The sequence below is a fragment of the Stegodyphus dumicola genome, chromosome 12 (genome assembly GCF_044657685.1).
Source record: "Stegodyphus dumicola isolate Sdum_Otavi_A_Nest chromosome 12, ASM4465768v1".
In the NCBI taxonomy this organism is placed as follows: domain Eukaryota; kingdom Metazoa; phylum Arthropoda; class Arachnida; order Araneae; family Eresidae; genus Stegodyphus; species Stegodyphus dumicola.
In genome coordinates, this window is record NC_140779.1 from 7112857 (window position 1) to 7184945 (window position 72089).

Consider the following 72089-nt stretch of genomic DNA (forward strand, 5'->3'; position numbering starts at 1 on the left):
TTTGGATAATTTTGGCTTCAGAAAATAGGAAAGTGTGATGTTCGAACCAACAATGCTGGACGACAGATATTCACCTTTTCCTGTTTGGACTGCTCAGATATTAATTCGCATTGTAAGGAATTTGATTTTCAGAATGTGAATGAAGTAAGAAGCATGTGAAGGGTAAGAAAGTAAATAAGATTCTTCCACATTTGTTACCTGAGGAAATTACTTACAATGATTTCTGAAAATAGCAAGCCATTAAAGCATTAAACATTAACTCAGATACTCTGCCATGCTTATAAATATCTTGAAAATATATACTACCGCTGAAAACTAAATAAAAATGAAATTATGTTCTTGAAAGTATGCTGATGCATACTATTTTTACTTTTATTATCAAATCTGTATTTAGGATGACATGATGAAATAAAAACATTATGAAATATATTTTAACATAATAATTGATGAAATAAAAACATTATGAAAAAATATTTTAACAAAATAATTTTGAAAATGAAATAAAAAGAAAATTAGTAACTCTGTTTTCGTAAGACTTCAGATTTCATTATACATAATGAATAATTTAATAAAGATAATAAATATAGATGATATAATATAGATAATAAATTCTTGTTTGATGTAATTGAGAAATAAAAAAAATTCCCGCCAAAAGAATTCCCTCTTTCAAACTACGATAGAACATATAGCTTAAATGTATCAGAGACGAAGAAAACATTTAATCGATGTGTATATCAGAATGGAAAAGGTGACTGAAAATCGACAGAAAGGAAACATTTCTCAACTTAAATGTAAGTGGGATATTTGAAGGAAGGGTACCACACTTGAGAGGTTCAGATTGAATTGCATTCATGAAACTAATAATCGGTGACTAGGTCTCCGAAATCTGTAAAGAAAAAATTCACCCGTCAGTAAAAAAACGAAAGCTGATAATTGAGTTCTTCCAAGGTCAACTGGAATAAGTACACTGCCGAAAAAAAAAAATCTGATGTGTACACCACATGACTTCCTTGTAAGGAATATTCAATTATACGCATATTGTCTTGCATTTAATTTAAACTTAATGGATTGAATTAAATCTACTTCGCCAACAGCGCATAAACCACAATAAAATAAATACATTGTTTAAAATTCACTCGATTTGTTTACCATAGCGACACTCTGGCGCTAGGTTCACTTAACATAATTATATTTCGTTCATATTAGTATAACTCATAATGCACAAAATTTATATCATTTAAAGAATTATCGAATCGTTGCCACATGTTCTATTCAAATACTATAATAAAGATAGAACGATGTATAAAAGAAATTAAGCAAACAAACAAACAAAAAAAAAAAAAAAAACCCTTTGAAGGGCACCGGTATATAATATATACCGGTTGTTTGCCAATTTTTTAACCTCCGAAAAAATGCTAATTTTTCTACACCAAAAGCTATAATTGTAAGTGTCTAGTGTTTTCTTTCAATTCTAAATGGCAACATCACCCTATGAATGCTCAATATTTTACAGTTATGACATTAATATACCTCGTTCCAAGGTATCATGTTGGAAGATTGATAAATTCTATTGGAGGGAAAGAAAAAATTCAAAATCTGCAAATATATGACGTACACATGCTGAATCTTATATATTTACTTCATTTCAGTCAGAAGTGATAATTAACAGACGATTATTTATACGATTTTAAAACCGGTATATAATATATACCGGCGCCCACACTGAGGGTACTAGGCCAATAGATGGCAGCACCAGTCTTCTCCTTTTCTACTCTGTGACATGACAGAATTTCTTTATTATTGTAACAGTTTGTGATGTAATAATTTTTCATGATTAATTTATAAGTCATTTAGGATTAAATATTATGTTCATGGAGGAATGGGGAGTTTACTGACGCTGCGCTAGGACAGAATACAAGTATATTAGTTTCATTTATTCTTTTTGTGTACTCAGCTCAAGTTTCATTCGTCTGTGTTTAGCTAAAATTTTTATTTCAGCACTTAATCCCTTTTCCAAGAGAAAGACTCATCGATTTCAAAATTGCCGTCTGGGGTCAAAACTTTACACAATTGTCGGGGTTAAACGTAGCATGCTAGCCCCCAAAAGACACCTGTTGCTTCCTGTTTTCCAAAATCCTAGAATGCAAGAAAATGAAAAGATGTGATTGACAACCAATTTGTCATTCGGGAGTCACGCCTTCTTCCCTTTGTGAAGTGTGATAAGATCACACAAAGGGAAAGCTCACTTAAAATGGAAATGTACTTAAGGTTCATCTCATAGAGTAATCACAGAAACTGCTAGTTTGAAAGCATGCTTTTATTCTTTAGAGAAATTCTTTTTAATTCTTTGTTAATTTCAGATGAAAAACTAGAGAACGCAAGAGAAATTTGCGCTCTGGTTGATACAAATAGATTGTTTCGGAAATAAATTTTCACAGTTCGTGAAAGGATGAAAAATATTTCTAAGGCCCGTTTTAGATGCAAACTAAAATTTATCCAAAAGTTGAAAAAGAGCCCCTATGAAGCCAAAGGGGTTGAAAATCAGAATAAGAGCTTTGAGGTGTATCAGATAATAAAATTGTTTAATGGCGTTTCTTCCTGAACAAAAGGATATATTACAACCTATATTTACAAAAAATAAAAAAAAGCACCCTTATGGTCCTCGATGATCTAAAGTGTGTGTGAGTGGAGGGGGAACCGATTCTTCGTATCATAGTATGAAGCATGGTGTTTTTCACATATTATCTAAAGCATAAAATACAACTTCAAACATGCAACATACATTCTCAATTGAGTCGGTCGTAGTGCTTCATTTTCCAATTTTTTTAAATTTTCGGCTAAGTTACATCTGCTTGTAATATTATACTAGTTCAGTTACAGCATGATACGATTTACACATGCAGTGTTATATTTGCTAAATTTTTTTATAAAATAATATTGAATTTAAATCAAGTTGAAAAGCTATTTACCCATATTTTACATAAGTATGTTCAGCTGGGTTGAATCATCAAAGTGCATAAAAACATAAATTTTATATTTAAAATTTTAAATTTCGGCCGAAATTTAAAAAAAAAAATTGTCTTTAGACTTACATAATTATATTCAAGCACTCATCACTACAGACGCACATCAAAAGTACCCAAAATTAATTTTAAAAACAAAGATTACCAGTTGGCAGCTACCTGGAAAAAAATTGTCCTAGAGGGGCGCCGGTATAAAATATATAACGGCTCTCAAAATTCAGGATTTCGCTCTAGATTTTTTTTAAGTCTCAATTTTGTGTCCTTAGGGTCCATAAGTTATAGTTTATGCAAAATTTTACTCCAGTTTAAATTATTTTATATACCGCCCCTCAAAGGGTTAAAGAATTATCGAATCGTTGCCACATGTTCTATTCAAATACTATAATAAAGATAGAACGATGTATAAAAGAAATTAAGCAAACAAAAAAAAAAAAAAAAAAAAAGAAACAGTTTTCACAGACGATTGAGTAATTCTCATTCAATTAATTCAATTCTCACTTCGCGACAGAGCAATATTACATAAAAACTCAAAATATTTGTATTAAAAATTAAGAAGTAAATTTTAAACACTTATTTCCTCGAAAAAATTCTAGAAAGAAATAAGCATGCTTTAATTCGCAATAATAAACGAAGGCGTTATCTTTGTTGTTGCGAAGCTAAGTTTCTCTAGATTGGCAACGAATCCATTATTCTGCTGATTCAAATGTAAATAAGCAATGACTGCCATCAAAAAAAATATTACGCTTAGCGGCACTTAAACAACTTTAAAATTGTTGATAATTCTAAAAATATTGCATACAGATTTACTAAAGGCATAAAAGCCTTACCCGGAAGATAAGAACAACATAATACAATCATTTTTAAAGCAAAAAATGTACAATTTACAAACATATAAGAGTAAAGAAACTGAGATCACTGAGCCAGGTAACAAGAACGGATATATATATAAATATATTTAAATATATATTATAATAAATCTAAAACGATGTATAAAAAGAATTAAACACACAAAACAAAAAAGAAACAGTTTTTCACAGACGATTCAGTATTTTACATTCAATTAATTAAGTTCTCCCTTCTCGACAAGGCAAAAGTACATAAAAACTCAAAATATCTATATTAAAAATTACGAAGTAAATCTGAAACACTTATTTCCTCGAATAAATTCCAGAATAGATTAAGCATAATGTAATTCGCAATAATAAAAGAAGGCGTTATCCCTGTTGTTGCAAAGCTTAGTTTTTCTACATTGGCAACAAATCCGCTATTTTGCCAAGTTTGAAATGTAAACAAACATGTCCGCCATCGCAAAATTTATTAGGCTTAGCTGCAATTAAACAACTTTTAAATTGTTGATAATTCTAAAACTATTGCAGACACATTTACTAAAGTCATAAAACCCTTAACCGGAAGATAAAAACAACATAATACAATCATTTTTAAAGCAAAAAATGTACAATTTACAAACATATAAGAGTAAAGAAACTGAGATCACTGAGCCGGGTAACAGAGTGGATATTTATATATATATAAATATATTTATATACGTTTGGTGCGGCCGATTGCAACCAAAATACGAGGTGCACATCTACATGCTATAGCAGTCCTGTATACAAAATTTCAACTTTCTGAGGCCACTCGTTTTTGAGTTATGCGAGATACGTACGTACGTACGTATATACGTTCGTACAGACGCCACGAAAATTTCTCTTCAGAATTCATTTTAAAGCAGTTTTTTAGTTTTTTTGGAGGAAAATAAGCCTTTTATTCTGTCCTTACGTACAGATATCATGCAAAAACATCGTTAAATTGCATTCGAAAGCGGTCAAAGTGGATATTTTCTTTGAAATATGCTGCCTGAAGCTTTTCGCGATTACAATACTTCCTTTTTACTTCGTACAAGGAAGTAAAAAAAGATAGTTCTGTACTTCCCGTTCTACTGGGCCGATTGACGAAATTCATCATGCGTCTTTTATGTGACGAAAGCGCGACTTAGGGTATGTATTAGATTTATACATAGCATTGTTTTAAAGTAGGTATTTTGACCCAAAATCCAACCGGACATTTTATGAATGACATGCGATTTTTTTTCCATATTTCGATTCTATGAATTAAATTATGCAAAACTGTGAAGTTTTATAAAAAATCGCCCGAGCAGTTTTTAAAAAATTAGCTCGTATAATTTTAGCTCAGGGATATCAGCTGAGTTTGGTAGATATTTATTAACCTCTGTTTTTCTTAAATTAACTTACTTAATTCCTACTTCCAGAAATTGAAATTTAGGCTATATCCAAATATATTTCGCACATTTTTATGATTTCTTTTTAAAATTTGTATTTTGATATATCTTTTATAAATTTTCCGAAAAAAAAATTAAAAATTTTGAACATAATCTTAAAGTAGATGTATTTCTAGGCACACCTGTAAAAAATTTGAAATTTTAATTTAAAATTTTCCAAGATATAAGTGAATTTACATATTGGCGCGTTTTGAAATTTGACATTGACTTTTTTTTTTTTTTTTTTTTTTTTGAGCGCGATGATAATGCCAAATGGGGTTTACGTACTTTGTCAAAATTATTTGAAAGTATGAACGATGACTTTTTTCCTTGTCGTCTACAATGAATAAGGGAGAGGGAAACAAGTTGCTATAAATTAAAACGTTGGCCAAGTAAGTTATTCTTGGCGCAAACTGAAAAAAATGCGCCAAGACAAATTTTTGAATTTCACTGTAAATTTTCCACCAAATTTTAAGAAAATTAATATTACGGCATAATTAGAGTGATAGAATCGAAATATGGAATTCCACTTCTGTTACTTCGTACAAGTAGGTAAAAATATAAATACTGGGAAAGAGTATATTTAAAAAAAAAATCAGTATAGCAATCACAAGTTATCGATTTATTTAGTTATGTTTGAAATTTTGGTAAATCGATATTGACTTCATTTATGTATTATTCAGAATGATGCAAAACTATGTGTAATAAAATTCGATAAATTAGTATATATTCATCTCACAGCGAGCATTTCTCTAAATAATGTAAAACTGTGTGTAATAAAAGTTCATAAATGAGTATATATTCATCTCGCAGCGATCATTTCCTTAAATAATGTTGAACTATGCGTAATAAAAGTCCTTAAAAGCGACCATTTCTCTCAATATTGTACAATTTCTCTAAATAATGTTCTAACAATAATGTACAATGTTTCTCTAAATAATGACTTGCGTAATAAAAGTCCATAAATGAGTATATATATTTATCTCATAGCGACCAGTTCCCTATATAATGTAAAACTGTGTGTAATAAAGGTCTATAAATGAGTATATATTCGTCTCACAGCGACCATTTCCTTAAATAATGTAAAACTGTGTGTCATAAAAGTCCATAAATGAGTATATATTCATTTCACAGCGATCATTTCCCTAAATAATGTAAAACGTTGCTTAGTAAAAAGTATGTATGTGAGTATATGTTCATCTACAACGATCATTTCCCTAAATAATGTAAAACTGTACGTCATAAAAGTCCATAAATGAGTATAAATCCATCTCACCAGTGGTCATTTCCCTAAATAATGTAAAACTGGCTGGGAATTTCCTTAAATAATGCACTAGCTGGGATTGGAACTCCAGACCTTCGGATACGCATGCTTCAAATTACATCACAATGGCATGCATAGAACAAAAGAAAATGCCTCATATATACTCCTCCTTTTAAAGGGCGCGAAATCAATAAAAATGAAGAAATCCTCAATGCCGTTGTCAGGACTCAAACCCTGGACTTCTAGAATACGTTCGAGCGTGTCTACAATTACACCAAGAAGGCATGCGGAAAACAGGGAGAAAATACGTTACAAAGTGAACAGAAAACTATCAGAATATCAGAAAAGGTGGCCAACCAGCGAACGAACTGAACACTGATAGTTCGGTCCAAGGGTCGAATCCCGCAAAACAGCTGGCTGCCTGGCGCTTTTGTGGTTTTCCCCATGTGCAATGTGTTCATACCAGCAATTTTCCCTTAGAAAGTCCTCCACGAAGGCATCCCTTCCTTCCGTGTAGTACGTTAGGGTGAAACACGTAAATAATAATAATATTAGAAAATTATGTATGACCGTTTGAGCAAAATTTAAAAAGCAGTATGAGAAGGAAGCTTGCAATACATACATTCCGACAGCATTTAATCGTTACCTTTTAAATTTAATTTTAGGTGCAGACGCTAGTCTCCAATAGAATTGGACTAAAAGAATTTCAAGACAAATAGAAACTTTTACCAAGAAAATTGCTGTCATTTACAATATACACTCGATTAGGTCTTGCCTGTTGTTTTACTGCAACCTCTTTTATTAATATACTCAATAATTTGTAAACAATAAGCTAAATAATTTAAATTATAATAATCGGCCGAATAATGATTATTGGAGAAGTCAAGCAACAAGAATCAACTTAATATTTGTAAATTTTGCAGAACGGTTTCATTGGTTAACGATAGAACCATATTCTTCAGCTGTCTAATTGCAAATGGGCGAGATAAGATTGGTGAATTAGATTTTCTAGAAGCGTTTCACATTCAAAAAAATCTTGTGTTCTAGTTAAAGACCCTTATTCCAGTGCATTTTTATCTACAGCCTTTAAAGAAATTATGTTTTTTCTTGTTTCATCAGCAGATGGCGCCAGTAGCTTAACTTCCATCCAGCCATTCTTATCTTATCACTGCACCTTATCTGGTTCATTTTCACTTTGGCAGCTGAAGCACTTAGGATGAGGAAGATGGTTCTGTAGTTAAACCGTCGAAATGTGTCTTGTAAAATTTACAAATATGCTGAAATGAAAGTTTAAATAGGTTAGTAATAACTACAAAGGCTATAGTACAAAAAAGCAAAAATTTATAAGACATAACTTTATATTAAAATCATGAGTACAGATTTATGAATAAAACGCATAGACAAAAGGAACGTCTTGAGAAATCAGTTTGGAGAAATATGATAGCATTTTTAAATTAAAATTTGTATCGATATTGTCTGAAATTTACGATCGCGATTACAAATCGAAATAATTAACATTAATATATTTGTTACTGCAATAAAAATCTGAACTTCATTTTCGAGCCGAATTATGTGAGGATGTTCCTGAATTTCCGAAACGATTTCTGATCATAACGTATGAATGGTGTTAATAATACAGGGTGTTTATAAAGTCCCGGACCCATTTTGATGTTTAATAACTCATAAAATAATAAAGATAGATTAAAATAAATAACGTAAATGGTTAGATAGACAACAAAAGATTCATGACCCTTGTGAATAAACTTCCACGTGTGCCCCCTTCGTCGCACGAAGAATATCAAATCGATATTCAATTTCACGCCAGATACCGGAAAGCGTATCGGTATCCACAGAGGCTATTGCGGTTTTAATTCTGGCTTTTAGATCATCAATGTTCGACACTCTCCTCCTGTAAACGTTGTCCTTTACAAATACCCAAAGGGAAAAGCCCAGCGGCGTTATATCAGGTGATCTGGGTGGCCAAGGAATTGGACCTCCTCGCCCAATCCATCTTCCTATAAAATGGTCATTCAAAGAACTACGAACGATGGTACCCCAATGAGGTGGTGCACCATCTTGTTGCAAAAAGACATGAGGCTGAAGCTCTTCTAGTTGTGGAAATACGAAGTTTTCCAACATGTCTAAGTATACGACAGATGAGACCGTCTTTTTTGTAAAAAAAAAAAAAAAAAAAATTTGATGTGTACACCACATGACTTCCTTGTACGGAATATTAAATTACACGCATTTTTTCTTGCATTTTATTTAAACTTATTAGATTGAATTAAACCTACTTCGCCGACAGCGCATAAACCACAATAGAATAAATGCATTCTTTAAAATTCACTTTGTTTACCATAGCGAAACTCTGGCGCTGGGTTTACTTAACAGTATTATGTTTCGTTCATATTATAACTCTGAATGCACAAAATTTATATCATTTAAAGAATTATCTATCGGTGCCACGTGTTCTATTCAAATACTATAATAAAGCTAGAACTATGTATAAAAGAAATTAAGCAAACAAAACAAAAAAGAAACAGTTTTTCACAGACGATTGAGTATTTCTCATTCAATTAATTCAGTTCTCACTTCGCGACAAGGCAAAAATACATAAAATCTCAAAATATCTGTATTAAAAATTACGAAGTAAATCTTAAACGCTTATTTCCTCGAAAAAATTCAAGAAAGGATTAAGCATTATTTAATTGGCAATAATAAATGAATGCGTTATCTTTGTTGTTGCGAAGCTAAGTTTCTCTAGATTGGCAACAAATCCACTAGTCTCCTGTTTCAAATGTAAACATCAATGGCCGCCATCAAATTAGGCTTAGCGGCACTTAAACAATTTTAAAATTGTTGATAATTCTAAAAATATTGCATACAGGTTTACTAAAGGCATAAAACCCTTAACTGGAAGATAAAAACAACATAATTCAATCATTTTTAAAGCAAAAAATGTACAATTTACAAACATATAAGAGTAAAGAAACTGACATGACTAAGCCGGGTAACAGAGTGATATATTTATAAATATATTTGTATACGTTTGGCGCGGCCGATTGAAACCAAAATACGAGGTGCACATCTACATGTTATAGTAGTTTTATATACAAAATTTCAACGTTCTGAGGCTACTTGTTTTTGAGTTATGCGAGATACGTTCGTACGCACGTACGTACATGCGTTCGTACAGACGCCACGAAAAATTCTCTTCAGAATTCATTTTAAAGCAGTTTTTTTTAGTTTTTTTGAGGAAAAGAATCTTTTATTCTGTCCTTACGTACAGATATCACGCAAAAACATCGTTAAATTGCATTCGAAAGCGGTCAAAGTGGATATTTTCGTTGAAATATGCTGCCTGAAACTTTTCGCGATTACAATACTTCCTTTTCACTTCGTACAAGGAAGTAAAAAGGCCCAATGACTCGGTCGTGCATTAGTCCGCACCACACATTAACCTTTGGGGAATCCCTTTGTGCCTTACGATATTTATGGGGAGGTTCAGATTCCCATATGCGCACATTATGGCGATTAACAATGTCAGAAAGATGAAAGGCAACTTCGTGGGAGAACATTATGCGCTTCAGAAATTCAGCATCATATTCTATCCTCCTTAGCATATCTGGCCATCCTCCTAGGCCTATCGTCTGGTTCTAAAACTTGAATAATTTGAACTTTGTATGCATGCAGTCTTAATAATGTTTTCTTAATAACCTTGTACACCGTCGAAATTGGCATATCCAATTCTCTTGCCGCGGATCTCACAAATCTTCTAGGATTGTATAAAAATGTCTCTCTGACACGCTCAACATCAAAATCACTTGTGCAGGGACGTCCGGAACGTTTCTTATCTGCGATACTTCCAATTTCTAGAAAATTCTTATCTGCGATACTTCCAATTTCTAGAAAATTCGTTTTCCACCCCTAGATGCTGCTTTTGGATGGAGGATCGTTTTGGTAAATCCTTCTGCAATTTCAGTATGTTTGCATTATGGATTTCGTTTCTAAGGACCACCAGAATATCTGTGCCTTCTCTTGTGGTGTATACAATCTCCTTAATATCCGGTCGAATAAAACATCACATACAAAAGTACTAGAACAAACACATCAAAAGTAAACATAACGTTGCAATAGTTGCCAAAAAGAAAAGAGAGAATAATGCAATTAATAAGCAGACGATATTTAGAAAAGTACAGATATTTAGACTGGAAAATGAAATTATCTGAAATTAACCGCACGCGCAGACGCTGTTTAGAAAAGTAAAGATATTCAAACCTGAAAAGGAAAATATATAAGTTATTTTATCAATAAATGCCATACGTTTGTTTATATCTTCATTATTTTATGAGTTATTAAACATCAAAATGGGTCCGGGACTTTATAAACACCTTGTATTTCAAATAAGAACACATTTATTGGGTTTTAACGAACTTTTCCCGCCATCGCAAATATCGTCTGCGCAAACAGTTCGTGTTGTCTTTTTCTAAACACATTTTGGCATTTTAAAGAAATCGACTTGCTTTAGCGTTGGCGTTTTTAGTCATATTTTGTCAAATGGTTTTTAGAATTTGAAAGAAAAGGACTTGCTTTAGAACATTGTGTTGTGAAATTTGTAGAAAAACATCGTTATCATTAAGTACAAAGTGTCTGAAATGGAACTATCACGCGACCAGATTCGAACAATCATTTACTTCCTGTTCTGTTGGTAAAAATCAGCTACAGAATGCCACCAAATCATATGTATAGCTTTAGGTACTAATGTTGTATTCTATGATACTGTGAAGGTTTGGTATCGAAAGTTCGAAAAGAATTACTAAGAGATTCAAGAAGCAGAGCTCAGTGACCGGCCCACCCATGTCGATGAGGTTCGTCTTCCAGAACTTGTGGAAGAAGATCAGTATGCAGCCACTCGAAATATTGCTAGAGTTCGATGTTAGTGCCATGTCCATTAGCAACGCATTAGCGTGACGTACAAGTTCAATCGCTGGGTGTCGCATGAGCTGACTCAAGCAGATGATGTTATCGACTTGAGACGTGTTCAGGCCTGCACCTATATTCTCGAATATCGACGCAAGAACAAAATTCTGGACCGAAACGTCACTTGTGATGAAAAGTGGATTTACTCGAATAACACAGGCGCAAAGGGGGTTCGTCCGCGCCCGGTGAGACCGGCAGCAGCGTCGTAAAGCGTAATTTGACTAACAAAAATGGTCATGTTTTTATCTGGTGGGATTGCTGTGGTATTATCAACAAAATATATTTGGAAAAAGGAAAACCCTCGACAGTAAGGTGTACAGTGTGATGCTATTCCGTATTGACTCTGCGTCAAGGAAAAACGTGGAAATTAGTTCTGGCGCCAAAATGTAATGTTCCATCAAGATAATGAAAGACCATTTGTGTCTGTATTCACAGGCTGGACTTTGTACAGACTCGAATGGCACACCTAAAGGTACTGTTTCCATTTTTTTTTACTTTATTAAGTTTATTACTTTTATTATTGTTACTTTTTTCGTATGTACGGGTTCGTGAATTTGGAATAAATAACGAAGATGCTTGATGAAGTAACGAAACACAATATATTAGCTAGTATTATTCAAGACAGCTCCAAAAGCACGTTTAGAGTCGTCAAAGAAGTACTATAAACATGCTGAAACAATCAGCGACGTAGCCTTCAGGTTATCAGGCTGTAACGGTGAAGACAGCTTCACGGCAAAGCACCAGAATACAGCTCTCGACGCTGCTCAGTCGTTCTCGGAACTCTACGTACTCTCGAGACTCTCCACCAACAATTCGCGATGCACTCGACGATACACTAGAGTACAGCTCCCGACTCGGTTCGGTCGTTCTTGGAGCTCTGCACAATCTAAGATAAAACTCGACGATGTACGAACTCGCGACACACTAAGAGACTCAATGTACTCGACGACCAACTGACTCTGACTAGACACTCCCTCTCCGCGTACCAGCAGGGTTTACACAGCTTTTGGCTTGCGTTCGAGAACATTCTGGTCCAAACCGGTAGGAATTCGTTCCAGAAGGTTCTCCGACCATCTATGGCATATCGCCAATTTTGGCGCCAAATGGGCAATTTCTTGCCAAATGTGGCACCCTGCATCTCCTTGCCATTTTCTTGCAAACCTAAATCTGCCTTGCGAAGAAGCTATCTTACCGCAGCTGGACATTTCGTAACATTATTAGTCCAAATTGGCTTTGTACCTGAAGGACTATTGTTTTCATTTAGCGATTTTGCGTTGAATCACTATAAATGTCCGTTTCACTTTTCAAACTGTTGCCACCCAATGTTAGAGTCCTGCGTTATATTTGAAGAAATTAAATAATGAAAAATCTGCATAAATGTATGTATATTTCTCGTATTGTGATAAAACAACGGTACCTTGAGCCATCGAATTTTGAATGACGTCATCCTCCTACGAGTATGGGCATGTCGAAGACCAGATCGGAAATTTGGAATTTGTTTTAACCAGATCGGAAATCTGGAATTTGGTTTCATATTTTGTAAAGCTTTAACGAATTTTTGATTAAAAAATTCAAGGATTTCAAAGCCAGTAATGGCAACACTCTACGGGGGGGGGAACCTTCTTATCTCCAGCGCGCGGAATCGTGTATTGGAAATTCTGAAGATACGCTCATTTTAAAATTATTTTACGATCTTGCTATTAAACTGAATTTTATGGTTAATGTACAAAGAACATTATATTTAATAAATAAAGGTGACACACAAAACGTTGAAAAAAAGTCCCTTTGGAAGTTATTTAAAACCTGAATCCTTTCAGATTTCTTTATATTATTTATTATTTTTTTTATTTTATTCTGAAAGTATAGTTATAGCACATTAATTATTGTTACATCATTACGTATATTATTAGTCGAACAGGGCTTTAGACCCAAAGGACTATTAGTGTCAAAACGATATTTTGCGTAGTTTCACTGAGTTTATTCCCTTTTCAAACTGTTGCCACCAAATATTATCACCATGTATTATATTTAAAGAAACTAAATAATTAAGAATATGCATGGATTCATGAATGTTTCTAGCATTGTGATCAAACAACGATACCTAAAGCTATCGAATTTTGAATAACGTATACTTTTCCACACGAATATGGGCATCTGGAAGCCCACATTTGGAGTTTGTTTTATTACCTACTAGCAGCTTCGCTGCCAGCCTTCGTCTGGCTTTTAAATGTACCGGAAAAATGGCTGAAGGGAACACCAAACGTTAAATTTAAAAACTGCGTAGAATTTTACTCTGCAGAACAACTTCATAAAAAAAGTTATTACGTATAACAAAATTACAATGAAGTAAGCAACATCCCTTAATACAAATATTAATTATCCTAATAAATAAATTAACTAACTTCCCTTTGCAAAATTTTAAGAACTCAAATGGTATAAAAGAGGTTAAGAATTTTGTTTCCTAAAAAAATCACTCAAACTTTTCAATATTTTAAAGACAGTGAAATGAGCAATAAATAACATAAAAGAATACAAAAAACAAAAAATTCTGAAAAGCAAAGTATAATTAATGATATTTTATCTTACATTTTCAAGTCAAAAAAATCACAATGAAATAAGCTATATCCCTTAATACAAATATTAATTATACTAATAAAAAATTAACCAACTTTCCTTTGAAGAAAAAAAAAATCATGCAAAACTTTTCAATATCTTACAAATATTGAAATAAGCAAAAAATAACATGAAAGAAACTCAAAAAGCAAAAACTTCCGCGCAGAATTTTACTCTGTGGAACAAGTTTATCAAAAAAAAAATCAATAAAAATGTATTATATATATAAAAAAAATGGTAATGAAACATGCCAATCTCTTAAAAACAGTGACATAAGAAATACGATGAAAATTTGTTGCCAAACCCATATTTCTTAAAGAACGAAACTATTCAAAATAATGCGATTTCATCAAAAATCTGTCAATAACAATAAGAAAGGAAAATTGTTGTCAAAATCACATTTTGAAAGATGTGAGATGTGAGAAGTGTACTCGGAAGCTTCATTTAAAAGAAATTTAAAAATACAAAATATTATCATTTTTCCAAAATTCGTTTTGTGAAAGCGGCAGTCGCAAGGGTGAAAGTTTAACGTGTCCAAAAATCAAAGAAAAATAAACTGTACCATTTTAAAAATAAACTTTTTTAGAAAAAATCCTGTTGAAAAGGTGTTAAGCTCCCTTTGTTAAATAAATTCGTACTGAATCGACTTATTGAAACACTAAATTTATTTTAAGTTCGTAAAATAGCTAAGTGCCTACGTTTCATGATGATGTAAAAATGCAGTGCGTAGAGTAAAATCTCGATTTCCTATAACCCATTATGTATCAAACTGACGCGATTTCGTCACAAAACATAAAATAAAAAAAATTCTAATTCGAATTTAAAAAAAAAATCATTTCGAGGTGCACTGGATCTTGTCTAGATTCACCTACGTACCAAATTTCATAGCCGTGGATCTATTAGCTTACGCGCAGCGCGAACGAAAGACACACAGACAGACTCTTTCTTTTATTATACGTAGAGATTTCGTGTTTTTTAAAACTTCAACGAATTGATTAACGAACTGAACGATTTCATAGCGAGGAATTGGCAACATAGTACAGGAAACACACTTTTATCTCCAGCGCGCTGGATGTGTTCTAAAAATATGTTGTTTTCAAATATTTTGTGATATTGCTGTTGAACAAAATTTCATGTGGTTTATATGCGAAGAGCAGGATATTTAATAAATAAAGGTTAACACACGAAACGTGAAAAAGTGCCCTTTGGGGCTAATATGAAATCTGAAAGCTTTTACCTTTTTTTTAATTTAAATTTTGATTTGTTACACATTTTAATGCACTTACATAAAACAATACGACTTACGTAAAAGAATAAAAATTACATTTCCATAAGGGTTTATTTTAATTTGTTTTCCCAGGGGTTTTAAGTCTCGAAATGAATTCTCCTTGAAAAGTTAAAAATAAGTTCTCAACTTATAACAGAAGAAATGCAGGTAACTTTTATTTGGATTAAAATAGAAATTAGAAAGAAGTTTTCTACCACCGAGTTTAAGAAGGGACCTTTTGTTACGATTTTGTAAGCTATTATGCTTAAAATTTATTTTTCTTGAAACGCACAAAGAATATATCTCAGAGAAGAGGAAAAAAAAATAAAATTGATTTTCCTCCGATACTAAAGTCAATGTATTTCCATGCAGTAGTTTTCAAACTGACATACTTTTTTCCTATAATATGAATGCGCTTCTCTCGGAATTTTTTTTTCATTTAATTTTTAAGAAAACCAATGTGCAAAAAATTCAATTTTCTTTTTTTTTTTTTTTTTTTTTTTTTTTTTTTTTTTTTGGCATGGAGCTTGACTTTCTTTGGAGAAAAGTACAGCATAGGCTAGTGGTAACGATTTCTTATAAGGAAATTAAAATCTGAAACTTTTCCTTGGTGTCATACAAGATGCAACAACAATATTGTATTATGTTATATAGTATTTTCTCTCTCCTTTCTGCATGCCCTTCACGGTGTAATGGTAGCACGCTCGGCGCCCTTTAAAAGGGGTATATATTTTTACATACTGCTCTCTGACGTACAGCTTGATTAACAGTTGTCTGAATCTCATTGGCTACTGAGCAGGAGTATATAGGATATTCTTTCCCTCCTTTCTGCATGCCTTCGTGGTGTAACAATTAGGTTTAGGTTTAGGAACGGGGAAGACGGGCACCAAATAGTGGGAAGTTGGTGTGGTTTACCGCCGACTCCCCACTACGTGTTCCCAGCCGCTTATTGATACTAACAAAATGGATACAATTTGTAATGAATACATAGTTTGGAATGATACATAGTTCGGAATGTAATGCAAAAATGTGGAGTATAATGTATAAAATATCATAATAATAAATATACAGAATTTTGAATATAATACAAAAATTTTAAACATAATATATGATATAATTCCTTAATATATGTATGGAATTTTGAACATAATATGCGACGAAAAGAAATAGTATTAATGAAGAGTAGTTTACGAAACATATCGATATGATATGATGTTCATATGTAATACAGTACAAAATATATGTACGAAATCTATAGTTCAGAGTTCATAGATCAAAGTCTATATTCAAAATCACCATTTCAAAGCCTATAGTCCGTAATCTATTAATATAATGCAAAATTTATAAATCAAATTCTGTAAATAAAATAATACGTTTATGTAATTCATATGTATAGTTCAAATTTGCAGATTTTGCAAATATACAGTTCAAATAGTTCATGTGTAAATACAGTTCATATTTTAAAATTTTCATGTATATAGTTCAAATAGTTCATATACTTAGTTCAGGTAGTTAGTTCTAATAAAGAGTTCAGATATATATAAAAAATTAAGTTTCGAAAATATAAATAGATGTAAAGTTTAAATAAATTGTAGTTTATCATACTGCTCAACATTTATGGTAACTATGGTAGATTCCATGAAATCACTTGGAATATTTGTAAAATTTTAAAACCGGGGTGATGTAGTAATGCTGTGTTATGCCTAAACATCCAGCACTTGATTATTGGCACTTTGTTAACGGCACTTGGTGTGACGGTTAGTACACTCGACGCGTATTCGAGAGATCCAGGTTCGAGTCCCGGCGAGAGGTCCCCTGCTTCAAAAAACGTAATGTCTCTACATTGGCGCCCGAACTAAAAAAAGGTGGTGGATGATCATTTTTCACCACCAGGATTTGGCGATTGGGTCCCCTAATCCCAGGTCACCCTTTAGAAGGGGGGGGGCGTACGGAAGGTAAAAATGAGAGGAATACGGCTCGTTCCAACCTGGTCCAAAAATAGACTTTATGATCTTAATTGGGTGCCCTTTAAGTTCACCACTCATTAAGGTATATAAGGTATCTTCTCCCTCCTCCTAAGGAGTATATAAGGTATTTTCTCCCTCCTAAGGAGTATATAAGGTATTTTCTCCCTCCTCCTAAGGAGTATATAAGGTATTTTGTCCCTCCTCCTAAGGAGTATATAAGGTATTTTGTCCCTCCTCCTAAGTGAGTATATAAGGTATTTTCTGCCTCCTCCTAAGGAGTATATAAGGTATTTTGTCCCTCCTCCTAAGGAGTATATAAGGTATTTTCTCCCTCCTCCTAAGGAGTATATAAGGTATTTTCTCCCTCCTCCTAAGGAGTATATAAGGTATTTTTTCCCTCCTCCTAAGGAGTATATAAGGTATTTTCTCCCTCCTCTTAAGTGAGTATATAAGGTATTTTCTCCCTCCTCCTAAGGAGTATATAAGGTATTTTTTCCCTCCTCCTAAGGAGTATATAAGGTATTTTCTCCCTCCTCTTAAGTGAGTATATAAGGTATTTTCTCCCTCCTCCTAAGTGAGTATATAAGGTATTTTCTCCCTCCTCCTAAGGAGTATATAAGGTATTTTCTCCCTCCTCCTAAGGAGTATATAAGGTATTTTCTCCCTCCTCCTATGGAGTATATAAGATACTTCCTCCCTCCTTTTTGCATGCCTTCGTCGCGTAACGGTTAGCAAACTCGGCGGGTATTTGAGAGGTCTAAGTTAGAGTCCTGGCGACGGCACTGCTCATTTTTCATGTCTCCTGCTTCAAAATTAACCTAATAAATCTACAATGTAAAGTAAAATTTTATACTAGAAGTTTGTTCGATTTGCGACATTTAAATGAGTTATTTCGCTGTTAAACATATCAAGTTCTAAGAATGCATATATTATCTTGACCGCATCTCTTATATCAAGAAATCTATTCGTGTTATCTCAGAATTAGCTTTGTGTCATATAACTGCGACTAGAACATGTCATAAATTTACTTTTGATTATTATTTCGCAAACGCTTCTCTTTATCAATAAATAGACATTAGTTGCAACTATGGAGTCTACGTGTTATGCTGCATTCTGATATCGTGACAAAAATTTTCTTTCGTGCAGCTAATGTAAATCCAAGGGTAATGCAATAGTAAAATGCTAAAAATGAAAAACAAAATCTTCATTCATTTCAATAATCCCTTCTAGCGTGGAGATTTTATTCGTATGAAGTTTGCAGTGCAACTATTTTAGGAGAAACGCTAAATATAGAATTTGAGTAATGAATCATTCTATTGCGGGAATGCGATTAATATTGTTATGAATGTATAAAAACTGCAGGAATAAACTTGCATTAGAAATGTTTTACCAAACGTGTTATCCACATGTATAATTTTTCATCAAGTATGGAAAAAATAATATAATAAATAATAATATAATAAATAATAATTCAAACGTCGTATATTTATCAAAAGTATAAGTAAAAAAGAATAACTTTCATTTGGTAGTACACATTTTTAACCCGCGGGAAGGTGCGTGGGGTGTATCATACCCCAACCCTACATAAAATTGGAATATTCCTAACTTGTGAAACTGAAATTCTGTGCTGCTTTCAGTAGCTGAGTTTCTAGTTGTGGTTGACTTTCAGAACCGCTTTTTCTTTGCCTGCGTGTTTCAGAAAAAGATTTATCGGTATTTTGTTGGAACTGGGGTATGACACACCCCACGCGCCTGTCCGTGTAAGTGTTTTTCTGAGTGAATATTTAGTTCAGAAATTTATTTCTAGAGTGTAACAGTAAATATTTCTACTCGCGAGTGATTTCAAAGTACTCGATATTAAATTCTTAAAATTTTCTAACTGCATTATGGTAAAACGAATGAGTCCCTATGAACTAGAGATGCAACGCATGTGAGATTTATTAGAAATATTTGAAAGCGATGAAGATTGCATTTCAGAAACTGAAGATGACACTAAGAATATTTTCTACAATGTTTTGGTTTCGAAAAAGATGAAACATTAATTCCCGATGTTCCTAAAAAAGAAAAAACTGTTCTTATGCTTTATATAACGATCATTATAACATTATAACATCATATAATGATCATACTATAGATGATACTATTGGAGAAAATAAAACGTTAGGAATTATATGTTTTAATATTATGAGTAAAGGAGCAGTGGATATGGGGGATGAAATGTCAGCCAATTATTCAATTGCCAGAATAACGAGAAGGTGGCCAATGGTAATTTTCCTTCCTGCACTGAATGTTGCTGTAATAAATGCTTGAATTATATTACATTCAACTGCTAATCCACCAACAAGAAACAGAAGTCTGTTTTTGAAGGACTTAGAATTAAAATTAATGAAAAAAAGTATTGAACAAAGATCAGAGATTAATACGTTTCCAAGCAATTGACGTTCTGCATGCAAAACAAAAGCAGAAGTTTCGATGAAGAATTAAAACGAATACATGAAATTAGAAACAACTAAGTATGAAAGACGTGTTAAATTTTTTGCCCTCGCGCCAAGGACAGAAGAACGTGAATGCAATGTTTAAAATGTAAAAACATTCTGTGCCAAGAACACATGAATGTATTTCGTTCAAAGTGTGAAGAAATAAAAAAAGCATGGTGCATTAGAGATGCAATGAAACTTAGAGGCATGATGTTTATTATTTTCATTTATCTTAATTTTAACTCTAAGATTATTTCGAAAATTAATTTTTTGAAACCCAATTATTATTCACTTATTTATAATACACGAAAACAAAACAAAAAAAAAACAGTTTTTAAACTAAATAATACTATTTTTATTGTATTTTAAATATTGGGGTATGTGATACCCCCGCGCCCGTTCTAGTAACTTTTCTTGGTGCGCCTTCCGCCGGGTTAATGCTGAGTGATAAGCCCTCCAAATAGGTCAAATGTTTTCAAGTAGTTTGTAGTGGAATGAAATCTAGTTTGCTAAATGACTTTTAGTTTTTCCTAAATTTCATACAGCCACCACTACCTTCAAAGCCATCTCCACAAACTCGGCATCGCGGCAAAAACATCACGGACGAAAACGTTGCGGAGAAAACAACACAAGGCGGAAAAACATCGTCATCGAAACCATTGTGGTAAAAAAATAAAGTACCTTACAAATCATTACAGGACGATAATGTCTCACGCATGCGTTTCTGAAATCCCATACTGACATATTATGTAACTGACTTTCGTCATAACTAACAAATCGACATACAAAAATTTGATTGCACCCTCTACATGAGAAGGTTAACGACACGTTAAGAATAAACGGAGAGGTAACCTCATGCAGTTATTTATCTTCTTTTTTTCTAAGCATTTTTAAACTGCATTTTTCATAAAAAATTGTGAGTAAATTTGAATTGATTTACATGACTAAATATGAGTATGTTTACCAAATGGTAAATACACAAATTTAAGGGCTAAAAGGTTTTATCATCGACTCTTGAACAAAAGAGAGATTATTTTTTTAATCTTCTTTTCCATATTTCCCCTCACTGACCCTCAAGCTAGAAATATAGGTGAGGTAAAACATTTTACTATCTTGATTGGTCAGACTAGGTACCTACAACTTAACGTAGTGTTCCTCTAAATATTGTGGGAAGGCATGTGTGGAATTAAAACAAATCCTCTCACTTGTCCATGCTATACAGTTAATCCTTATCGTTGGAGTAGAAAATATAATCTTAAATTAATTAAGCTTCTGTTTTTGCATCCCATAATATTCGTGAATTTTTATTCGTATTAACTCCTTACGTATACAATCGTAAAAGTGTAATGCTGTTTTATGCTATTTAAAAGATACGAAAATTTAATTAGACTCAATTGTTTTAAGTGCATTAAAATTGAAATTATTATTAAATTATAAAAAATATCTACTTGCTTACAGAACTTTTTAAAAGAACCACAAATTTCCACCTTTTTCTAAGAAAGTTACACTATTTTTGCAAAACTTCATGAAGGATTTCATGTAAGGACAAAACTAGAACAGCAAAATAGAAAGAAATAAAGCACACGTCCAGATTTTATTTCGAAGGATAGTTAGTTATGCACACTGTGTTCACCTTCCGAAATCCTGCTTTAAAATAAAACGTCCATAAACAGCGGAGAAGAAAATTAATTTTCACTTTTGTCGCCATAAAAGCATCTCGCCAAACACTGGCATAGGTTGGTACTGTTAAGAATTAAAGCGCAATAAATATAGAGAAAGTCAGCTGCGTTTAAACTTTTTAAAACAAGAGTTTTAATAAAATTTCCAACTAGAAGACAACGAAAAATAAAAGCCTTCTTATAAACAAAGCCTTTTTTTCCCCTCGAGCATCTACATGTAGTAGTGTGCGTGTGTGCGCTGGATATAAACTGGCCAGCTCATTTCAGCCGTCACGAAGCCGTGAATGTATTGCTCGCTATGTTAAAAAAGATAAGAGCTGGAAAAAATACACCTTATTATACACACATACACGTATATATGTATACACTTTTGGATATATATATATACATGATGCCAGAGAAAAAATGTCGGAACGCCCTAGAGAGAAAGAAAACAGATTTTCTATTTCCTTTTTTCATATTTAATATTTCATACAAAATTCAAAGCCTAAATACTAAACAGTCTTAAGCTGACACGCGATATTTGGATCCATAAAAGAACAGGACTAAATTAAATTAACATAAAATCCATTTTGTGTGTAGGGGAGAAATGAAATTGATTAGCCATTGTTAATTTAAAAATAAACAAGTGCTCTTAGGTCGAAACATAAACATATAAAAAATAAAACAGACGTGCGTGTTGCAGTCCAAGCAAAATTTATAAGTTCTATGTATTCTTGGAAAGAAAATGTGTAGAAAAATTTCACTGTGAATGAAATCAGTTTACTTTCAGTTTAAAAAAGTAAGTTAAGTAACTTTTTTACTGCCAAACAAAGAAACAAAAACTTTAGACACGTCATATTAAACGTCATAATTGAAATTTAATGTAATAAAACAACAGTTTTCCAATATGAATAAAAGAAATGCTGAATTTAAAATGCTGACATGAAATGCTGAATTTATAATCCTAACATTAATGAAAACGTTTCCACACCATGGACCTTATAAGAAATAGACTAACCCAGTGGGCGGGGCGTGCGTCACCGACATGTAGGCAAGAAAGAGTAGGGACGATCTTGTTTACTTTAACATTGAAACCTATGGCGTTTGTATCACATAACTCTTTTTAATTATTAAATCTGATACGTTGTATAGTGATGAGATTATGAAAGCTACATTTTTTCCAAATAGGATTTAATATATCTCATTAAAGCACTTTTTACTCATTTCGTGCATTTTTTTCACGCGTAATTCTTGTACAGATATCTTTACTTAACTCTAAGCACAAAATTTATGAACTAAATTTTGCGTAAAAATAAAGTAAAATTAAATAAATTAAATAAGATTGATAGTACGTGATACTTTAAAATAAATAAGGTAAAATTAAACAAGATCTGACAAATTTTTTTTTAAAATTTAATGAACATTTTCAGGCAGTGATTTTCCAAACTATAATAACATTCAAAACGATCATATTTATTTGATTATATGATCATTAAATTATTAACATTAAAGTGGATTAGTTATTTTAATAATTCTTAAAATTAGGAACATAAAATTTTCTGAGCGTAATGAAGGGGAAAAAAAAGATAAAATAAAATCTACTCAGATTTTATAATACGTCTGAAGGGAACCTTTTTTTAAAATTTTGTGTGTTACCTATATTTATTTAATATCATGTTCTTTTTTCCCGTAAACCACATACATTTGAAAACAGCATATCTTTAGAATATCCGTACTGGAGATAAAACTGTTATTTTCTGTACAGTGCTCTCTCTGAACTGGCTGAGTTTGTTAATCAAAAATTCGTTAAAGTTTTACAAAATATGAAATACTAGATTAAAACAAATTCGAAATTCGGCCGTCCAGATGCCCATGTTCAGGTGGAGGATTACATTATTCAAAATTTGATGGCTCTATATACCGTCGTTTTTTGTCACAGTGCGAGAAATATACATGTATTCATGCAGATTCTTCATTATTTAATTTCTTTAAATGTAATACAGGGCGATGATATTTGGTAACAACAATTTGCAAGGAGACACGGCCATTTATAGTAAAACAGCGCAAAATGCCGCTTCGAAACTAACAGCCTTTCTAGGCTACCGCCCCTTTGAGCTAATAAATTAAATTAACAGTAAATAAAAAAAATCTTATGCAGCACTAAAAATAAATTAAAAAAGTAATCACTATAAAATACAAGCAAAATTAATTATTACGGTTAAATACAATTTTAATATTAGAATTAAATGTGTAAAAATTTTTAAGGAGACAAAAGTGTTTATTACTATGATGTATTATGAAATATAGTTGAAATAAAATTCCTTTATAGAAACTGGGCTATAATACTCATCTACAATTTTAAAAAAGCAGCACAATTTAGAATTTTAAACAAAACTTTCAAAAATTCGTTTTTAAATATTTTAGTATTTTTTACTTATTTACACCAATAAAAAGTAAAAAAATTGCAAGAGAAAATTGCTTGTTTGAAATTTTCTGTTGGTTGAGATTTAAAATATTATTTTCTAAAAGAAATAGTTACAAATTTCCTTTCAGCATAGGAAAAGCTAAAAAAATATCCAGCCCTGAAAGCATGAAATAGCTTTATAATTATTTGGAACATTAATTATACTTGATAAATATGCTAAATTTTTAAAAATCAATCTCATTTTCAAAAATAAAAATATAGAGAAATTCTAATTTGTGAAATGAGACGCTACAACAAGCTTTTTCTTGACAATTATACACGTTGCAATAAGCAACCACTGTTAAATTTCTGCAAGTCGTCCCTACTCCTTCGGATGTGATCAAGGTGACAGCCGGGAACGCCTCAGACGAGGGAGAAAACCCATTTGGGTTATTCTATTTTTTATAAGATTGGATTAATACGTTTGACGTCGTAATTGAAATTTAGAGTAATAAAACAACATTTTTCCAATATCAATAAAAGAAAAGCTTAATTTAAAATGCTGACATGAAATGCGGAATTTATAATCCTGACATTAATGAAAATGTTTCGACACACAATGACGTCACATGCAATCACGTGTTTTCTTCAATGTCAGAATACATTTGAGGAAGAACGTGACACTAATAGAAAATGCATCTTTGATTTCAATCTATATTTCTTCGTTGATTACTTTGGTTCTTCAATTTTCCTTGACCAAAGGAAACAATTTCAAGTGGCCAAATAATGGCATTTCTGATTTAAGATTCAAGATCCACAGTAATGCAATGAATCCACGAAAGTTAGTTTTACTTTTCGGTAGATTATTTTTATATTTCTGGATGTGGACCCCCGTGCTGTAACAGCTAAATCAGTATTCAATCCTTCATTCACGCATTCGTAAAACATGGAAGCAGGTGAATAATGAACCATCTAACTGGAAATTTTCTCCCTGTTTTCCCTTGCCTTCTAAACCTTGTTTTTCAGTTTTTTACTAAACATTTTTTATGCTCAAGCTGAATATATGACAATTAAGGGGGAAAAAAGATGAAACTTTAACTTTACAAACAATCAGACTAAAAATGAGCATAATATTTTTAACAAACTGTCAGTCATTTTTAGCTTAAAACCTTTTAACGAGAATTTGTGACGTCTATGTTTACTTCCTTGTACGAAGTAAAGCAGGTGTTGTAACAGCAACAAATTTTGGCTCTCATATATCAACTAAAATATCTATTTTGTTCGACGATTTGGACGACTTTTTTACATGGCATACATATGTACGTTTCAATTTTGAAAATGGATTTTAAATGGATTCAGAAAAACTTTTTTTGTTACGTATGTATCAGGCATAACTCAAAAAGGATTATACGTAGAACGTTGAAATTTCGTGTTTGCCACTGCTGTAACATCTAGTTGTGCACCTCCCTTTTTTATCGCAATAAATTACCAAACACACATATATATAAGAAAATATAAAAATAAGCTAAAAATTAGAATTAAAAAAGTATGTAAGCCCGTCTTGCGCTAGAGCTGCAGGATTTAAGTAGAATGAACTTAAAGCATCTACATTTATTATAAAATTGGAATAAAAGCAAGGTAATTCCTCTGTAATATAATAATTGCAACCGTTTATAACAAGTGGAAGGTAAACTAAAAATAAAATAATTGCTCAATATTAAAGGGAAAAAACCTTGCAGATTTACTAATCGTAAAATGACGAATATATATATAAATAGCCAATATATATATATATATATATATAAATAGCCATCCTCATATATCTCGATGATCTCTGTTTTTTTATATTACAAATTATTTCTGATATATTAGCAAATTGTGCATGTTTTGCTTAAAATGTGATTGAATTCTGTTTTTCTTATGTTCCGATTAAGAGTTAGTTAGTAATTTAGTTAATGTGCGAGCAATAGTTGTATAATTATCAACAGTTTAAAACTCTAAGTTTCGTTAGGCCTAACGTGGCGACTATTTGTTAACACTTGCAACTCTTATTAGTATTGTGAATTACGTCAGTTGGTGCATGAAATTTCGTGTCTTTCAGCCCAATGCGAGTAGAATTTAACTTTGAAATTTTGTGAATCAAAAACTTTGACTCCCTGCACGTTGGTCGAACTGCTTGTTTTTGCGTAGAAATTCTAATTTTAACTGTTTTAAAAATTGTTCTTTTAACTGTTTTTAACCGCATTTGGTGTTTTCGGTTTTCTGTAGTTTATTATTTTTAACGAAAATTTTTTGTGTTTTTATTTATTTTTGCCTTGCCGCGAGAGGAGAACTGAATTCATTGAATGAGATGTAGTACATCTCTATTTCGAGGAAATATATTTAACTCCTTCGCATCCAATCCGCCCGACACGGCCCTAAATTGAAACAACCAGAACCGCCCGAGATTGTAATCTTCTTTTCTTCCCTCCCCCTAAGGTATGCAATAGCAGGTGCACTTTCCCCAAATGCATTGTATCAGTTTACTGCAGACAGCTTGTCCTAAGAGATTTTTTTTTTTATCTTTTGCTTGATCGTGACATTTCGTTGTTGATTCTTTTGTGGTACAGTGTGCTTTTAAGCTTTAAACAGCAATAAAATAGAAGTTTAAAAATTTAAGGATTATATTTATATTTAAACAATTTATTCCTTCCTATAAAAATAACGGAAATAAACAAAATTTCAGTCGTGATCATAACAAAGCCGGAAAGGCTTGTTGATCTGACCTTCAGAATAGTTTTATAAAGAACGGGGTCAAAGGCTAAGGGAATCTTTTTTAGAAAGTACAAAGGATGTCATTGGAAATCTTCACACCTATTTTCTGCGTTAATGGACGGGGAGGGGAGGAAATTGCTGTGAAACTGGAAAAGTATTTCGGGCGGTTCGGGTATTTTGAGAGAAGGGTCTGGATTTCAAAGAGTTAAACGAACTGCGGGTAATTGAATAGGTCGTACGAGGAAGTCACGTGATGTCCATATCAGATTTTTTATTTTAAACTCAGTTTGATTTTATCTCTATCAAAAAATTTATTTACCAATTAAATGCTTGATTAGATCAAATACGGCGTCTTAGATTATGTGGCTTGTAGTCAGTAATACACCTCATATCATTAAATTAACGGAATCAGTGGCGTGATCGATATCGATCAATCCGTTATTGGTACATTCGAGTTGAACACCTGGGATTAGAGCTTTTCCTCATCTACAAGAAACACTTTCCTCTTCTAAACTGCCAATAATCCAGTATTCCGTGATCGCGGATCCTGACTTCTCCAGCTTCGTTTCCCGATTCCGGTCCCGGGGCGCGAGTTAATTAAGGATAATGTGTGTATCGTCGTGGCTCGGAACACTTGATGGAAGGGAGGGCGCTGGGTGCTGAGGGGCAGCGGGCCATTATTGATTAAATCGACCACCAACTAACTACATCAAAGACTGACACAATCGGTAAATATTTTATCACAGAACTTCGAGAACTCAAGCTCCACTAAGCGGATAAACTCACCTTAGAACAATACACGCGTTCCGTTTAGTCCAAAAATTAGCTTTGAAATTTACATTGATGGGGAGGGGGAGTTCAGGATCCGTGAAGGTTTAAGTATATGTACTTAACCTTCGTTTCGGTAGAATGGTAAGAATAAAGTGAGTTGTAATCGGTTTATGTTTCCATATTACTGTAGTTATGGCCGATGCAATTTCCGAAGAATGGGGTAAAAATGTAAATTTTAATGTTCTAAATAATTTTAAATTAATGTATAAACGTGCATTTTATTTGCGCTTGTAAAATGGTTTTATTAGTGCATACAGTAATTAATGCACAGATAAATGGAAAGCAAGAAACTAAGCTCGATACTGTTAGGAATTTAGCAAGGAAAACATTCATAAGTTCTGATCACAAATGAAATTTGGAACTTAAGATTTTTTAGAATTTATGAATGTTTCCTAAATTTTTAACAATGTCAAGCTTATTTTTTGCTTTCCATTTATCTGTACATTGATGTATACGTTACCGGAAAAGTATGAAACGCCGACATTCCATAGAATGCCTAGGCATTGTATGAATGGCATGCCAGACGATTTTAGGCAAAATATTGTAAGGATTATGATAAATTTATTAACAGTTAAGGGGACTCATACACCTTAAACCCCTCATGATCTTCGAATATGTGACTATTGTAAGAATTGGGATATTTTAAAAGCAATTACTTCCAACTTTTTACAGCTGACTTCATGATATAGCTGCTTTGGAAACTAGTAACCAGAAAGTTTGTGTTGCCACAAATATTTTTGTAAATTAATCCTCTTTTGTTACAAAATATTTCGCCATATTTCCACCTTGCGCGCATGATATTTTAAAAATGGCTCATGGTACATACTTGAAATTCGATGGAAGTTTTTTATATGGGCATTATTTTCTAACTGAACCAACAATCTGATGAATATTTTACTATTGAAAAATTTTATGCACGAAAACATTACAAATTTTTTTAATAAAATACATTTTATAAACTCAACTCAAAATAAAATAAATATTTAACATGAAATTTTTAGAATATTAGGTTCGCAGTAGTTTCCAGACGTTATAAAAGCTACATATTAAATATGGAATTATATTATGAAACAGAATGTTTTAAACTGTGCGCGCAAGTTGGAAACATGACAAAAGATTTTTGTCACAAAGCGAATTAAATTATAAAAATATTTTTGGCAACACAAACTTTCTGATAACTATTTCAGAAAGCAGCTATATTATGTAGTCATCTGTAAAGCGTTGGTAGTAATTGCTTTTAAAATAAATATGTTATCCCGATTCTTGCAACAGTCACATATTCGAACATCTTATGGGTTTTAAGGTGTATGAGTCCCCTTAAATTTTGAGTTAAAGTTCCTTTCTTATCGATTCTTAACTTCAACTTACTACTTCCGTCCAGGACGTAGGTTTAGAATCATGTCTGAATACATCATGAGGAAGACGGGTATTTAACCGCGAAGTTCTTCGGTCTTAGGGAATGAGTGAGTGAGTGACGGAGGGCGCGGGCACCATTCCTCTACCGTTACGGTTAACTGGTATGAGCACCACGTCCACCCTTATCTAGAATGATATGATTAGGTACTTAGGTTATCGCTACCCATTCCGACTTGAATGGTACATATTGCCATACTCTGACTTGCATGACTATTATACATGCCGTACCATATTCGGACTTACTTATTCATACTTGCATGGTGCATTTACATTCATATTGCATGGTACATATTTCACACATTACATATTACACATTACATTTACTGGGAAATTGATTATGACTTATGTTTAAGGTTCTTTGCATTCGTGATATTTACGTTAATTATACATGCTTAGATACTTGGGTTAACTCTATGCATTCATTATTATTTATTATTTACAGACTTGCATGGTACATATTACACACAGAGAGATTGATGAATACTTATGTTAAAGATACTTTACACCTTAGGTACTTAGGTTAACACATAGTTTAACACTACGCATTCATTATTGTTTACAGGTTTGCATGGTGCATATTATACACATTACATAGTACAGATTATATTACATGAGAAGACTTGCATGGTATATAGTACACGCATTACATAATACAGATTATATTTCTAAGAATTTCATTATTAATTAATAATATTAATTAATACTTCAATTCTTACTTTAAGTATGTATAGTTGGTAGCTTAGGTTAACACATAGGTTAGCTTTACGCATTAATTATTATTTGCAGTTTGCATAGTACATATTACACACATTGGTACATATTACACACATTAAATAGTGCATACTAATTAATTAGCATGGTACATTTATGTGTTTGTATTTATTTCAACTAGGTACTGAAATCTTCATAACTGCCTATAACTTGAACTAACTTCGCAATGAAAAAAAAAGTTTGAGAAGCAATCGACGATCCTTCAATTATTTTTTACAGAAAATTACGTGGCAGAATATTTTCAACCATCTTGCTTAAATCTCAAAGCACGCGAAACGTCATGTGACATGACAGAAATATTACTGGATGCTCATTGGTCCATCCTAGAAGCCACTCCCTCGGTGGCTACACAGATGTGCACTTGTGAAATATGCTTGTGAATATGTCAATTGCATATTCTACGAGTATATCAGGAAATTAACATATTGCGCCGAATATATGAGAATGTTTGTTTTTAATAACATTCTCTCCTTAAAAACACCCCCCTCGACCGAACGGTAAAGCCACTGAACACTGGTAGTTACGACCTGCATTCGATCGCAGGCGACTGGGAAGGCTGCATGGGCGTTTTTTTTTTTTTTTTTTTTTTTTTTGGTTTACCGCATATGTAACGTGTATACGAGTCAATTTTACTCAGAAAGCCCTTCACGAAAGCATCCCTTCTCTCAGGTAGATAGCCTTGCGTGCTTTGCCATAACGAAATAAACCAAACCAATCCTTAAATAACAATGTTTTTCTTCTCCACACCCGTTTCCAATCTGTAGTCAAACACTTAAATACAAATTATTACTTATCTCTTTAAGTTAAAAGGAAACAATTTTACTTAATTGTACCTCATCATGTGGTATTCACACTAGTTAATTATATTTTATGCAGAATACTTTTTATATATCTACCTCATACATACGTGTATATACATACTGTTCCGAAGTTTGAATATTTGTAATTAATTTTAGTGAAATTATACGTAAAATTGTTCTATATCTTGTGTAATGGAACATGAAATGTCTCAAAAATTCAATGCTCCGGAAAAATAAATTTAGAGGGTCATACCCATTTCGAATTGAAGTGAATGGCTATCTCACCAAATTTGCGATAGAGCGCCAAGCTGGCGATGTATGAGGACAGCTAATTTTTGTGTTTGACAGCTAATTTTTGTGTTTGGACAGCTAATTTTTGTGTCCCAACTGTCGCCAGACTTGAAAGCCATTTGGCAAAATTTTGGTCCGATCTCCGGACAAATGTTACTGTAATTAAGTAACTTTAAGTGATCCCAGTATGTAACTGCATATGTCCGGTAACTTGTATATCCTTCCAGCAATTTTGAGAAATCGAATGCACTGAAAATTCCTCTCCAACCGGGGCAAAAATGTGTAAAACCGGACAGATCAGTGCTCAGTTTTAAGTTCACATTTGACTTTGGAGTATTGAGAGATCTCTGTGCGAGCTTCGCTCCTTAAATGCCCTTTACACTGCATTGTGTTTAACGTTCTTAATAGTTTGAAATGGTAACGCCCTGACCTAATAAGAAAGGTTGTACGAATACTTTTGATGAGTGTCCCAGAGCTAGTGTTTCTTTCGGTAAAGCAAATTTTATCACTCTGTAATCGGTTCTGTGTGCATTCAATCCATTACGAATCCGTGAAAATGCAAAGATACATACTTAAGAATGACTTTAATTCGTCATTTATAATTTCATTGTAAAACTACTTCCAGTATTGCAGACTGAAATTATATACAGAAGAGACATTTATTTGAAAGAGGGAGACACGAAAAATGAGCAATGTCCTCGCCTGCACTCGAACTTCATGAATACGCGCCTAGTGTGCTGACCATTACACCACGAAGGCATGCTAAGAAGACGGGAGAAATACCTTTTAATACAGGTATATAACTATATCTAACATGTAACAACAAAAACATTAGTTATATTTTTCGAATACTTTAAACTATATGGGGGCTTTCTGTCTAAATTGAAAGATTTCATCCTAGAGGATACGTTTCAGAATATTCACGTTTCACATGAGGAAAATTACGAAATACACCCATGCTACCCAGGCAACATGCATTCATAAATTGCACGAGAAAAATACGTGCAATTTACGAATGACCCTTCGTATAAAAAACGTTCAAGTCGAACATAAAAATATTATGAAAAGTGCCCAGGAAAAATTAGTAAATATTTACGTATATTTTTACGTTATAATATACGTAAGTTTTACGTAAAATTTAGGCATATTTATGCGAAAGATTGCGGTTCATTCGTGATTTTTTACGAATATTATCCGTAAATTTCAGGGATTTGCGTTAAAATTTACGTATTTAAATTAGATTTAGTTAAAATGTACGTATATTTATCGCATATACGTAAAATTCTCCAAATGTTTTGCTTCATATATGAGTATATATTTAGTAAAAATTAATCTAAATCTTCCCGATTTTCTGCTGTGTATAAACATATATATTTGATAGAAATTTACGTAGATATTTCTGCATTTTACGATACAAAAACGTATGCATTTGATAGTAATTTACCTAAATCTTTCCTGTGTTTTCTTTGCATATGCGAATGTCTTTGGTAAAAATTTAGTTCGATGTCTTCTCCACTTTACTGTGTATAAATGCACATTTTTGGTAAACAATTTTCATAAATATTCAGTTACATTTTTACTGCATTCTTCATAAAATGTACTTATTTTAATGTCATATTTTGTATACAAATCTATGGAAAATTTTCGACATGTTATGATTAAAAGCGAAAATGTCATTTTTATATCAAATTTTTACATGTCCGCCTTTTAGGTATGTTCAGCAAAATGGAATATATATGTAACTGGAAAATTTAAACACACTAGTAAATGAAAAAAAAACATAATAATAAATTTCTATTCAAAAATTACGTTAAACTTTAAAGGCTGAAAATCACTTTTAATATTTCATATTTCATATCAAAATGACTGCAAAATATACAATAAATTTCGTAAACATGAATTCTATGTTTTAAATCAATTAATGCTACCGTTCATTTACATGGCATAAGACAATGTCTTTCAGTAAATCAAATAATTTATTTAAAGTGTTATTTAGCAAAACTGAATTTAGTAAATAACTGTAGCAAACGGTTGTTTACTAAACTGCAATGCACTTAATCACCTAATTCAGTAAACGACTGTAACACAAAACATATATATATATATGTAATAATAAAATTCCATAGTCAAGAATACACTTAAATTTCTAACTGTATGTTATTTTCATTTTTAATGGCGACGGTCTCTTATTTGAAAGTACGTGGAATTAAATTCACAGCCCCGTAGTCAAATTGTTTTTCCCGCCTTTTCTACACGTACAGTTATAGAATGTTCTGGAAATATTTAAAGCGAACTGGATTGGCTGACGAGGCTGACGTCATTTCTTGGAAACTCCGCCTTTCCAGAGGCTATAAAAGGATTCGCAAAAGAATATCGGGGGCTTTTTCTTAAATGTCACGATGCAGTAAATTTCATACAAAACGTTATTAGTAATTCTTTTTATTTACTCCAGATATCTGATTTTTGTAACTGCTATTTCTCCTGAATAATAATAAATGGATCCTGTTTTTTTAAACTTATCGTCCGATAATTTAAGCTACGACTAAAGCTGGTACATCAAAAGGATTCGGCAGGATGGTTGTACCCAAAGATCCAATGGAAGAGAAAGAACTTTTTAAGTGCAAGTTGTGTCTGTTTTTTACAACTGAAGAATTGTGAATTATGATACAGCTTTGTCTTCGAATTCTGAGCGCGTCTCATAGTTAGAACCGCATGATTTGGATATCGTCTGCTGGAAAGAAGCTGAAAATGCTGTTTTTTTTTTTTTTTTTTTTTGCAATTGAAGAATTGTGAATTGGGATACAGCATTGTTGTCTCATTTTGAGCGCTTCTCATAGTTAGAACCGCATGATTTGGATATCGTCTGCGGAATAGAACATACAGTTAGAAATTTAAGTGTATTCTTGACTAGAGAATTTTATTATTACATATATATATATATATATACTATTTATGTGGCCGATTGCAACCAAAAAAGGCATGCAAAGTGCACAACGACATGTTATAGCAGTCTAATATACAAAATTTCAACATTCTGAGGCTACTCGTTTTTGAGTTATGTGAGATACATATACACGTGCATACGTACATACTAAGGCTACTGAAAGATCTCATCTGAATCAATTTTAAATCCTTTCCAATACTCATTTTGGAAAAAAAGTGTCCTTTATTCTGTCCTTACCTACTGACGTCACTCAAGAGCATCATTAAATTGCATTAGATAGGGGTCAAAATGCATATACTCCTTGAAATATGACACTCGAAAATTTTCACGATTACAATATTTATTTTGGTTTGGTTTATTTAATTATGGCAAAGCACACTAGGGCTATCTGCCTAAGGGGAGAGATGCCTTCGTGGAGGACTTTCTAAGAGCAACTGGATCGTATACACGTTACACATGGGGAAAATCACGAAAACACCCGTGCCGCCAGCACGTTCGCGGGATTCGAACCTCGGACCGAACTACCAGTGTTCAGCGGTTTTAACGCTCGGCCGCTGGTGAGCCATTTATTTTACTTCGTATATGGAAGTAATAACTGTTCAAGGTGCAACTGACAATCATCCTTGTCAAGAGTTTTGCGATAATACCAGAACAAGGAATTAAATAATTTCCTTGAGAACCTGCGAAAGATTCCTTTCGATAATATGAGGATATTTATGATTTTGATTTTTGTAAAAACAAACATTTTTCATTCCCAAAAATATTCCTGTCCATCTCCAGTGAAGTTGCACAGTTGTTCAGAAATAATCTCTGTTTAAGTAACGTATATTTAAGCTTTTGGCAGTCATATTTCTATGTTTTACTCAGTAAAAAAAGGCAGAATCCTCAACTGATTTTTCAAGCAGTCGGGCAAAAGTAAGTGATTCACCAATCGCGCTGCAGGAAATTGCGCAGTAATTCAATGGCATTCGAAAAGGTGATATTTTTAAGGGTTAATCACTAAGAATTCTGATTATTAGAAACAAAAAGGTGCTCATTTTATGACACATAGGTTCAGGGGATCTCGTCCGGATAAGCTGAGATTAATTTTTTTGGAAATTAGTAAATTGAGAAACTGCAGTCATCGTAATATTTCAATTTGAAGAGCAAATACTCAGTACCAAAAGAGTTCCTCTAAACAGTTATTTCCAGCATACAGCAAAAGACATAATGTGTAGATAATAAAATCTCGTATCTTCCCTTTCGAAAACTATCATTATAAAATTACATGATCGATATGTACTTGGAGGCCTACCAGCTGCCGAGCGGAAAATTCGCTAAACACTGGCAATTCGGTCTGGAGTCCGGGTCCAGGAAAAAGGGCTGACTGCACGGGCGTTTTCCCCATGTGTAGCACGTATACAAGCCAGTTCTCCTTAGAAAATCTTCCACGAAGGCATACCCCCTCTTAGGTAAATAAGCCCTAAAGTGCTTTGCCGCTTGTGCTTGGCGCTTATAATATACGACGAATGTCAGATTGAATTATTACTTGTACCTATCAGATATTGCTATGTAAGCGAGTAAAATTTAGCATCTTTTCGATTCTTGAGAAGTGCACTGTTAAATCTTAACATGAATAGATTTAACCAGATAGCCCATAAAGTTAGTCCAAAGGACGTTAGCCCACAAGGGCTATTAATTTGGTTTTGGCATTTAGTGTTCCAAATTTTAAAAGTATGAATCGGTTTTAAAATTGCTGACACCCAGTATTATTGCCCTGTATTATATTTAAGGAAATTAAATAATGAAAAATCTTCATAAGTGTATGTATTTTATCGCATTGTGATAAAAGAATGGTACATAGAGCCATCTAATTTTGAATAACGTACACCTCCACCCAATATATATATATATATATATATATGTGTGTGTGTGTGTGTGTGTGTGTAATAATAAAATTCCATAGTCAAGCATACACTTAAAATTCTAACTGTATGTTCTTTTCATTTTTAATGGCAACGTTCTCTTATTTGAAAGTACGTGGAATTAAATCCACAGCCTCGTAGGCAAGTTGTTTTTCCCGCCTTTTCTACGCGTACAGTTATAGAATGTTCTGGAAATATTTAAAGCGAACTGGATTGGCTGACGAGGCTGACGTCATTTCTTGGAAGCTCCGCCTTTCCAGATGCTATAAAGGACTCGCAAAAGGAATTCCGGAGGCTTTTTCTTAAATGTCACGATGCAGTAAACTTCATACAAAAAGTTATTGGTAATTCTTTTTATTTACTCCGGATATCTGATTTTTGTAACTGCTATTTCTCCTAAACAATAATAAATGGATCCTGTTTTTTTTTAAACTTATGGTCTGATAATTTAAGCTACGACTATATCTATGATTCTTCACCAATCTATTTATTCCGGACAAAAGCTGGTACATCATATATATATATATATATATATATATACATATAAAAATGTTGTACGCTCGCCTAAAAGTTACCAAGAGCTGCTGTTCCAAAAAGTTCAACACGGTTTAAAAAATAATACATATGAAATAAAATAATACATATGAAAATAATACATTTAAAAAATAATACATATGAAATTTTTATATTTTACTTATTTTGCAGCATATTGCGCAATGCTCGGCCCCATACTGCTGGTGTCACTCAATCGTTAACTCGACAGTTTCATTGTGAGCAGTTCGATCACCCTCCGTACAGCCCGGACTTGGCACCTTTCGACTATCACTTGTTCCTGCACATGAAGCGCGAGCTTGGTGGCAAGCGCTTTGGATCTGACGATGACACGAAAAATGCTGTGGAGTCGTGGTTATCGAAACTGGCGGGAAGTTTCTTTGACGATGGTATACAAAAACTGGTAACCCGCTATGACAAGTGTTTGATCATTGGCGGAAACTATGTTGAAAAATAGTTTAAGACATGTATTTTCATGTAAAAATAAAATTTTATTCGAAAAAATTGTTTTACTATTTTTTTTTTTTTTTTAAACGGTACTTAGTTTCCGAATAAGCCTTGTATCTTACAGTTGCCATGTTTCTTGCACGAAAAAAAACACGTTTAAAATGTTTTAAATTAATTTGATTATATTTCATCAACGAGATTTTATAGTATTTAATCTACGGCTTAGTTTGTTTTCTTACGAAGCGAAGCATAATTTTATTGTTTTCTCCTGTGTAGTATGTATACGATCCAGTTCCCCTTAGTCCTCCACGAAAGTACCCCTCCCTTAGACATATAGCCTTTAAGTGCTTTGCAGTAATTAAGTAAACTAAACTAATAAGGTATGGATTAATATGGAATTATCAAGAACTTAGTAAAAGCTTTACAGGTCCTGAAGGAATATCAGTTTAAAACAGGAAAGACCTTATGGGTTAATATTTAGTGATCAAAATGTAAATTTCAATTACTTTTATTGCACTGTATTTTACACACTAAGTACCAATATTAGCAATTCTGTGCAATTACCTAAGCATATACTTCTCGCAGAAAAATGAAATAGGACAGTTATATATCTCCTATTCTACTGGGCTGATTGAAGAAATTCAAATTGCGTTTTTCTCGTCTCAAAAGTGCGACTTAGGATATATATTAGATATATATATATGGCGTTATTCTAACATAGATATTTTGACACAAAATCGAACCATTTTTCTGAAATGACGTACCAATTTTTTCCATAGTGTTACGAAATGTGCAGGCGCGGTAAGATCACTTCCCCGCGGAGCAGTTTTGGGGTTGCCATGGAATGGCAAGGAAGGGCAGGGTTGCCGCATTTGGCGAGAGATCTATCATTTGGCGATATTTGGCAACAAAATTGGCGATATGCCATGGACGCATGGACAACCTTCTGGAACAAATTCTTACCGGTTGAGCCCAGAATGTTCTCGAACACAGGCCGAAAGCTATATAAACCCTGCTGGTCCGCAGTCAGTGAGTGTGTGCCTCGTCTAGCGAGCTGATAGTCAGTCATTGAGAGTGTGCCTCGTCCAGAGGGCGAGAGTGAGTGCCTCATCAAGTGCGAAATAGTTAGTCAGTCCGTGCGAGGTCGATCGAGTTGACAGCCGCGCAGCGAGTGCCGAGTGGGTCGTCGAGTGCATCGAAAGTGTCTCGTAGTGTATCGCGGTTAGTGCATCGTCGAGAGAGCGTGTTGAGCTCCGGGAACGACTGAACCGAAGAGTCGGGAGCTGTGCTCGTGTGTCGTCGAGTGCATCGCGAGTTGCAGCGTGGAGAGTCTCGAAACTACGTGGAGTTCAAAGAACGACCAAGCAGAGTCGGGAGCTGCACTCTAGTGCTTTGCCTTAAAGCTGTCTCCACCGTGATCGTCTGATAACCAAAAGGCTGATCGCTGATCGTGTCAGCGTGTTTACAGTAGTTCAGCGACGACTGAAAAAACGCGTTTTGGAGCTGTCCTGACAATACTGGCTAAATAAAGTGCGTTTCGATAATTTATCAGGTGTTGAGAATCCTGATGGATTACCAGATTTAAATTATCGAAATTAATGGTGGTTTTGAGTTTTAGGATTATGATTTTTAAATTTTAAATTTTATGGAATTTTTATATTTTTTCTTAAAATGTTTTTGATTTTAAAATGTTCTGAAATTTTAGTTTTAAAATTTTTCTTATATTCTGTTCTTAATGGAGTAATTACAAAAGTTTTAATATGATACATGGCAATCTTAAATTTTTCCAATTTTGGTTATTGGCAGTCCTGGAGCTTCTTTTCTATGATTATTAAAGATAATTAATACATTTGAATTCAGATAGTGGTAGGACTATTAAAGTAAATTTTTAAAAGAAATTAATAGTTTAAATAGAATTATGATTATACAAATAATATGCTATTAAAGTAATACTGTAGGGAATTCGGTTTGACCTTGGACCGCCTGTGCCTGTTCCGAAAATTCATGTGAATGAATGTTTCTTGAGAGTTTCCGCCACTCTGTTTGCCCGTGGGGTTTTTAATTGTTTTTGGATTTTGAATGTTTGGTGTTGTGCTTCGTTGTTTGTATGTCTCTTCTTTGTTTTTAGTTCGTTAATTAACCTCCAATTAGTTTTAGTTAATTAGCTTCTTTTTCTCTCTTCTTGCCTTTTGTGGTCTTGAGGGGGTCGACGCTTTATAATCATACGGTCTAGTGGGACTAGGAGGATTGGGTCTTCCCTGTATTATGACTATTATGACTTTATCAGGTGTAGAGTTCTCACGGTCGTTTTTATAATTTCGTTATTTTTTGCATTATGCTAATTTTTATGTTATTCGGTTCCCAGACTTGGCTTTCCGGGGCGTTCTTTAAATGTGTTTTTTTCTGCTAGTTTTTTTTATTTTATTCTATTTATTTATTTATTTATTTTGTTAAGCTTCTAAATTAATTATGTTTTTATTTGGACACGGCTGGCTCGTGTCGTTTGTTGTTGGAAGGGTTGCGCCCGCTTCTCTTCATAAGGTTCAACAAATAGGAAAGGGATGCGCCCGTATAAAACAAAACAAAACTTTATCAGGTGTCGTCGTTATTCAGTCCAAATCTACGAACCCCGTACGAACGTGAAGGAAGAGAAAAACGCAACAATATTTCGATTCGACGACTCAGATTATGTCAAACACGGCAGTTTGACATAATTTGAGTCAAAAACAACAGTTTGACAAAATATGAAATCGATAATAAAACAGATTCCAGATTCGGTCTTCCACATGCCCATATTCGTAGGAGGATTACGTCATTCGAAATTCAAATGGCTCTATATACATACCGTTGTTTTATCACAATGCGAGAAATATACGTCCATTTATGCTGATTTTTCATTATTTAATTTCTTCCAGTATAATACAGGGCGATAATGAAGAGAGGGCGCTGGTAGGAATCATCTGCTAAAATTGAATTCTGTATTTATATGGATTTTAGATATCTATGGTGTTCTATGTTGTGAATTTGTGTTTATGGATTTTTTGTTTTTTGTTTGTTTGTTTGTTGATCTGTAATTTTGTGTCAGATGTGCTTACTTATTTTTGATTTAGTATTTTTGTTTGTTGTTTGGGGGTGGCTGGGTTACTGGCTGCCCTCGTTTGTGGAGATATTTTTCCCCTTCTTTTGAGCTATGGGAACACTCGTGTTTAGGTAGGCTGAAGGGAGCCTCCAGTTCTTACAGGGCGATAATATTTGGCGGCAATAGTTTGAAAAGTGGAACGGACATTCAGAGTGATTCGACGTAAAATCACAAAACGAAAACAATAGTCTTCAGGACTAATAAAAGCTAAAATTATAGATATTAATTAAAAACGTTTGAAAAGCTAATTTTAGCTTGTAAGGATTATGTTAATTTTATTAACAGTTAAATTTTAAGTTAAAGTTCCTTTCCTGTCAAATTCTTAACTTCAGCTTACTACTTCCGGCCAGAACGTAGTTTTTGAATCTTGCTGTATATTTAATGAAGAGGAGCGGTATTTAAACCACGAAGTTACTTACAGAGGCAGAGAGAATCAGAGCTTCTGATTTACGCGCGTCTGCCTTTTCGGCCATCCTCCCTCTCTCAAAGCTGTTATTACGCTCGGCCGTACTCAGGCCCTTGCTAAGTTTCGTAGTCAAATAAGTTAAGGGGCCAACTCGATTTGAACCTTGATAGCTTCGGCTATATTTCTTTAGTTAATCTCAGTTTTAGTTCAATTCTTAGTCTTTTTTGTTCAAGCCCATGTGCGGGCTTTGTTTGTACACTCCCAGGCGGAGTTTTGTTAAATCTTATTGGAATAGTAAAGGGTTAGTTACCCTTCTATCTTGTTGTTTCTTGTCACCCGAACTTGAGAGCGATTATTTGCTTATCAGTTCTTAAGATTCTTCACTTCCAACATTAACTTAGAATTACAAAGTGAGGAACTCTACAAGCTCTCATTTTTTCGAGTGGCAACAATTCTGACATCAGCAATAATGGCTGCGTGCGTGTGTTGCCGATATAATGAGAGAGAATTAGTTTATGTTTCTACTGAGAAATGTGTCACTATGAATCGTATTTTTTGCTCAAAATAATGATGTATTTGTTTTTATGTTTGCTGACCCAAATGGCAATTCCATATGATTCTGTGATTACGGGTTACAGCCGAAAACATCGCGGCAAAAACATCGCACACGAAAATGTCGCGGAGAAAACAACGCAAGGCGAAAACGTCGTGCTACAAAACATCGTGGAAGAAAACATCGCAAAGAGAAAGCATCGCGGTACAAAATATCGTCGTCGAAAATAAAGCGGTTCAAAAACATCGCAGTTTAAAAACACCGTCGTCGAAAATATCGTGGTAAAAAATAAAGTATCTACAAATCATCGCGTGACGATAACATCGCAGACATGCTTTTTTCAGGCATGCTTTAATAAGTGTAAATGGATATTCCCGTAATGATTTGTGAGCGCAAGATGGAAAGAAGGCTAATTTTTACTTGCATATTTTTAATTAATTAATAAATTTTTGCTGAGAAAATAAAAAGGAAACTTAAGCATAAAAAATTAATGCTACTTATGGCACTTAATAGAATTTTAAACCGACATAGTTAACTAACAAAGGCCATTAATAAATCATTTTTATAAAGTTTTTACTGGTAATATTTCATGAAAAGTATAATCTATAAGTTACATTTAATTTTCTATGCTTAAGTTTCCTTCTTACGTTTTCAGCAAAAATTTATTAGTTAATAAAATATGTGAAAGTAAAATTTATCCTTCTTTACACCTTGCGCTCACAAATCATTATGGGAATATCCATTTACAAATATTAAAACCTGAAAAAAGCATGTCTGCGATGTTATCGTCATGCGATGATTTGTAGATACTTTATTTTTTACCACGATATTTTCGACGACGATGTATTTAAACTGCGATGTTTTTGAACCGCTTTATTTTCGACGACGATGTTTTGTACCACGATGTTTTAGAACTGCGATGTTTTCTCTTTGCGATGTTTTCTCCCACGATGTTTTGTAGCACGATGTTTTCACTTTGCGTTGTTTTCTCCGTGACGTTTTCGTCCACGATGTTTTTGCCGCGATGTTATCGGCGGACACCGTGATTACGTACTCAGCTGTTGTACATGTATTGAATATCACTTTGTTTCTTTGAAATTTTAAATGCGTTACAATGAAGCATCATATTCCTTATGACGTGTAATATGCCATCATACGAATTTTACAATGATGTCATGAGTGAAATAATACATGACTCAATCTAACTTGACTGGCATCCGGGTACTTCCACTAGTATTCGTGTAATCATGAATATTCCTGAATATGCATACAGGAACATCAGACTGAAAGCAACTAAATCAAATTGTAGTTTAATTACGTGTACATTTCCTTATTTAATTCGTAATTGCTAGGTATTCAGCAAACGCAGGAACTGCCATTCAAGCAGATCTCATCCTAAAAGACACATAATGCTTTGTTGTATTCTCTTCTTCCAGTCCTTCAATACTTGCACAATCCATTCAGAGTTCTCGGAAATCCAAATTCTCTTTGCTTGTTCGAGCTACTCTTTGTTGCGAAAGCTTTTGGGAAACAGTATGAATCGAAATAGCGCCTATATCAGCCTTATTCATCATTTTCGCCGTGCAGTAGGGTTCGCAAGAGAAACATCGTGTTGAAGTGATATATTTGGTAATCCAGAGTAAGTGAACATCGGCTGAAGATGAGTAATATATTCTTTATACTCTGACAGAAAGACGAATAAGATCCGCATCGTGTCTATTGTGGGGCAGTCCTTTCAGATGCGGCGGGAAAAGTTTGAATTGCGGATTTTGTATAAACGAGTTGTATTATGAAAACCATCTTTTTGAAAAATGAAGCAAATCTATATTTTGCATTTGTAAACAGCTCGATTAAAATTAAATTTATTCAATGAGGGTAACGTTCAATATTGCACTCTTTATTTGTGATTAAGGAGGCTCATACACCTAAAACCCCTTATGATCTTCGAATATCTGACTGTTGCAAGAATTGGGATATTTTATTTATTTTAAAAGGAATTATTTCCAACTTTTTATGGCTGACTACATAATATAGCTGCTTTCTGAAATCGTAATCAGAAAGTTTGTGTTGCCACAAATATTTTTATAATTTCATCCGCTTTGTGACAGAAATTTTCGTCATGTTTCCACCTTCCGCGCACAGTTTAAAATTATCTGTTGCGTTATTTAATTCCATAGTTTATATATAGCTTTTATAACATTTGGAAACTACTGACTAAAATAACTGTGAATTTCATGTTAAATTTTTCTTTTATTTGGAGTTGAGTTTATAAAATGTATTTTATTAAAAAAAATCTGTAATGTTTTCGTGCATAAAATTTTTAATATTAAAACATTCATCAAATTTTTGATTCAGTTAGAAAATAGTACCCATATAAAGAATTCCATCCAATTTCAAGTATGTACCATTAGCCATTTTTAAAATATCATGCGCACAAGGTGGAAAAATGACGAAAACGTTTGTCACAAAGCTGATTGAATTACAAAAACATTTGTGGCAACACAAACTTTCTGGTTACTAGTTTCCAAAGCAGCTATATTATGTAGTCAGCTGTAAAACGTTGGAGGTAATTACTTTTAAAATAAATAAAATATCTCATTTCTTGCAACAGTCACACAATTCGAAGCTGATAAGGGGTTTAAGGTGTATGAGCCCCCTTAAATGTAGCTTATCGGAAAAATATAACATTTGAATCCCTTGGAATTCTTGTACATTATAGTGTATTCATAAGTACTATGAAAATGAAACCGGAAAATAATAAATGATTAAAAATTTATGCTTAGTAATAAATATCCGAAAAATTATATAAATCCTTCTTTTCAGAAAAGAAAATTTCTGAATCTGTTAATTAGAGCTGATGTCATTTACGCAAATTTCCTTTTTAAAAACATTTTAAGATAATATGAGCCAGCCTGTAGAGCTACTACACCACTAAGGCACGCTACGAAAGCAAAATAAATACCTTATATACTCCCCCTTTCTATAGGCGACTGGGTTTTTAGGGGACCCCATTGCCAAATCCTGGGTGTGGTGAGTCATCATCCACAACCCTTTTAGTTCGGGTGCCACTTTAGAGACGTTAATTATTTTTTGGAAGCAAGAAAGATGAAAAATTAGCAACGCCTTCACCGGGAATCGAACCAGGGACCTCTGGAATACTGGCCCAGCGTGCAGAACCACTACGCCACGAAGGCACGCCAGGAAGGCGGGAGAAATACTTTATACATTTTATATATGAACCGGCATATATTTTGGAATTCAAATTTAAAAGTATTCCTTTGAAGGTTTGTGCAACAATCAGATGCTTGTTAAAATTTACCTTCGTATTATTTTGCTCTGTATACAAGTATACAAATCTACAGTGCTTTTTTTACTTATCTAAAAGAACTTCCTTGTACGATCTAAAAGAAATATTGTTATCACGAAAAATTCCAGGTTTCTTATTTCAGCAAAAATAATCCATTTTGATTGCTATCGAATACAATTTAACTATGTTTTTGGGTGACATCTGTACGTAAGGACAGAATAAAGACCTTTTTTTTCGAGACGAATTATAAAACTCATTTAAATTCAAAAAATAATTTTTTAGTGGCGTCTGTACGTACGTACGCATGTATGAATATATCTCGCATAACTCAAAAACGAGGAGTTTCAGAACGTTGAAATTTGTATATAATACTGCCATAACATGTTGTTGTGCGCCTCCCTTTTTGGTTGCGAGGTTTTTATGTCTTTAGTTAAACTGCATGCAATAATTGCAGAATTATCAACAATTTTAAAAATGTGTAATTTTTTTTTACCATAGTAGTCATATTTGTTTACATTTGAAACTTGGTAGAATAGTGAATTAAGTCTGTTTCTGAAACTTCAGTGTCATTTTCCCGAGTGGTATCAAAAGTAAATTTTAGTTTTGTGCTCCAAAAAATCTACTTTCTTGCCCCCTGGCCGAATTGTTTGTTTTTCCGTAGAAACTGTCATCCTAATTGTAAAAATTATTTTTTAATTGTTTTAACTGTATTTCGTGTTTTATGGGGTTACCAACGGCCGAGCGGTAAAGTCGCTGAACGCTGGTAGTTCGCTCCGAGGTTCGAACCCCGCGAAAGGGTGCCTTCATGGGTGTTTTCGTGGTTTTCCCCATGTGTAACGGGCCCACCAGCGGCCGAGCGGTAAAGTCACTGAACACTGGTAGTTCAGTCCGAGGTGCGAATCCCGCGGATGGGCTGGCTGCATGGGTGTTTTCGTGGTTTTCCCCCATGTGTAACGTGTATACCAGCCAGTTTCCCTTAGAAATTCCTCCACGAAGGCATCCCTCCCCTTAGGCAGATAGCCCTAGTGTGCTTTGCCATAATTAAGATACACACACATACATACAACCATGTGTAACGTGGATACGAGCCAGTTTCCCTTATAAATTCCTCCACGAAGGCCTCTCTCCCCTTAGGCAGATAGCCATAGTGTGCTTTGACATAATTCAATAATTAAATACACCTTGTTTTATGCGTTTCTATATCTTTCGATTTTTAATGAAGATATTTTGGGTTTTTTTTACATTTGCTCTACTGCAAAGTGAGATCTGAATTAATTGTATGAGAAGTCTTCCTCTAATGAAATTCGAAGAAATAAGTTTAAATGAAATGCAGCAAAAAATGCGTATAATTTAATATTCCGTACAAGGAAGTCATGTGGTGTGCACATCAGGTTTTTTGTTTTCAGAAACCCACTTTTATTGAAGCCCAGATTGATTTAGGAAAATTAACTTTTGTAAAAACTGTCTAACCATAAACTGCTTCAAGAGCCAATAGAATTTTCACTCCTAACACTTTACAGTTCCGTTTTTTATTGCAGAACATTTAAAGAATTCCTTTACCCCTTCGCGCCATCCCAGCGGTGTAAATGCCCGGGATAAGACGATTTGCCCAACCGATCTCAACGGGAACCATTTGATCCGCGATCCCGATTGAAAGCGGGTGTCAGTTTCGGCGCCCGTTGCCATTTGCCAGCTTGATTGAAAAGAAAAGTAAAAGTTTTTCCCGAAAAAAAAAAGGGGGGGGAGAAATAGGAACGATATGAAAGCTGAGAGAAGGAGAGGAAAGAGAAAGAAATGAAATCAAAACAAAAGTGAAGAAAATATCGATTCGGTGATAAGGCCGTAAGTGCTCTGGGACCGCAGAGGGAAGGGGAGGCTGGAGAGAAGGGGTCGCTTTTAGAGCGCCATCTATTCGGAAGACTTTTGTGGACCAGGGTTGCCACGTAAAGGAGCTAAATTCCGTCGCCAAAAGGGACGAAGGAGAATGCGGCAAATGCGAGATCTGTTTTGTTTGCGCCTTTTATTGTTGTTGTTTTAGGAATTTTCTGTGTCTTGAGGAGGGAGTGCGTGCTCCGAAGAACACATTTTTTTTTTCTTTCCTTTAGAAGTATGAATCTTTGTTGTAGTAGGATCGCTGAAAATGATTGATAAGGTGTCAAGTAACATTGTGTCTTGAATCACGATTCATTATACGTAATGACACTTCTTTAATTTTACATGTATAAAACATATTAAACCGTTAATAGGGTATTGTTTACATAAAATGCTTTTTTGTTACATAATAACGGAGACATTAAGTACACGTAACCGATGTCTCCGTGCGTTGGGTTAGCAAACTTTCCTCTCACACCAGACGGATTTAGTACAAATAAATATAGAAATTTAACTGTGCATTTCGTCTAAAAATATATTTACATATACAAATCAATGAGGTAATGTAAATGCATAAGAACGGGAAAATGCTTTTTCATGGGATCCAGTAAGCAAAGGTATTGTTAAGGGGACTCATACACCTTAAAACCCATAAGATGTTCGAATAGGTGACTGTTGCAAGAATTTGGATAACTTATTTATTTTAAAAGCAATTACTACCAACGTTTTACAGCTGACTACAAAATATAGCAGCTTTCTGAAATAGTAATCAGAAAATTTATGTTGCCAAAAATATTTTTATAATTTAATCCGCTTTGTGACAACATTTTTCGTCGTGTTTCCAACTTGCGCGCACAGTTTAAAACATTCTGTTTCATAATTTAATTCCATATTTAATATATAGCTTTTATAACATTTGGAAACTACTGTAAACCTAAAATTCTAAAATCTTCATGTTAAATTTTTATTTTATTTTGAGTTGAGTAATATTTGGTGGCAAAATGTATTTTATTAACAAAATTTGTAATGTTTTCGTCCCTAAAATTTTTCAATATTCATCAGATTGTTGGTTCAGTTAAAAAATAGTGCTCATATAAAGAATTCCGTCAAATTTCAAGTATGTACCATTAGCCATTTTTAAAATATCATGCGCGCAAGGTGGAAACATGGCGAAATATTTTGTCACAAAGAGGATTAAATTGCAAAAATATTTGTGGCAACACAAACTTTCTGGTTACTAGTTTCCAAAGCAGCTATATTATGTAGTCAGCTGTTAAAAGTTGGAAGTAATTGCTTTTAAAATAAATAAAATATCCCAATTCTTGCAACAGTCACATATTCGAAGATCATGAGGGGTTTGAGTTGTATGAGTCCCCTTAAGACACAATAACACGCCGAATAAATACTAACTAAGAGAGCCTTAAAATTTCGCGTCAAGGAACATGAGGCATATGTTAGAAAAAAGGAAACGCAGAAGTCTTCTGTTGCTCAACATTGTTGGTCCGAAAATCACACTTTCAATTTTTCTGCTGCCAAAGTTATTCAAAAAAACATCTTCCATTGGAGAACTGGATTTTCTAGAGGCATTTCACATTCATAAAAATCTTTCTGTTCTAGTTAACGATCCTAATTCCAATCCAAATTTGCCTTCGGCCTTTAAAGAAATTATGTTTTAGTTCTGGTTTCACCAACAGATGGCGCCACATGCTTATTCTTGTTTAGGCTTTCTTATCTTATCCAATCATTATTTCCTACCTTGTTCATTTGCGGTTTTGCAGCTGAGGATGGTGGTTCGGTAAAACCATCGAAACTAGTCCTGTGAAAATTTTGTAAATATAACGCTGATTTTTGTTGTTTGACTTCTGAATCAAAGGTATTGTTCTTAAGAATTAATGACGCCGAACATATGTATAGTGCCAAGGATAGTTTATCAACAATTCCACATCAGCATTATTTCGACTTAATTAGCAACACTTCAAGGCACCGTAACTTGTAACAATCAACAAATATGAAACTTATTCCAGACTAATTATAAACTTTATTAGTACTTCAGACTAACTATTAACTTCAACAGATAAGTAAACTTTAACAGACTTATGAACTGTGTACTTTTATGAACAGTGAACTATTTATGAATTAGGATCTATTTATCAACTGTGAACTATTATTACATTTCAATATATCATCAAAATCCTATATCATTTATTATGTATAAAACTAAAATTTTGTATTTAACTCTTTATTTGTATTCTACATTATGCCATCTATATTCTATGTACATACCATCAAAATTTCTGTTGATATTTATATGAATTCTGCCAATGTAAGTCAAAATTACATTTTTATTGTGATATAAATATTTAAATATATGTGGTCCTACTGAGTGAGCAGTAAAGTTGAAAGTCTTCATGCCGGCACAGCTGCTCACTCAGTGGTATCCTGTCTATGTGTAGTATCTGTGCGGCATGGAGGCACTCAAAATATGCGGTCAGCTGAACGTCCTCCTGAGAGGTCGGTGTTAAGGGAAGAGGGGTGGGAGACCCTCGAACCCGTCCTCCCGGGGTCCCATCCATCAAAACTTGGGGCGGACACCTGTAAGGTGCTCAAGGCGCCAACGACAGGCGTATCTTGCGCTCCTTGCCACGAGCAATTTCGTGTGCCTGGGACTGACTATAGATCAGACAAGTGAGGTATAGTCAACAACAGCAGCATCAAGAATTAATGACATTTCTAGCTTGTTTTCCCGAATTGTAACGATTAACACACGCAGGTGGCTTTAGAAGCGCCGGTTAAGAGCACAGTTCATTTTAGGTATTTCTCCCCCCCCCCAGATTTGGGCCCACCAGCGGCCGAGCGGTCAAGTCGCTGAACACTGGTAGTTTGGTCCGAGGTTCGCATTCCGCTAACGGGCTGAGTGCACAGGAGTTTTCGTGGCCTTCCCCAAGTGAGACGAGTATACCAGCTATTTTCTCTAAGGCAATTCTCCACGAACGTACAGGGGTTGGACAAAAATATGGAAACACCTTTAAAAAAAACATGTTTCTTTGCTTAATATGGTGTAGGAACCCGTTGGCATCCAAAACAGCTTGCAGTCTTCTCGGAATGGATAAATACAGTTCCTGTATGTTTGCCAAGGGAATATTATACCATTCTTCCAGGCTTTATGACTTAAACACCACCTTTTCCTGTTACGGGCATTAGAATCACTGATGAGTGGCTTCTCAATTGCAGCACGGCCAGCAATTCCCTGTTTATGAAGCTCCCTTCTAATTGTTTTGGTACTCACAGGGTTCGGTAACACAACATTCATTTCAGCAGTAACTTTTGCAGCTGTGGTCTTCTTATTTTTCGTCACAATTGCCCTTAATGATCGTCTGTCACGATCATTCAGGACACCCTTTCGTCCGCGCTGTGATTTAGCAGATGATGTTTTTCCGCTTTTCAAATATGCGGAATAAATCTTCGATACAGTACCTCTTGAAACACTAAACACCTCGGCTACCTTGCTTACGGAAGCACCTACCATACGTGCTCCAACAATTTGCCCACGTTCGAAGTCTGTTAACTCTGACATAATGCAATGATAACCTCACATAACAGTACTTCGACAACAACTGAACTGTTTAGCACATTTACGAAGTTGTATAGGTGGCGTCAGTAGTCAAAAACGCCAGCGCCACCTACATATTTTATTAAAATCAATCTTTCTTTTCAAACATGCATTTCACAAGGTGTTTCCATATTTTTGTCCATCCACTGTATGTCTCTACTTATTCAAATAACCCTTGAAGTTTTGCAGTAATCACATAAACCAAAACCAAACCTTTCTCCAAATTTAATGGTTGTGAAAAACGTCACAAAATAATCGAAATCAAAGATCATAAAGGATAGAAAAAGAAAATATTAAAATTGGAAACCTAAAGCTTGCTTAAATTGCAGAGAAATTTGCTGTTCGCAAAATTTCGAAGAGTGCCATAAAATTCTCAAACATATAATCTCATAGTTCACCCCGCAATAAACTTATTATTTAAGACGCCAATAATAAATTGTTCAGACTTTGAATTACCTAAAATATTTCTGAAATTCAACTTGAAAACGCAAGACTTAAATTAAACTGGGGGTGACAGAAAATGGAAAATAAATAAGAAACTAAGAATTATTTAATATGTAGCATCTCAAAAAACCGTACAAATACAAAACGCAAGAGAGAAGCTGCTAAAATGTTGCCTCTAATAATTACCGGGGCTCACCAGCGCCCGAGCGGTCAAGTCGCTGAACGCTGGTAGTTCGGTCCAACGTTCGAATTTCGCGAACGGGCTGGCTGCATGGGTGTTTTCGTGGTTTTCCTCATGTATAACGTGTATACGAGCCAGTTTGCCTTAGAAAGTCCTCCACGAAGGCATCCTTCCCCTTAGGAAGATAGCCCTCGAGGCTTTACCGTAATTAAATAACCTAACCTAACCTAATAATTACTGGTTGTACCATTACAGCATGTATTTCCAATTAACGGATATCTTTTAACATAACAAAAAGCCTAGGTAGTCAATCCACCTTTGTGGAGGATCTTCTAACTCGAATAGCGAGTTATCAAAGCGGGAGTTTGATTTGGTTTATGTGTTACGGCAAAGGGCTGTCTGCCTAAGAGGAGGGATGCCTTCGTGGACGGGCTTCCAAAGGAAACTGGCTCGTATTTACGGCTCAAGATTTTTTATAGAAATTTTATCACTAAGAAAATAGGGTACTATTCGGTTTCGAGGGCCGTAAAAAATCGCCAAACTATTGTTGATGCCAATGCTTCCAAAAATAATTGCGGCAACCCTAACAATTGTGGCGAGAAAGGAAGTATAATAGTAAATAACTATCTAAGATTGATGTTTTAATTTAGATGAAAGGTTAATTTCATATAATACATTTTTATTATTATAATTTATATGAAAAGGGTTAAGCATGACTGAATGGAAGCATAAGAGTAAATAACTATTTCAGATCATTATTATAATTTATATAAATATTGCTAAACATAGCTGAATGGATGCCTGCATCACTATTTCGCTACCGACCTATCGCTAAAGCATAATTTCATGTCGTTGGTTGTTCAAACGTAATTTTCTATAATGAATGATGACTTTTCTTTGAAAATATTCTCGGTAAAGTGCAGAATCGCTCATTTATTTGTTTGCCGCTTTTTACAAGGGTAAAAACAATTGAATTTTTGTCAATTTTCTTTTACTTTTTTTAAGTGAAAATAGGTTGATGTTCACATGGATATCGAGTATGTGCAATTCTTAAAAGCGCGTCAAGCAGTAGGTGATTCTGCACTTTACCCAAAATTCTATTGCCTACTTTTTGTCATGGGCAATTCCCAAATTGTTAAATCCATAGGATATCAAAAAAGGATTTAAAAATTAAACTAGTATTTCAATGGCGTTTTAAGAAATATAGAACTATATAAACTTACGCAATCTGAAATCAGCGCGTACGCTAGATTTGGTGCGCTGTTAAACGGGCGCGTTTGCTAGATTTGGCGCTTTTGCGCGTACATTTTCACTGCAATTTTTTTACGGCCTTCGAAACCGAATAGTACCGAAAATATTTATTTAACGACGCATTACAAAACATTCGCGTGAACGAAAACTGAAAAGAACAGTATAATATCCTAAGCCATTCCATACAAGCTATTTTTAAATGTAATTTAAACCTTTTACTACTAACACGGGCCATATATGTCCCACTAAAAGTTTAAAAATGACTGCTGGGTTAAAAAGTACTTAGAATCTCCTGAATGTTGGGGATCATCTTCTTATAGTTGGAAAATCGAGACGCTGTGGTGCTCGTCTTACACCAATGAACGCAGAGAAAAGAACAAATATGTGTGTGTGTGTGTGTATTTAATTATGGCAAAGCACACTAGGGCTATCTGCCTAAGAGGAGGGATGCCTTCGTGGAGGACTTTCTAAGGAAAACTGGCTCGTATACACGTTACACATGGGGAAATCCACGAAAACTTCCATGCAGCCAGCCCGTTCGAGGGATAAGAACAAATATGAGTTGCGCAATGTGTAATGTTGGGTTATGCAATGGTTGCTTTTTACCCTCTACCATACGATGTAAAATCTATTTCCCAAAATAAAGTTTTCCAGAATAATAAGGTGTGCTTATAGTAAGTTGATCTTTCCGCGTGGGACATATGTATTCCACCATTAACTACGGCTGCGACATACAGGGTGTTCGGGATAAATTTGACAGTTTCTTAAGGAAAACGAAAATCCGCTTTGTATCTATTAAATTTAACGATTTGACAAAACAAATTATAGGCAGAGTAAATTACAATACTATGAACAAGATTCACTCAAAATAACCCCCATTAGCATCGATCACAGCTTCAATCCTGCTTCGAAACCTCGAACAAGCTGATGCTACAGTCTCCCTGGGAAGGGCCTCAAAAACTGCTTTAATTGTATCCATTAACTGGGCTTTTGTATTACTAGAAGTGCGATTGGTGTCTTTTTCAACTGCACCCCATAAAAAATAATCCATGAGGTTAAGATCTGGGGAGTTTGGAGGCCAAACATTTGGACTGGTGAAGTCGTAGAAATTTTCAGACAACCATTCCTGACTTTTCCCAGAGCTGTGCCATACATACGGCCTACCTTTGGCTACCCCTGTTATCCAAGGCTTGACGACAGTGTTTAGCAACTCCACATAGCCATCTGATTTTAACCTGAGGCCCTCTTGGAAAAAATGCGGAGGCATCATATCGCCTGTTCCTGCAGATTTACGAGGAATTCTGCTGCACGAACGCAATCAGATCGTCTGCTAGGGATCTTTCTTCTTGCTACATCCTCGTAGTCACCATTGCAAGTCTCTAGTTCATGCCTGATTGTTTTTACTGTGTTCAGGGAGCACTGGGCAGCAGTCATAATATCCTTATTTTGATGGCAGGCACGAATCATCATGATGCAAGTTATTCTCTTCCATGATTCAGGTGGGTTCCAGTCATCCATCCTTTCTGACATCTTGTATATGAATTAAGAAGGGTCTAAACTTTTAAGGGGACTCATACACCTTAAAACCTATAAGATCTTCGGATATGTGACTGTTGCAAGAATTGGGATAACTTACTTATTTTAAAAGCAATTACGTCCAACGTTTCGCAGCTGTAAACATAATATAACTGCTTTCTGAAATAGTAATCAGAACGTTTGTGTTGCCACAAATATTTTATAATTTAATCCGCTTTGTGAAAACATTTTTCGTCATGTTTCCACCTTGCGCGCACAGTTTAGAACATTCTGTTTCATAATTTAATTCCATATTTAATATATATATTTTATACCATTTGGAAACTACCGTGAACCAAAAATTCTAAGAATTTCATGATAAATTTTTATTTTATTTGGAGTTGAGTTTATAAAATGTATTTTATTAAAAAAATCTGTAATATTTTCGTGCATAAAATTTTTTAATATTAAAATATTCATCCGATTTTTGGTTCAGTTAGAAAATAGTGTCCATGTAAAGAATTCCACCGAATTTCAAGTATGTACAGTTAGCCAGTTTTTAAATATCATGCGGGCAAGGTGGAAATATGACGAAAACTTTTGTCACAAATCGGATTAAATTACAAAACTATTTGTGGCAACATAAACATTTTGGTTTCTAGTTTCCAAAGCAGCTATATTATGTAGTTAGCTGTAAAAGGTTGGAAGTAATTGCTTTAAAAATAAATAAAATATCCCAGTTCTTGCAACAGTCACGTATTCGAAGACCATGAGGGGTTTAAGGAGTATGAACCCCCTTAAATGACGAGTAGTGTGTCAATACCTCCAACCTACGGAAAAATATAATCAATTATGCATATTTCAAATTTATCCCGACCACCCTGTATGTATCCCGGACTTTGGCTTGAAATGAGTTTATCAAAAAAAAAAAAAAAAATCCAAAATGCCAAATTTATCTTATTTCCGACATGTTTTCGACACTTGGATAGAAAAAGGGGTATTTTTTTTTTTTTTTAAATCCGTAGTCAATAACACAAATACTTTTTCTCCCAAATAAAGCGTCACTGTATGGTACCAACCAATTCGGCTTACGTGAACGTATTACATGCTGGCAGTAATAGCTGTTAATATAAGCTAAAATAAATGTTAAACTGCGCGACTTCATACAAAATCGTGTATAACAATACGAATTGAAGGTACCTTTCATTAGAAATTAAAATGTGAAATTTCTTTATATCTTTTAAGGGTATTTATGCCTGTCGTAATATAACTCGTCTCCATTAATTACTATTGGGATGTTCGGAAAGTAATTTCGTTTTATCCCAATTGTATTTTTGCGCATCCAACTCAATCGCACTCAATCCTTATGCACGATGTTCCTAAATGAATATCAGGGTTTTAATGCTTTGTAGTTTTTATTACGTAAAACTTAAAATTAAAGGTAATACATAAAATGAAAGAGCGACTCAAACAGTTATACCTACGAATTTACATCATCACACGGCACAGTCGAAAACCCTTGGTCCAACTAACCCTTGGTCGTCCCGGGCTCTTCCCTTTGCAAAGATAGCAGGTATTGTCAAACTGATGATACCATCTTCAGATGTTATTATCACTCAGGATATCACATCTCAACTTAATTCGGAGCAAACGTTGCACAGTTACTAAAGATTCGGTCTTTGCAAATTCCAGACCACAAAAAGCTTTCAGTTCACTTTTTTATTCCTTTGAGTACATACAGACTCTCCGCGCACCACATATGTACAACACGGGTCTTACAGAAGTAATTTAAGTAAAACATCAAAAGTCACATGCATAAATAAACATTAAATGTTACATGCATAAATAAAGCGAACAAAAGCAGAGAACATGCGACATGCGACGGAGGACGTGGGCACCATCCTTCTACCAATACGGTTAATCGATATAGCGCCACGTCCACCTTTATCTAGATAACCATACGTGTTCATTGTGCTAATATACTAATAGATAAACATACATACAAAATTCGGTACTTCATACAGTGGCGTTAAAGCTAATTAATGTTAGACACTGGGTAATACATTGCCATGTTACAAGGTGTATGCAAAAGCATGGATACGATAGCATATATACATAACGTGTGTACTCATATGTTGAGTACACTATCATCCTTTGAGCATTATCATTAGATTACAGAAGACATGTACATACTGAAATATTAGGTGCGCAATGTTATGCTGGAATAAGTAATTAGTGCATTGAATTAAAAGTTAGACTCTAGATTAAGTACTGTGTGGTACAGTGTCTTGCTACTAAATTATTTGTACTGTTTCCTAAGTACATTAACCAATGTACAAAGATATTAAAACACGTGTATTAGGTACACAATAATTAGTGGATACCCAAGTGTTAGGTAAGTGCTAGTTTAACATACATTAACAATAGGTACTTAATACAATGCTGAACAGATAATTGGTGCAATTAATTTTAGAGTGGGGCTCTAGTTAGTTCTTTGCGATACGGTGCCGTGTTACAGGATGAAATGTGCAGATGCATAGTTACATTATATACAGAACATATACATATATACAGACATTTTGTGTACAGACACATTAGGTACATGATTATTCAGTGCGTAATTGATGTATATTAACTATACAGTGCCAAGATATGTGATAACACTAGTAGATACATGGGTACAATTACATATAAACAAGGACATACACAATTACATATAGACGAAAGCGTATATACGCTTATATTTGGTACATAATAGTCATTGGTGACATAAACATTTGGTACTTACTTCATATACTTAAACTCTAGATCCATAAAATAATGTTATAACTAGTAATAGGTGCTTATTAATTTCATAATAGGACACTAGGTTGATATTTTGCCTTACTGTGTTACGTTACGTATAAATGTATGCGGGTGCATGGATACAGCTTCCTATTTACAATGCTATACCATTTTCCTATTTACAATGCTATACCTATTTACAATGCTTATAGCATTCGATTTAATAATAAATAGGTACATGGCACATTTATATACATGAGCAGATGGTACATTGTAGAGTGCCGTTGAGGATAATTGATGCAATTAATTTTATAGTATTTTAAAAATAATGCATTTATACGCAATTATAAGGTGCATAATTGTCATTGGGTACATATACATTAGGCGCATATACATATTCATATATTAGTTTCTTAATACAATGCTAGGGCAAGTAATAAAGCAGAGAACAGCAGTCTGGACTTCACGAAAACAGATAAGTTCACTGGCCAAGTCACTCCGAACATTTTCAAATCATTTCTGTAAGCATAATCTAGGGCCATCCAATGTAGGGCATGAGAAAATCAAATTTTCCACATCCTGAGGAACTCTTTTTGAACATTCACATAAATTGTTTGATCGTAGCTTAAAAAGAAACAGGTAACTTGCAAATTTACCGTGACCGGATAAAAACTGAGACACTTTAAAATTTAACGAGAGGAAAGACTCGAAATTCAATCTATGGTAAATAGAAGGAAGGAACTTTTTGGTGACTTCAACATTACAAGATGAAATGTATTCCTCATTCCACATAGCTAAGAGCTTTTTATAATGAAAGGACTTCCAATAACCCTTTGGAATGCTAATGTTGATATCAATGGGTAAATTTAAGGCATCTTTAGCTAAGAAATCAGCTCTTTCATTTCCGTAGAAACCATGACGAGCACACACATAAGCAAAGCCGATATCAATACCTCTAATTCTAAGTGAACTAACAGTTACTAGGTTTTCGATAACTAATTTATCGCAGCTGGTAATACTGTTCAAAAGTTGAAGAGAAGAAAGACAATCAGAACAAATAAGGTACTTTGAGGATGTTGTCCCATTATCCTGGATCCATTTGACGGCAAGATAAATGCGCAGAAGTTCTGCTTGAAAAACTGTGCATTCATTCCCTATACGGTGTCTAAAAAACAAACAAACCTCGGAATGGCCTTCAAAAAGAACAAATGCAAGGCCAACCTTGTTGTTCATCTTGCTGCCATCTGTAAAGAAAACCATATGAAAACTCATTTCAGCAGTCTCTTTATAATCGCAGAAATTTATGGGTTCTAAAGTAGCGGGATGAGGAAGATCATTGAAGGGGACAATTCCATTAATACAGTCTTCCAAAGCATCAGTTGCCAATGACTCGAAAATATTATTCTTAAATGCAAGTTCAAAATCAATAGGCGGAACTCCTGCAAGAACAAAAGTAGCCTCATAGCTTAAGGTTCTGTAACCACTAATAATACGAAGAAGAATTCTCCGTTGAATCTTTGTTAAATTTCTTTTGTTAACTCTTTTGGCAAGAACATGTCCCCAAGCACGACAGCCGTGCGAAATGAAATGTTCAATACACTGCTTATACATGAGTTTCTTAACATCGCAGCTTACTCCAAAAGTATTTTTGGCGATTCGGTGAAAGCCATTAATAATTTTTTCCCATTTAGCAGAAAGGAATTCAATATGCTTTTTCCATGTTAATTTTTCATCAAGAATGACACCAAGATACTTAACATTTTCTACAAATTCCAACGGAGAATTATCGAGCATCAAAGGGGCAATATTTTGTTTATCAAAGTACTGGAAACAAGCATAGATTTACCTTTTGAAGAATTGAAAGTGAGTTTATGAGAAATTGCCCAACTGAAGAGAAAATCTAGAACTTCTTGTGCTCTCAAAAGAATATTATTTATTCCCTTGTCACCATTTTTGCTTCTAGCGCTTTCTGGCACATGCGCGTACCAACAAACAGAAGTGTTTGAGTTGCTCTTTCACTTCATGTATTAATTATGATTTTAAGTTTTACGTAATAAACACTACAAAGCGTCAAAACGACGATATTCACTTAGAAACACCCTGTATATTTTGACAGCTGACTTATTTGTCAAAAGGTTCGGTTGATTCTACGCAGTAGTTTTTGGTTGGTGAACTTTCAAACATGGAATGTGAAAGCCAGCATTTTCATCAGATTTTACTTTTTTTATAATAGAAATGATAAAAATATTGTTCAAGCAAGAAGAAATTATCCGATGTGTATGGAGAAGATGTATTGACATGAGTCGGTACTACCGAACCGGGTATTTTGTAACGGGTACTTAGTTGTAACGGGTACTGAAAATCGGTACATCCAAGTACCTGTTACTTCACTACCGAAATCGGTACTTTTCGGTATTCGTTACTTCTGTACCGAAATGGGCACTTTTCGGTATTCGTTACTTCTGTACCGAAACGGATACTTTTCGGTACTCGTTACTTCTGTACCGAAACGGGTGCTTTTCGGTATCCGTTACTTTGTAACGAAAATATGCGTCTCTTCTCGGTATTTCGGTATTCGTTACTGGAGGATCGATGAGGGTTCAGCTCACTTCGGTTTTGGTACGAGGACAGTAGTATTTGGTTGTATTTGCGAAATGGTGATATGCGCTCCTTGTCCATGAATGGTCTGCTCCTCAGACACTTCCGTAGTTGACATGTTTTCTTATATTCAAAATCTTACTCCGTACAGATAAAATCAAACACGTGGTGACGTGGCAGACTTTCTTCAGTGCGCAAAATCGTTAGCTGCATATTTCGGTACTCAAAATCGTTACTAGGGCACTTCGGTACTCCAAATCGTTACTAGGGTACTTTGGTACTCCAAATCGTTACTAGGCTACTTCGGTACTCCAAATCGTTACTAGGGTACTCGGGTACAGTAAAGCGTTACTAGAGTACTCCGGTACAGCAAACCGTAATGTAATTTCGGTTTTTCCCAACAGAGGGCTTAAGTGACTCTTTGACAGCCAAATTCGCATTAAACTGTATAATCATTACATATTTTGACAGCTGATATAGAATGGTTTGTTTGTGAAAAAGTCGATTGTTTCTACGCAGTAGTTTTTTTACTCCGGTATTTCGTTACTTCGGTACTCCAAATCGTTACTAGGGTACTCCGGTACAGCAAACCGTTACTAGGGTACTCCGGTACAGCAAACCGTCACTCCGGTATTTCGTTACTTCGGTACTCCAAATCGTTACTTGGGTACTCGGTACTTGAAATCGGTTTTCGGTACCAGAACGCCAGTGATAAAACGGGTTTGCAAAAACATTTCGATCCGGCAGTTTTGATCTTGAAGATGCACCATGTTCTGGAAGGCCATTCGAAATTGATGAAGACACAATAAAAGCATTACTTAATGCAAACCGACAAATAACAACAACTCGTGAGATAATTCAGAGATTAAATTTATCGAATTCGACATTTAATGGTCATTTGCAACGGCTAGGTTTAATCTAAAAGCTTGACATATAAGTTCCTCATGTTCTAGGGATATCCATTAACTTCAACTGACTTTCCAGAACGTGGTGCATCTTCAAGATCAAAATTGCCGGATCAAAATTTTGAAAACCAGTTTGGGCACTGGCGTTCTGTCAATACACCTTCTTCATACACATTTTATCCTTGCTTAAACAGCATTTTTCCCTGTTCGATATTAAAAAGTAAAATATGTCGAAAATGCTGCTTTTCACTTTCCATATTTGAAAGGGCACCAACCAAAAACTACTGCGTAGAAACAATCGACTTTTTCACAAACAAACCTTTCTATATCAGCTGTCAAAATATGTAATGATTATACGATTTAATGCGAAGTTGGCTGTCAAAAAGTCACTTAAGCCTTCTGTTGGGGAAAAATCAAAATTGCATTCCGAAGAACCCAGTATTATTATCATTCTGGTATCATGTCTACAGTTAGAAGTATATTTCAAAAATGGTATATGAGCTACTAAATAATGCCTTGAATGTTTTATTCAATATTTATATACGTGACAGTTAACAGAAAATGTGCGGTAACAAGATTCATAGCTTATGATACTTTTGTACAGACGCATAATTCCGCATTCTAAGTTAAACAGCTGTAAAACTTGATTGATGGCACTCCATAGCCGGTAACTAAAGCCATTTCGTACTCCACTTAGTAATTGCTAGACATCCTTGCAGACGATTCCGTAATGAGCATCGATCAGACAAGGGAAAAATAGATGCTATGAAGGAGTATATGGAGTTCTGCGGATGATAGTTCTCTGGACAGAAAAGTTATTTTAAACTGCGTAAACAGATCAAAGTTTGGAATTAAAATTTATTTCTTTGTTCGATCGAAGTAAATGCATTTTTATAAAGTTTTATATATATATATCGTTAAAATCAATTTACTGGCTTGTTTATGGATATTGTTACGAATTTGGTATTTAAAAAGCTAATGTTAGTTCAATTATAAATTAAATGGTTTTATTTCCACCGCAGTGCAGCGCATGACGAATATTAAAAGAAAGCTGAGCCGGAAAATTGAAAATACAAGAGCGCGTGCATTACACATTTAATAAATATCTCTTTTTGATTTCGAGAAAGTACTAGAAAATTCTCGCACGCGATTGTAAAATCTTATAAAAGGAGGAAAACCTCTCAGTTCGTAGTTAGTTACGTAGTTTTGTTGTTGTTTAGAAAACTGCTCTTGTTGACTGTAGCGAATTTGCAGATTAGCTTTCTTTAGCTGTTTTGAATTAAGTTCTATTGAACATTTGAGTAGTTAAAAGATAACTACTGTGATATATTGTGATACTGCACGATTATTTGAGGACATTTAATCATATTTGTTGTGATAATAATAAATTTTTTGTTCCATTTTCATCGGACTTGTGCATTCATTTCATAACGAACCCGTACGCACGCATTTAAATTAATTAAGTTAAGTAATAAAATATTTCGATATTTTTACAAAATATGAAATAAAAATAGCATTGCCAAAAATTAAATTTATTATTCCCGTTTCCAAATATTCAAGGGAAGCCATTTCGATCATTTTCATATTCATGCGAATTTAATCAGCCGATATATTAATTGAAAAATTCTAAAAACATTAATTTTCTCTCTTATTTATCCAAATAGCAACAGTCTTGCGCGTTGGAGATAAAAGTGCTTTATTTCGATGAGTGTTGCCACTCGTCGCTTTCAAATCGTAGAGTTTGTTAATAAAATATTTCAAAGTTTTACAAAATATGAAATAAAAATACCGTTGCCAAAAATTAAATTTATTATTCCCGTTTCCAAATATTCAAGGGAAGCCATTTCGATTATTTTCATCTTCGAAATTAATCAGCCGATATATTAATTGAAAAATTCTAAAAACATTAATTTTCCCTCTTATTTATCCGAATAGCAACAGTCTTGCGCGTTGGAGATAAAAATGCTTGATTTCGAAGAGTGTTGCCACTCGTCGCTTTCAAACAGTAGAGTTTGTTAATAAAATATTTCAAAGTTTTACAAAATATGAAATAAAAATACCGTTGCCAAAAATTAAATTATTCCCGTTTCCAAATATTTATGGGAAGCCATTTCGATTATTTTCATCTTCGAACGACTTTAAGCAACCAAACTATTAATTAAAAACTCTGGAAACGCTAATTTTCGCACTCATTTTTCCGAGTGGCAACAATCTCGCGCGCTGGAGTTAGTTTTTAATAAAACATTTGTAATCGTTACTAAATATGAAATGAAAATGGCATTAATAAATCTTAAGCATGCAACTATTATTATATAAAGTCATATCCTGACATACGCCATACGCAAGTACGCGATTGTATGTGACGTCATTTGTTCGCTAATTTCAGTATTTTAAAGAAAAATGCTGTTGGCAACTTTTTTTTTGTTTCAGGTTACTATGATTGATACGATATATTATTACCACGTCAATACTTTTTTTTTGATATTGAGAAAATATTGTTATATTACATTAAATTTAAATCATGACGTCTGACGTATTAACCTGAAATGTCAAATTTTTTGTTTCCTGGTTTGGCAACAAAGGAAATATTTACGAATTAGTTGTTGCTTGGAAATAATGACTAAATTTCTTTCATACTGAAACATTTTCAAACATTTGCTTTTAGAGAATACATAGAACCTACAAATTTTGCTTTCGCTGCAGCTCGATCGTTTGGCGGGCTTACTCAATAGTAATATATAAAATGTCTTGTCTAATTTTAAGCAGTGTAAATGAAACAAGTAATAGCACAATACAATTACAGAAATTTTTATTAGTCCTAAAGAGGCAATTTACCCAGAAGGACTATTAATTTCGTTTTGGCATTTTGCGTTGAAATGTCGGTTCGCTTTTCAAACTGTTGCCACCAAATTTTAGAGCCTGTATTATTTTTAAAGAAATTAAATAATGAAAAATCTGCATAAATGTGTGTATGTTCCTCGTATTGTGATAAAACAGCGGTGTCTAGAGCCATCCAATTTTGAATATTGTAATCATCTGGAAGCCCAAGTCTGGAATTTGGAATCTGTTTTATTATCGATTTCATAGTTTGTAAAACTTCAACGAATTTTTGGTTTCAGATTTTTTTTTCAATAAACGAAACGAGACTATATAATCTCCAAATGTGATTTACACCAAACCCATAACTTGTTATGAAGTGTGTTGTTAGAACTTTGTTTTAATTGAAACGGTATATCAATAATTTAACATATCGGCATAAACTCATTTCTTTTTGTGATTTAGTGTAATAATATTTTAAGCGTTGTCAAATATTTCGCGTCTGTTAGAGAATTCGCATCTAATCCATCACCACATTCTTCAAAATGAAGCACTGATGTAACAATTTATTAACTGTCGTAAAATGTAAAAATGCAAGTGAATTGGTGTCAGTCTGTAACGTTACAATTTCTATTAAAGTTGTTGCTGCTGAAGAATCAAAATTAAGTACAACGAAATCAGAACTGTAATTTTTAATATAGATATTTTGAGTTTTTATGTATTTTGTCTTATTTTTTATGTATTTTTTTATGTATTTTTGTATTATCGTCGCGAAGTGAGAACTGAATTAATTAAATGAGAAAGACTCAATCGTCTGTGAAAAACTGTTTCTTTTTTGTTTTGTTTGCTTAATTTGTTTTATACATAGTTCTAGCTTTATTATAGTATTTGAATAGAACATGTGGCAACGATTAGATAATTCTTTAAATGATATACATTTTGTGCATTCTGAGTTACAAAATGAATGGAATGAAATGTAACGCTGTTAAGAGAACTTAGCGCCAGAGTGTCACTATGGTAAACAAATATAGTGAATCTTAAAGAGTGTATTTATTCTATTGTGGTTTATGCGCTATCGACGAAGTATATTTAATTCAATCCAATACGTTTAAATGAAATGCAAGAAAAAATGCTTGTAATTTAATATTCCGTACAAGGAAGTCATGTGGTGTACACATCAGATTTTGTTTTGAAACAAGGGGACGTCGATCTTTCCCAGGACCCAGAAGAGATTCTTAGAAAGTTTGGTGACGATGGCGGTTGTAGTGACTGAGTTAATCGCGAACACACAAACACACAGACATTCTTCTTTATATATAAAGATTTGAAAAAAAAAACTAAACATAAGACAAATTCTTTAAATTACCGTATTTGCCGGCGTATAAGATGCACCGGCCTATAAGACGCACCTTCTTTTTTATACACGTTTATGAAAGATAAAATTTTACTATCGATTATTATAAATGAATTTGCAGTATTTTAAATATAAAGTAATGTATACGTTACTGTGAAAGACCGAATTTGGAGAATGTCGACATTCACCGGTGAATGCCAACACATAACCAAATACGTCGGTGAAAGACCGAATATACTTGTACATTCCGTCTATCACCGGTGACTGACTGACTGACTGATTAATTTATTGCCAGACTACCACACAGTGTGCAGTTTTTCCGGCTCAATCAAATTTGCCACATGGGGGCATCATATGGTACTATCTGCCCGTGGTATCCCAGAGGTAGCGGAGGAGGTGGAAAAAAGGGGGTGACCAAGATATCGCGCGATCATGGACAGCAAGTGGAACGTCCTATGTTAATTGAAGAAAAAGCACAATGTCTTAAAGTAACAGTACAATACAAATACACAAAGAGTAAAAATATAACAGAAAAATATATACAATATGTACACTATATACAGGATATTGCACTATATTGCACACTACTAATCATTAAGTAGGAAAGTTAGAGTCATTTGCAAGGTGGGCCGCTAGTGGTCGAATTTCACAGTCCTCGTCTAGAATTGTATAATTTAGTGTGTTTAACTCTTTCGCATCGAGAGACGACCAAATCTGTTTTCAACAAACATCGAAAACGCCCGTGTTTACGAATTTGTCTTGGAATAGTTTTCCTTTCCCACTGCGGTTTCATCCATTGTGTGCAGTTTACCTTAGGGGCGTATTGCACCTGCGAACGTCAATAGCTTTCCGTATTTCTCCTTTATTTGCTTCAAAAGAATGATTGACATGTCTTTTAACAACTCGCGAAACCAATGAGCCATACACTAACGTGGAGGGGAAAGAACTAGGTAGAAAATAAACGAGGCGTTGGGGCGGTTTGCCGTTGCCTGAATGAACGGGCGTTACGGGCGACTTCGATGCGAAAGAGTTAAATTAGACAAACTCACCGGTGTATGTCGACAATCACAGATATACTGTGGTGGTGGTCGAAAAGAGAAGTCGATTTCAACAGAGGGGCGATTATCTGTCGCCAAATCCTTTGCTCTGCTGCGATTGAAGTTATGTAGTATGTATTTGTCATACTCTGGAACGTTTGTCAGTTTTATGCTATGTTTGATGGTACGCGCAATGTTTTCTTAAATTTTTTTTTATCCGATACCCTAATTTATGTTGAATGGATATGGATCGTGAACGTTTCCTTGAAGAGTTAAATGCATTAATTGTGAGTAAATGAGAAGACAACTGTTTTTATTTCTCAAACACATTTCTGCTCATCGAGATTGATTACGCTTTATGAAGCCATGTTTGGCATTAAATCAAGAAGAGGCATAGCATCGTCTTTTATGTCTGACGAACAAATAGCAAATACTGAAACAGGAGAACAACTCTTAAGAAATTGCTAATAATTTTGAAACTGAAGGTCAGCTTGAAGAAACTGTTAACAATTTTTAAGAAAATTTGAGCGGTGGCCATACTGTAAACCATATTTCGAAGAAAAATATTGAAGAGGACCTAAAACCTACCACATCTTCGTATCAAGCCTGGACTGAACAACACGAGTTAATTTCTATAAGAAGATCGGTCTTCTCAAACACATTTCTGCTCATCGAGATTGATTACTCTTTATGCAGCCATGTTTGGCATTAAACCAAGAAGAGGCATAGCATCGTCTTTTTTGTCTGACGAACAAATCGCAAATATTGAAACCGGAGAATAACTCTTAAGAAATTGCTAATAATTTTGAAACTGAAGATCAGCTTGAAGAAACTGTTAACAATTTTTAAGAAAATCTGAGCAGTGGCCATACTGTAAACCATATTCCGAAGAAAAATATTGAGGAGGACCTGCAACCTACCACGTATTCGTATCAAAGCTGGACTGAACAATACGAGTTAATTTTTATAAGAAGATCGGTCGCGAAAGAGAATCGTTTATAAGCTATATTTTGTAACTGAATCTGTGTACCTGTTTGAGGATACGGAATCGTATGATTATTCTTAATTGTAAGTAATAAATTTAGTTCTTAATTAATCTTAAATTAATATCGGAATAAATACGTAATAAACAGCATAGAAAATACCCGTTCTAAATCCACATCAACATTTCCCTACAATTTTAAAAAATCGATTGCTGAGTGTAATCATGTTGTCAGATTCACAGTTTGAGGTATCGCAACTTTTTTTTTTCCAAAGCTTCCTTAATGTGAGCTCTGCTCTGCCGACAAAGCAGCGCGGAGCGACTAAAATTGAAATGCAGCTCATTAAAGCGTACATTGCAGAATAAGAAAGGTATTATGTGACATATTGACAGACTGCATACCAAAAATTTCGCTACAAATTGGTTACTTGATGCAGAGTAAGGCCTATAGTGAATAATAAAAGGAAAGTAACCTGATCAAAAATCCAGTAAATATTTTCATTATTATTGTCTGCAAACGATGCCGTCTTCCTACTCCTCGAAAGCTCTTTCTTTATCTGATAAATAGGAAGTACTCAGCGTGATTGATGTCAAGTGGTCTTTAGCGAAGTATTTTACTTAAGATTCGAAATCCATTACTGATACGTGTGAAGATGACATGCACAGTCATAAATGCAGGATTGAAAAGAATTTATAAATTGTGAAAGAGAAAACAAGGCAATTTCTCTAATAGCGCTTATCTAAACTGTTTGAATTTTTTATACTGTTTGATTTTCATGGTCCCCGCAAAAAGCCGCTAAATTATGTAAAAAATGGAACTTTCTACTTCTGTTTGCCAAATATGACGAATCACGTGATTTCATAATGTTTTTTTTTCACCCCACATTAAAAACGTGTTGTCAAATTTCGATTTACCGACGGCTGAAGAAGATATTGTATCGTTTTACCAGGGAAAAGTTGAATTACCCTACAGTTGAATGGGTGCAAATGGCCACGAAATGAAGTTATATGTAAACTTATAAGGTATTTCTCCCACTTCCCTAGCGTGCCTTCGTGGTGTAATGGTAGCACGTTGGGCCGGTATTCCAGAGGTCCGTGGTTCGATTCCCGGCGAAGGCGGTTGCTATTTTTCATCTCTCTTGCTTTAAAAAAAATCCTAATGTCTCTACAGTGGCGCCCGAACTAAATGGGTTGTGGATGATGATTATCCGCACTCAGGATTTGGCGACTAGGACCCCTAAAACCCTAGTCGCCCTTTAAGAAGGGGAGTATATAAGGTATCTCTCCCCACTTCCCTAGCGGGGCCTTCGTGGTGTAACGGTAGCATGCTGGGCCGGTATTCCAGAGGTCCGTGGTTCGATTCCCGGCGAAGGCGGTTGCATATTTTTCATCTTTTCTGCTTCCAATTAACCCAATGACTCTACAAGTATCTGGTGCAACGTGAAATTTATATTTATTTATCAAATGCCTGGCCATTGACCATCAGGTCATTAGACAACGAGCTCTCCAGTGCTTCTTTACAATGCAGTATAAACTCCTTAATTGCAGAGCGCACGTCCAGATAAGCAGCGTCCGTGACTTGTCCAGAATCACACAAACCAACGATGTAAAATGTTGTAAACAACAATAACAACAAAACAAAATCTTTCAGATTTTATATTAGGCCCAAAGGGACATTTTTTAACATTTTGTTTGTTACCTTTATTTAATAAATATGATGTTCTTCGCCCTTAAACCATAAAATTCAGTTCAACAGCAATATCGAAAAATAATTTTAAAATGAGCATATCTTTAGAATTTCTGATACACAGTCTGGTGCGATGGAGATAATTTTTTTCGTAGTGTTGCCATTGCTCTTTTTGAAATCGTTGAGTTTCCTTATTAAAAACTCATAAATGCTTTACAAAATATGAAACGGATGATGAAACAAATTTCAAATTCCAAATTGAGGCTTCTAGGCGGCCATATATAAAGCCATAAATTCGATTTCTATTTCCTGAATATTAAATTCTTCTATTTTTAGTGCGATCAAAATAATATGTTTCTAAATAAATTTATCTCTGATCACTCATAGTTTCTCAGCTAAAATATTCATCACTATTTTACTTTTATCCAGTGGGGGGAGGACAGAACAAAATCCATCCAGCCGACTCCCACCGGCGATGAAACGTAGGAGAGGAATGCTTTCTATTAATTAAAATAAGAGTATTCTTTATAATAAAATCAGACATTAAAATTCCTTTTGCATCATTATTATACGCTGTCTAATTAAAATGTTTGGATCGCTCTAGGTATCGTCGTTTTCTCATAATGCGAGAAACATGCTTACATGCATGCAAATCAGGGCGATAATATTCATCACTATTTTACATTTATCCAGTGGGGGGAGGACAGGACAAAATCCATCCAGCCCACTCCCACCGGCGATGAAACGTAGGAGAGGAATGCTTTTTATTAATTAAAATAAGAGTATTCTGTATAATAAAATCAGACATTAAAATTCCTTTTGCATCATTATTATACGCTCTCTAATTAAAATGTTTGGATCGCTCTAGGTATCATCGTTTTTTCATAATGCGAGAAACATGCATGTAAATCAGGGCGATAATATTTGGTGTCAACAATTTGAAAAGTGATGCAGCCGTAAAATGCTGTTTCGAGACTAAAGTCCGTTCTGGGGTAATAGGATAGAATGTATTTATACTAAATTCTAACTATTAAGAATGAATAAACTATAAGAATCCATAAATCCATATTCTAACTATTAAGAATTCGTAAACTATTATTGCCAACTTACAGGTTTATTACTTTTTCCAATAGCTTAAATTTTCAAATACCTTAAAATCGCTCTAACTAGATTTCCAATTTTCCTGTTCCTAATTTGTGGAAATTCTATCAAAATTACCAAAAAATTATTTAAGATGGTCTTCAGTTAATATTTCCAATCTGAATTCATTCTGAGTCCAATAGAGAACTTCGCTAGAGCAATCCCGGTTACAGCACAGAAAGGCTTTCGACCTTGAGGTCAGGTTAACGCACTAAGATTGGTAAATTTGTAGGCTCAATTCCAAATGTGCTGCAATCGATTCCGTCTTGGCAGAACGCAAATGCAGAAAGTAGACTGCATGTCTGCCAGAAGTGTTTGGATGCATAGCGTATTTTGGAAATGATTTTGTTTCAGACGAAACTCCTCTAGTGGATTTTAATGTATACACGTGTACGTGACTTTTCTCTAATCATACTTTTAGATTTTTCATATTTATCAAGCATAATAAAATTTTGGTAGAATTTTTTACCAATATTCCTTTTTTTACCAATATTTTTACCAATATTTTTACCAATTTTTACCAATATTCAATATATATTTTTTACCATTATTAATATCAAAATCTAAATACCTATTCATTACTGCAGACCAGCAATTCTCAACCTTTTGACTAATATGTACCATCTAAACAAAAAGTTGAAAACTTTTAGTACCACCACTACAAATTATTACTACCACCACCACCACCACTCAAATCGCATAAATTTGCGAGTGTTAAAGCAAAAACTCAATCAGGATGTTGGGGTTTTAATTTTTGAATTTAATAATTAAAAATACTTTGCTCCTTTGGGTAATATATTTTTCTCTTGCATACCACCAGTGGTACGCGTACCACGGGTTGAGAACCCCTGCTGTATTCACGTATCGTGTAGGATATTTAAGGGGGCTCATGCACCTTAAACCGCTTATGAGCTTCGAATTATGCGACTGTTGCAAGAATTGAGATATTTTATTTATTTTAAAAGTAATTACCTCCAACGTTTTACAGCTGACTACTTAATATAGCTGCTTTGGAAACTAGTAACCAGAAAGTTTGTGTTGCCACAAATATTTTTGTAATTTAATCTGCTTTGTGAAAAAATTTTTTGTCTTGTTTCCACCTTGCGCGCATGATATTTTAAAAATGGCTAATGGTACATACTTGAAATTGGATGGAATTCTTTATATGGACACTACTTTCTAACTGAACGAAAAATCTGCTGAATATTTTAATATTAAAAAATTTTATGTACGAAAACATTACAGATTTTTTAATAAAATACATTTTATAAACTCATATCCAAATAAAATAAAAATTTAACATGAAATTCACAGTTTTTTTTTTTTTGGCTTACTGTAGTTTCCAAATGTTATAAAAACTATGTATAAACTATGGAATTAAATAATCCAACAGATAATTTTAAACTGTGCGCGCAATGTTTAAACATGGCGAAAATTTTTGTCACAAAGCGGATTAAATTATAAAAATATTTGTGGCAACACCAACTTTCTGATTACGATTTCAGAAAGCAGCTATATATTATGTAGTCAGCCATAAAATGTTGGAAATAATTGCTTTTAAAATAAATAAGTTATCCCAATTCTTGCAACAGTCACATATTCGAAGATCATAAGGGGTTTAAGGTGTATGAGACCCCTTAATTAAAAACTCTGATGTGTACACCACTTGGCATTCTTGTACGGAAAATTAAATTAAACAGATTTTATGCTGCATTTCATATAAACGTATTTCCTTGAATTTTATTAGAGATATATTTCTTATTCCATTAATTCTGTTCTTACTTCGCGACAAGGCAAAAATACATAAAAACCTCAAAATATATTTATTAAAGATTGAAAAACATAAAACACCAAACACAGTTAAAACAATTTTAAAAACATTTCCCACAATTAAAATTTGAGTTTCTACTCAAGAACAAGCAGCGGGCAAGAAGGCAGATTTTTCGGTGCACAAACTTGAAAATTTACTTTTGGTCCCACTCGGCAAAAAGACAGAAAATATGCAGAATCTGACTTAATTCACTATTCTGTTAAGTTTAAAATGTAAAGAAATATGGCTACTATGTTAAAATTTAGGCTTAGCCGCACTTAAACAACTTTTAAATTGTTGATAAGTCTACAACTATTGCATGCAGATTAAGTAAAGGCATAAAAATCTGAACCGGAAGATAAGAGCAGCATAATTCAATCATTTATTAATTCATCACAATTTAACAACATATAAGAATAAAAAAAATTAACTCACGGAGACAAGTAACAAAGCGGGTATATATATATATATATATATATATATATACTATATATATTTATATATATTACTTATTTTGTTACATCACTCTTTACATATATATACATGTGATATACCAGCTTTTGTCCGGAATAAATAGATTGGTGAATAATCATAGATGTAGTAGTAGCTTAAATTATCAGACGATAAGTTTAAAAAAACAGGATCCATTTATTATTATTCAGGAGAAATAGCAGTTACAAAATCAGATATCCGGAGTAAATAAAAAGAATTACTAATAACTTTTTGTATGAACATTACTGCATCCTGACATTTAAGAAAAAGCCCCGATATTTTTTCGCGTGTCCTCTTATACCCTTTGGAAAGGCGGAGCTTCCAAGAAATGACGTCAGCCTCGTCAGGCAATTCAGTTCGCTTTAAATATCTATAGAACATTCTAAAACTGTACGTGTAGAAAAGGCGGGAAAAACAACTTGACTACGGGGCTGTGGATTTAATTCCACGTACTTTCAAATGAGAGACCGTCGCCATTAAAAATGAAAAGAACATACAATTAGAATTTTAAGTGTATTCTTGACTATGGAATTTTATTATTACATTCATATACATATATATATATATATATATATATATATATAGTTTTGAAGCAGCCGATTGCAACTAAAAAGGGAGTTGCACAACTATATGTTTTACCAGTCCTAGATACAAAATTTCAATGTTCTGGGGGATACTCGTTTTTGAGTTAGGTTACATATATTCATAGTTACGTACGTACGTACTGACGTCATGAAAAAAATCTCTTCTGAATCCATTTTAAATCGTTTTTGCAACTCATCTTGGAAAAAGAGTCCTTTATTCTGTCATTACGTGCAGATGTCACTAAATAACATCGTTAAATTGCATTCCATAGCGGTCAAAATGGATATTTTCGTTGAAATATGGCACCCAAAAATTCTGCGATTACAACACTCTTTACTTCGTACAAGGAAGTCGTACATAAGTAAAACATACAATAGGTATTAAAGAAAGTCTTCACGTTTTCGATTCTGAATAATTTGTTAATTTCACTATCATGAAAATGCGTTGCATATAAATTTAAGTAATAATAACGATAAGCACATTTCTCTGATTTAGTGATTGCTTACGTTGATATTTAAAACTTTTATTTTATTTTTAGTACTGTACATTATTCATATAACTAAAAAGGCATTTGCTTTAGAAATCCGAAAGATTCTGTTCAGGTAGGTTTTGTATGAACATCTTCTTACAAAACTATTTTTAAAACCCTTATATAAATTATCAGTTGAATATAATAACCATTACGTTGGTTTTAATTTGTATCAATTATGTATATTAGAAAAATAAAATATGTAACAAATGAATACCGTCGACAACGCCTGTCAACGATGTAGAGAAAATGCTCCATTCAACGCACGTGAGCTGCAGAAGTGAGATGTGATTGTTGAACTCAGGCTCTGAACTTTTAAAGAAAGTTATTTTTTGTTATTCTATGTATAGTTTGATAGTTTTCTTGTATGTCGCTGTGAGGTGTTAATAAAACGTTTTTTAAAATTAACTCCTAATTGATTTATTGAATTTTCAGTACTTTTCCGTT